The following is a 69202-nucleotide window of genomic DNA, read 5'->3' as shown; positions in this document are numbered from 1 at the left end:
GGGATGGCTCACCCGCGAGGGGGAGGGCGTCGACGGCCACTCGGGCTGGGACACCCTCGCCAGAGAGTCGGGACGCCCTCTCTCGCTCCAGATGAAAGCCTCATATCGGCTTCCCCGCCCTTCCCTAGGAAATCAAATTCAGGGAACGTGGTACCGTATTTACCCGCACCACTTCCTCCCTTGACATTTTGCACTCTCGAAGTTAGGGCAGAAGTAATTATGCAAACATCTGGGGCAGTCCTGCGCCGCTACCCGGCACGGTTCTTATTCAACTTGAAAGCCGCACTCTCTTATTTGCATAATAATGGCTTATCTAGAATAACACAGTAATCAGAGGCAAAATTAATTTTATTTCTTCAGTTAGTCCTTAAGATCCTGAAAACAGAGGCTTACGGCAAGAAAAACTGATTTTGCTGAGAGTATGGGGTTCTTGACCAGGACCAGGGAGCGGTGAAATTTATAGTGGAAATGTCAGGTTACAGCTGAGTTTGTTACTTAACTAGTTGAAGTTTAGCTACTTTCTGGCCGAACGGGTGAAGGACTGAGCCACCGTGGGAATCCTGGAAAACACTCTTTTTTTCGTGGGAGGTTCAGTGGCCCAAGAAACAGGGACAGCATGTACTGTTGCTGGGGATAGAAGCAGGTCGACATTGAAAATAGCACTGGGCAGAGAAAAGGTAGACCAGCGGTTCGACAAGGATTAAGGAGGTATCCGGCAGATCAGCGCTCTGGGTCTCTGGCCTGGCCCCTGTAGGGCTCAGTTCCCCAACCCTTTGGATAGATCAAGAGGAAGCACTTCCTTGCTTTGGGAAGGTCGCCGCGACGACTGGCACAGCAAAAGTCCTTGGATTCAAAGCAAAAAAAAAAAAAAAAAGGTATGTGGGTGGTGATGAGGGCATTATGCAGAGGAAACATCTTTTATACATTAAAACGTCTTTTTGATCTTTTTTAATATGAAGAGGAGTGGGAGGGAGAAATCCACAAATAAATATGGTAAATGGATTTGGACCAGAATTGTAATCGTGGGGCCACTTTCAGGGTTATTCTGGGCTCCAGAGGATTTTTTTAGCAGGACTTGTTCCCTCCAAGGTCAGTCTTGTCTTCCCCAGCAAACCACGCAGAGAGAGCACAGTGCACCCCCAGCCTCCCTGCATCGCGCTGTGGACAGGAATTCCCTCTCTCTTCAAAGAAGACGGAAGTTTTACGTTTTTTAAGGAGGTGGCAGAAAAAGCCACCCTTTCGGTCACTTCTTTTGAAGTAATTCTTATATTTCTTTTAAAATCAGAGTTGCAGAGGGAAAGCAGGATTAGGAATTGCTGAGAGTGAAGCGACCTGCAGAGTGCAGTGGGGAAGCGAGAGGGGAAATGGGCGGAGGATTAGCCCACAGTCGAGGGACTGGCTGTTTCCGCGGAAAGGAAGGAGGGCGCCAACAGACCTCCCGGCACGGGAGAGGGTGTCGCTGAGAGTGGCGACTACTGGGTTGGGACAGTAAGCCAGCCCTCCCTCCATCCTTCTCTTTCCTCTGCTTTTATTATCACTGCCTTTTGGACGCAGTCTCCATCCAGACTTTTTTACACCTCCCTGGGTGGCGCAGCTCGACCCCAGAGGTATTATCTTTTTTTTTCCTGGCGGTGGGTGTGATAGCACAGCTTATTCCCTAGGGGTATGGGTGCCCTGGGGAAAGAGCACCCCTGGAATACCGGAGCAAAGGTTCTAGCCTCCCTCGAGTCTTTTCCTAGCTGGGAAACGCGGGGAGAATTGGGGCTCCTGGCCTCCCAATCCCAGATCCAGGTTTCAGCCTCAGTTTCTCCTTTGGGGAGAGTAAGGTGGACACCCAATGAAGAGTAGAGAAAGGAGTCCGACTTTCAGGGCGTTGCCGGTTTAACAGCTTCCTAAATCTAAGTCTGAAGGAGGTCCCTACCCGACCTCGTTCTCCAGCCGCTGCGAGTATTCTAGCAGCCCCGGGCAGTGGCTCCCTAAACAGTCCTCCCCACTACCGCACCGCCACCCCCCACCTCAAGCTTAGGGGAGGGATCGAACTTCCCCAGCCCGCGAGCAGCCTCTCCTCCTGAAGGAGGCGCCATCCAGCCTGCAAAGTCCGGAGTAATAGCTTCGTTGACCCTAGAGCCGGAGCCAAGCCGGGCTCAACCGACCAAGAACAAAGAGCGGCCCACGCGGAAAGAGGCGATGGCCACCCGGCTGGAACGGCGCCCGCGACCTGGGGGCGCCGGGCGCCAGCCTTCGGGCTCCAAGTCACTGTCGCAAGCCTCAGTGCGGGGAAGCGGGGTGGTGAGCTTTCCTCCCGGGAGGCGGAAACTTCTAAGAGCAAATTCCCCAGTGTAATTAGGCGAAAAGTTCGCGCCCCACTTTGCACTAGTCGGGTCCGCGCGTACTGGTCCAGTGGAAATGGAGAGGGTGAGGGCAGTGGGTGCGGGGATCGCAGCCAGCCAGCTGGACTTTAAAGACGCTTGGACCAGTCAGAAGCGAGTGGGGGCAGTGGCCTGTCTCCGCTGACTAGTGGACCGATATCCACCGTGGGGATCCGATCCTGAGAGCGAGGGTGTGCCAGAGGCAAATGTGAGGGAAGAGAAGGAAAGCTGGGCACAGAAGTGGAGGAGAGGTGGCTTGGAGGAGATGACTTGGAGCCTCAGACAGAGCCTCCCCCACCCTACCCCAGGGTACTCGGAGCCTGTAGGCTAATCCTGCTTCTCCCTCCAGCTGAGGCTTTCAACCACTGTCCAGCCCAAGTTTCCAGCTCAGGGGAATCCAGGAAAGTGCCTTCAGCCTTTGCCCCACAAGATGAGCAGACTTCCTCCTCTCTGGAAAATCAGTATTCCCAACTGCCAAACTGGCCGGGTCTTTCCCATTTTGTTGCTCTGATAGGTACCTCTAGTGGACCCACACGGAGAGTAATTTGGATCCCAGGAAGGCAAGACCCCCCCCCCATACACACACACACACACAGAGAGGTGCTGTTTTTCTAAGATGAGTAAAGAGGTCCCAGGCTCAATTTCCTACAGTAAGGTAGTGCTTCCTCCAGCCTCTGTGGGTTCAGGCACTTCTCTTCCCCAGAGAGAAAGATGTTGGTGCAGTCTACACCAGAGAGCTCCTAGGGATGTTTAGGGAAGCCAGCCAAGGGCTAGATTGCTGGATTCTGGGTTGTAGCAGAGGATGGAGCCAGGCTAGAACAGGAGAGTACTGACTGGAGAAATTTATGCAAGGATAAGGTGGAAGTTGGAGCTGACACCCACAAATTAGCTCCCCAAGGGAGCCCGCTGGAGAGTGCTTGGGAGTTTCTACATGGAGTTTCCCATGTTTCTACATGGGCTCAGATGTACATGAAGCTTTATGGTCATTTGTCTAGCAGAGCCTTGTGCCTAACCTGGTACAAGAGGGTGTGCAGGAGTGGTGGGAGTGGATAGATGTAGCTTCCATCTGCTGAGCAATGGCTGCTTGCTCCATGCCAAGCTCTGGCTAGAAGCTTCCAAACTCTTCTATTCTTCATCACAGTCTTTAGAGGGAGACTTTAGTAATCACATTTAAATATGGGGAAACAAGTTCAGAGGGGCTAAGTAACTTACTGGCGACCAAGTTAAGCTGAGGACAGGGCTGACTTAGGTCTGTCACCCAGGAGTTGCGGTGCCTAAGAGGAGGTGTCATGGTACTGGAACCAAGCACAGCAGGAAGCTAGACACGCCCCACTGCTGCTCCAAGTCATGGCATCTGGCATAACAGAGTCATCTGGGGTGCAGTTGGGGTCACTGACCCTTGGACTTCTCAGACTCTGGCCAGACCAGCAGCCCAGCAGCCTGAGGTCAGGGTCCAACAGAGTTTTCCTGCCTCTGGCCACCCTCCTCCTCCCCAGCCACCCAGGAAGAGCAACTGGATGCCATCAAAGGCAGTCAGTTCCAAGGCCAGGTAAAGCCAGTTGGGCAGCCATCATGAGACTTCATGCACCAGCTCCAGGGTTCCAGGACCACCAAGCCATGAAAACATGGAAGCTCATGCCGAGACACGCCTGGATAATCCAAACAACAGTGGATGGGGAATGAAAAAAAAAATTGGATTCAGACCTGTACTTGCTCCACCCCTGACTGGCTGAGATGCCTTAGATAAGTCATTTTCTTTTCCCTTCTTGACATCAGTTTGTCCTGTAAAAGGGTCATTTGGATCAGGCAGCCTTAGAGTAGCCTGTCTAGTTTCCCCATTCTGTACATTTGGGGTCATGTGGTCAGGTTTATTGGGCTTCCAAAACCTTTAGAAAGTACTTGTTCACCGTTGACTGCTGGCCACTGATGCCTCAGCCAGCACACAACCCTGGAGCTTGTGACTGTTGGGAAATCACAGGGACTCCTGGGGAGATCTGGGAATTCCTGCCCCAGCCATGCCAGGTTCTGGTCTCAGTTTCTCAAGTGATGCCAGGCGCAGAAATACTAAACAGCTGGGGGGTCCAAGAAGGCAAGAGGAAGAGTCCTGGAGAAAGCGCTGGGTGACGAGGCTACCCCTCCAGTCCCAACCTCAGTCAGGGACAAGAAGGGAGCATTATCTTCCCTCCAGTTCCAGTACAGCACCAGGCTGCTGGAGGCATAGCCACAGCTGGGACTAATTCCAGGTACATTCTATAGGTGGCATCATGCTACTGGAAATGGCCTCCTTAGAAGGAAGAGACTCTCTCTGTGGCATCTCTGGGCACTGGGGAAGCCAAGACAAGGTGGACACAACCCCAGTGCAAACTGCATGGAGAGGGGCACCTGAGACACCGGTGCATTGGGTGATGGGGAATGTGTCTCTCAGATTCTGGGGGCCACTGGTCCAGATGCATAGGTTACTTCAGGACTATCAGCCTCTGGCAAGACTCTTTGGGAGTCTCTCATGTCCGCCGGCAGTAAAGGCCTCAGCCTGGTACACAGTGGGGAGCCATGGGTAAGCATGTGGGGTCTCCAACAACATTCACAGGCAAAGCTATGTCCCACCCACTCTGCTGGCAGGAGAACTATGTCATCACACCACTGAGGCTCCTTCCAGACTGGCAGGCATCCTGGCCAGGGGCCATTCCTGGTCCAGACCCTCGCCTGGAGGAGGCCAAAACTCTTCTCTGGGTGGGCTAGGAAACTGGTCAGAAGTGGGAAGGGAGAAAGCAAGCAGTGCAACAAGGTGGAGACAGGACTTTGGGGACAAACGGTTACGCAGGAGCCGGGAGATGTCTGAGGCTGACCGGTTGTTCTGAGGCTACCCTCTGGCCAACCTCTTCTCTCAAAGAGACCTCCTGCAGGCCCTCCCCCTCGCAGCAGTCTGAATTAGCCTCCTTGGGCCCAATCGCATTGCTGGGCCGCGGACCTGCCAGGCCTGTCGCCTTGGATAGCATATAGCCTACTGTCCAGGAGCTGGGCAGGTACAAAGAAGACGCTGAGAGAGGTGTGACGACGACGCCTCTTACCGCTGCCTCCCGCCGCTCCGCTGGCTCCAGGCTGCCTGGGCCGCCCGGGCAACGAGCCTGTGGGTCCTCTATGCTCGGGCCACACGCAGCTCCCGCTTCTCGAGCCCCGTCCTGGGACCTCCGCCAGGCCTGGCGCCGAGGAGGTGGGAGAAAAGGGGGCGCTGGATCTCAGCAGACTGGCACCACGGGCCAGGTCTCGGGAGAAAGCTGAGGGGAACTTGAACCTTCAAATCACAGTCCAGGTCTCTTTCCTCCCCACTCTACCAGCTCCTTATAGTGGGGCTAGGTTTCTCGTGATCTTGGCCCTTTGCTCAGACTTAACACAGACTCGCTCACATTATTATTTTTTTAAAACAAAAGCAATGAGATGTCAATTCTAGCTCATTTGCATCTGCACCTCGGAAACAGTGGGAGGTGGGAGTGGGAGAGAAAGGAAAGAGGGAGACTGCAGGCGGCGGGTTACACCTTCCGAGCGCCACAGCTGGCTCGCGCTGCCATTGCGCCAGGCACATCTGGCCCAGCCGCGCAGCCGCCGCAGCCCCCTCCCCGCCGGCTCCCGGGACCCGCGCGCCGCAGCCCGCTCGGCGGCGCGCTCATCGATCGCCGAGGCCGCGGCCGGGCGAGCTGAGAACAAGGTATAGCCTGTATTTAGGTTCCTGCCCTTATATGGCGATGTGCGCGAGCGCCCGCCGAGCGGCCGCACCATATAAGGGCACGCGGCGGGCGCCGGGCTGAGCTGGTGCTAGCTCATTGGCCCGCGCGTCTCTCGGCAACCGGCTCTCACGAGTGGAAACGAGCCAGCCGCCCCCGCCCGCTCCCCACCACCTCCCTTTCTTTCTCCCGCGGCTTCCCCGCCTCTCGTCTCCGTACCCCTCTCCTTGCTTACCCCCATTTTTGCCTGACCCTCTCCCCAAGTTTTCTCCTCGCGGCTGTTCCCCCTCCCCCTCGGCCTGGTTATCTTTCTCTTCCTCCCGCTCAGCCTGTTCTCGCCCCCTCCGCTCACGTTTCCACCTCCACCCCACGCACCCCCTCCCCAAACCCTTGCGAGCGGTGACGGAGGAGCGGGAAGGCCCGGATGCGGGAGGGGAGCTGGAGGGTGTGTATGTGTGTGCGCGCGTTGCTACTGCGGTTGCCGCCGCAGCATCAGGTCCACGGTGTGCACGCACAGGGCTCTGGGAACAACAGTCCAAGTCTCCCCTCCGCCCGCAACATACTCACGCTCACCTCTCCCGCCCCAAAGGTAATCAGAGCAATTAGCTGCCGAAGAAATGTGGTTACGGAACTAGGGATGTGCTACACCACAAACCGCCCTAGGTACCACCAAATTACTATCTCCCAGGGTGTCCCTTCGGGCTGGATTTCTGAATGCAATCATAATAATGATAAATCGATGTCTCATCGAAAGGTTGTTTTAAAAAACTGCCAGTGGTGGAGGGAACGCTGCGTGAGGGAGAAAAATGCACTGATAGAGCCACACTCGGGTTTCCAGGCAGAACGCAGTGCATTGGAGGTTGCGGGATGCAGGTCAGGTGCTCAGCGCTGAGCCCACCCGCTGGACGGGAACCCGAGGAGGAAGATGTCCCTATTCCCATGGACCTGAGGCTCGGGTTTGCCTCAAACTCGGGCAGTAAACGTACAGCGGTTCCCGGGGCTCTCCTCAGCCCCTCCCTCGCTCTCAGAGGCGCGCGCACGCGCACGCACGCACAGGTGTCCAGCTGACCCCTGCTGAGTGGTAACCAGTTCCGAAGTGCGTGTTCTCCTAGCGGCGACCGGAGCTACCCTCTCGGGGACTCGGGCTTGTCCCCAGGAGAACCAAAGGGGACAGCTAAGACAATGAGCACCTTAGCGCCCTGGGACTTTGCCCGTGACAGGGCTTGCCTCTAGGGCCGCCGCCTAGCCCAGGCGTTGAGCGATGCCCTCTACTGGGAAGCCTGTGCCTGGAGTCCTGCGCAGGTGGGGGTCGCACAGAAGACCTGGCTCGGGTGGGGGATGGGAAACGGAGAACGATGACCTGCGTGACCTCTGCTCAGTCTCGGGCATCCTTCCTCGCCTTCGCCCTCTTTCTCTTCCAAAACTCGAATTCCCCAACCTGGACCCTCTCCGAGGAAGGTGGCAGAAGCGGGCTCTGCCAGGGAACGCGGGTGCGAGACTGAGGAGGGCGCTGCCTGCTGGATGGAGTTAGTTTTGGCCGCCTCCTCCTCGCTGTTTCTGCGGAAGGAAGCGCTGCGGCCGCAGCAGCCCTTGGTGCCAGCACATATCCCTCCCCGACCTTGGCTGAGATTTGCTGCCGCGGTGTCTTGACTAGCAGAAAGCACAGTTTCCCTCCCGCGCAGTGACTGGGGATGCCCTCGGGGCAGAGGATTTGTTTGGGTCTGCGCCCAACGCTGGACCTCTGCCATGGAGACCTCTCTGAGCCTTGGAAAAATCCGTGGATGCCTGGGTGCAGCCTCCTGATACTTCCACGTAGCCCATCCCTGCCCCGCACCTGCCCACGCCCATTTAGCCAGGTCATTCATATTAAATCTCCAACCCCAAGTTTCTGCGTGCTTAGGCAGGTGGATGGATACCTTCGCCCAGCGAGGGGAGGGAGGAGGCCCCAGATGTTCTCCCGTCACGGGGAGGTGTCTCCTTACGTGTGAGCGGAAGCCATTCTCTAATCTGGAAACCCCGTTCCTTGACCATTGGCTCTTGGCCCCTGCCCTCTTTATTTATTGAATTTGAAATTTCCAGCCAGTAATGGTGAAATCGCTGAAGCTGAGTACGCGGTTGGTGGGAGGGGTGAGAGAAACTTGCAGATAGGGGAAAATAAAGTTCCAATTTGCAGGAACACCTCTTCCTGGCCAGCTGGACTCACTACGGCCCGGATTTCTCCCCATTGGAGTAATAAGGGGCTACAGACCCACTCGACTGCGCCAAGTGGTTCGGGCTCCAGAACCCAACCCCACTCACGGGTCCTCTGTTCGCACTTTTCGTTTTTTCCCCAGCAATACCAGCCCTGCGGCTGCGGGGGGCAATTTCCTTCCCTCCCTGGTGCGCCCCCAGGCCCTGCCCTAAGCTTGCACCCCCGGCAGATTCTCCAGATCGCTTTAGACACCTCTCTCTAGAGCCCCGGGCTCCCCTTGGCGCCCAGAGAAGCGTGCTTGGGCCCGGGTGCCAGGCAGGGTGACCGCGGGCGCCTCCTCGGCGCGGGCCGCGGCCCTTGGCTGGGCGGAGGCGGGGGTCGGGGGGCTGCTCCCTGCAGTGAAGAGGGTGGGCTCGCGGCACCTGCTGAGCTGCCGCCGCCGCTTCTGCTCATGGCGCCGAAGAATCCACCCGGATCTTCTCCGCAGAGTTCCGGGCTTGGGTCGTTTTGTAATCAGCACGCACACAGCTTTTTAAATTTATTTTTTATTTTTCGCCGAGGGTGGCGGGGGGTTGAGGGGGCGTCGGGGTTGGCCAGCCCAGCCTCAAACGCGGGGGAGGGGGTGGCGGTGCGGACAGTGGACTGCAAGCGGTCACCGAGGTCAACAGCCCATTAGCATTGCCCCACCCGGGCGCCGCGACCTCGCGAGGGCACGGGGCATGCGGAATGGGGGGAACGGACAGAGAGCGCCCTCCTGGCACTGGCCCCTTTCCACCCTCCACCCCCGCCCCCTCTTCTGGCAGGTAACCGCCCCTCCCCCTCCCCTCTCGCCCCCCCGCTGCGGCCCCAGATTCCCCGGTGCCCACGAGGGTCCGGGCGCCCGGGCGGAGAGTGCCGGGACGCGGAAGGGAGCGGGGCTGCGGGCCGGCCGCGGAGCCCGCCCCCCGCCCGTGGTAGCGTGGCGACTGGCGCCGCTTTGGCAGCCATTTTCTGCAGCTGCCGCGGCCGGGGCTCTGCGGAGTGAGGCGGTGGCTGCAGCCGCCAGACAGAGGCGGCGGGGCCAGAGGGGCGCGGGGTCACCGGCGGGGGGGCGCATTCGGTGGCCGGGGCGGGGGCGGGGGACTCGCAGTGTCGCCGCCGCCTCCCGCCCCTCCCCCTGCTGCATTGCAGGCAGAGCGGGGCCGCTCCGCGTGGCGAGAGCCTGCGATCCCACCCTTTCCCCGCCATCTTGTACCCGGGCTGGCGCCTTCCCAAGGAGGAGCCGCGGCAGACAAAGCCCGCCCCGGGCCCGCGGGGGCCCCTGCAGCCCACCCGGGCTGGGCGGCCTGGGGGCTCCGGGGCCCGCGCCCTCGCCCCGCCCCTCCCGGGGAGCCAGCACAGCCCCTCCCAAGGCGGGGGGGGGGGGTGGTGGGCTCCGTGTGCGACGGCCACTTGCCTAGCCCTAGAGGGTCAGCAAGGACCTCTTCCACCTCGGTCGCCGGGCTGGACCCGCGCCTTCGCCGCAGCCCACCCTGGTTGCGGGAAGGGGGGGTGGGGTCCCCCGCAGGCTGGGCGAGTGACAGGAGCTGGGTGTTCTTCTAGCCTCGACTTCCTTCTCTTTTCTACTTGGGTTGGTTGGGGGGGGTGTCACTAATCCTCGAGCCCCCACTGACCTCATGTAGTGCCCACGTCACGCCCCCGTTTCCCCCCTAGGAACCTCAAAGAAGACCGCGGCGTGGGCGGCTCTCTAGACCCCCCGAGCTGCCCAGCAGCTGCTGCAAACGCGAGATTCGGCGCTCCATTTTTCTGGGATGGCAGTGCTGTCGCCCCAAACCCCCAGCTTGCTGCTCAGCCTTCCTTCACCGCCCCTGCACAGGACTTCCTGACTTGGGGGTTTATGATGTGGGGGGGGGGGCAGGAGGGAAGGTGAGGCACCCCTTCCTCACCCCTGAGACTGAGGGAGAATCTGGCTCCTGGCAGCCTACTCCATCAAGTGCCACACTGTTCCTAGGTAGGAAATTTTCTCCCTGAAGACTCCATTTTCTCGTCCCCAAGTCCCCAGCCCCTGGGGATGAGGTGGGGACACCTAAGGTCTCCAACTGCTGGTTGATTCCTCCCGACTGCACGTCCTAGGTTGGGAGGGAGCGGGTGGCCATCGGCTTCTGCACCCTCCTTTCCTTTCCACGCGACTCCCTAGGGGTTCTAAGTCCCCATCTCCCGGTGCACCCAGACCCCCAGGAGTGTCAGACTGGAAAGGATGGTGATGGATGAGGAAACAGGCTGGGAGAGGGGAGTGTCCTCTGCATGGTCTTTCAGGTTAGTGGCAGAGCTGGACTCTTCTTCACATACCCCACCCCTCCCCTTGTTTCTTTCAAATACCAAGATCAAAGCCCAGGTTCGCTGTGGACCGGGAGCTCAGTCTTCCAAATACTCTTGGCTAAAGTCCGGACGCGGCAGAAGGGGGCTGGGCACCAGAGGGGTGGGGAGCTGCCAGACTACTGGTTCATACCTGAAACTGGGTTTCCCAACCGGACTTCTGCTGTCCCTCCCACCCCCATCCTGCAGGGTCTCCTTCGAGGATGGAAACAAAGCATCCCCGGGTGGCCTTGCCAATGCCGCTGGCGGGGCTCAATCCTCCCCCACCAATGCCTGCCAGCCCCCGTGGATTCCGAGCCCGGCTCCGGAAACCAGTCTGACCACTTCGCCCATTTCCCAAGCCTCCCCGGGCGGCTGGCGGCCCGCTCCCAGGGTGGGGTGAACCCGGCTCGTTCGCAACCTCCGCTGCTCCAGCGACTAATGGATTTGCCCAGAAGGCTACCGTCAAAGGGACACACCCGGTCACACTCTGGGGGCTTCCAGGTTGCTCCCCTCCCTGTCTTCCCCCATCGTGAAAACTTCACGTGGTTGAAAACTCCACTCCCGGGCCTCATCGCTGTTCACTTGCTGGGTCAGTCGCTGGCCCGGACAATCCAAGCGAAGAGCCGAAGAGCCGCCTCCAGACATGCCCCGGGCACACTGTTCCGGACTCGGCTGCCCTGGGGGCGCTTACAATCGGGTCGGGACACCGAATTGAGCCCTAGGATTGAATGTCAACCCTTTAGAAAGTGGCTGTTGCGTGGGATCACAGTGTTGCCCCCATGCGACCGAGGACGCAGAGGAAGAACAGCAGACCTCGAGGGAACCGCGGGCGGGAAAGGCCAGAGCAGTCCCACCGAAGTGGGAGGGTGGACATGTGGCACCGAAGTCGTCCCTGCGCAAATATTTCAAAGGCTTCACCGACAATTCACCAGGATGCCCCCAAGAAAGCAACTGCGCCCCCACGTCCAGCCCCCGGGTCCTGTCGATGGGAACCCCCTAGAGGGCAGGGCTCCAGCTGCCCCGGTCCCAGCCGCCACGTGGCGACGGCGCTGGCGCGCGCCAGCTGACCCCCAGACGGAGGCCGGGATGGTGGGTGGCGGCTGGCCTGCGGTCTCTCCCGGGTGCGGAGCTAAGAGGCGGCGACCGCGGGGGCGAGGAGGGAAGATGGCCGGCCGCCAGCGTCGTCCGCCCGGCCGGGGCCGCGGAAGGGCAGACAGGCATGCCAGGTGGAGGGGCGTCACTCCCCAGCTTTGTCGAGCGCCCCGGCTACTCCTAATGCCGGGCTTGGGCAGGCGGAGCCAGCTTTGCCGAGTCAGCAGGGTCGAGGTGCGGCCGGTGCGTTCCTTCCCCGAGCCCCGCCCCTTCCCATCCCCATCGCGCTTTTTTAGGGGGAAGGAGAGGGCAATCAAAACCCACCCGCAGTGTTGGGGTCGTGCTGGGGTGTCCTCCGGGATAAGCCCACCCCTCCCTGCTCCAAGATGCTTCCCCTCCCCCATCGCAGTTAACCTGGGGAAGGGGCTGAGCAGAGCTATCTGCCCTGAGAGCATCTCCCGCCTCTCCACAACCGGCGTCGTAGCTGGCTTATTCTTTCTAGATCCATCCGAAAGGTTTAAAAAAAGAAGGTGGGAGTAGGGTGGGGGTGGGGTGGGGTATGGGAAGAACCAGGAAAATGTACTAGTTACTCTTTCACTCCAGGCTAGACAGAGGCTGTCTCCTTTCTGAAAGCATGGTGTGTGTGTGTGTGTGTGTGCGTGTGTGTGTCTGTGTGTGTGTGTGTGTGTGTGCCTGTGTGTGTGTGCGCGCGCGCGCGAGCGCGCGTAGGAGCCAAGGGCAAAGGTACAGGTCAGGTTCAACAGACCGCGGCAGAGTGAGGTTGGGGGTCAGCCCCGTTGGCGTGTGTGTGTGTGGGGGGGAACCCTCCTGCCAAGGCTATGTCCCCCAGAGCTCCCAGAACTTGGATCCCTGTCTGCCCCTGAGGGCGCAGCCCAGAAGAAACAGGAGGAAGCTGCAGAGAAGGTGGATTTAAACTCTATGGGTTGCTAACAGAGGAGCAGGCAACAATTAGCAATCCCTAGAGTTTGGCAGAGCGGATGCTTGGGACTGGTAGGCCCGCTGTGCTATCATGGGAAGTCATGGAGCAATTCCTGCTTAGGTTTGAGGGTGACCTGAATGACCTCTAGGGTTTCCACCTATAAGATTCCAGGGAACAGACAAAACAGAACCATGGCTCCCAACTGGGCACACTGCTGTTGGAGCTGGATTTCCCCAGGCCTCCCAGTTCCCTGTCTATAGGATGGGACCATGGCAGGACCCTATGAAATACCATGGGAAGTGCCTGGTGCTTACAGTGCCCTGATTAGAAAAGCAGAGGAAAGGTTAGTCTTTAATTTGCATCGTAGTGTTGATGCCGTTATGGTCCTCTTTGCCATTATGATTATAGAGATGCTTCCTCAAATGCACCTCTGTTCCCAGCACTACCCTAGGCCCTGCACCAAGGGCATGAAGGAGGTGCCCACAAGCCTATGAAGTCCCATGTGTCACTAGAGTGGAGGCAGCAGCAGTTAGAAACCGGTGTCTCCAAGAATGGACTTCCTCCCTCTCCCCCATCCACCTCCTCTCCTTGGTAGGGTCATGTCCAGATAAAATGCGTGATGTCAGCTCCACTTCGGGAAGTACGTGAAGGTTGTCTGCTCCAGCCTGCTCATCTGCTTCCCTCACATCTGTTAGAATATTCCCAATACCTTCCCTGGAGCAGCAGGCTGGGGAAGAAAGGGCAAAATCCAAATAAACAAGAGAGAATGTAGTCCCATTCACCAACCTCCTGAGGTTGCCATTAACCCAGGGGCTGCCAGTTACAGGGGACATCCTTCTGCGGGAGGTCCCCAGGGTGGTAGCTGGAGAGACTGCAGGTGGGGAAGGAAGGTAGAGGAAGAATTATTGCACCTACTCTGGCCCTCCTTAGCCTCATCATTGTGCACAGTGGGACCTCCCTCAGCTCCAGGTGCCATTCTGGTAATCTGGCATCTAGACATTTTTTTTAAACCCACTCTCTCAATATCTATCCATATCCATCCACCCACCCTCTTACCTGTTCACTCAACAAAGATTTCCTAGGCACCTTCTCCATGCTAATCAAGCCCAGTGCTCAGAGTTATTTTTACTATAAAACAGACCTGGCTTCTGACCTCATGGAGTTTGAAGCCTGGGGTGAGAGGAGACAGTAATAGAAAAGCCACACACCTAATATAATTCGCAACCTTGATAAGCACTGGGGAAGAAAGTGCTATTGAGAGCATATAACACTTTCATTCAGGGATGTGGGCTGCAGCCAAGGCTGGGATGGAAGTTGCCTGAACAACCTAGGTTTCTGGTTCAGTACTTTGAGGGTTGTCCATTCATCCCATGAGGATGTGACCAAAACTTAGCGTTAATGGTGCCACAACTAAGAGTTCACAAGCTGTCACTAAAGATCCCGCATGCTGCATGGAAGATCAAAGACTTTGCGATCCACAACTAAGATCCAGCATAGCCAAATAAATAAATAAATAAATAAATAAATATATATATATATATATATATATATTTAAATTAATGGAGTGGCCATGGAAATAGAATGACCATGACGTGAGGTTTGTGAATAAAAATCCTTTGTCAGCACTCAATTGCGGAAGAGAGGAGGCTACAAAGAAACTCAGGCACAAGGAGCAGAGAGTTTATTGCCAGGTCTGTAGAGCAGATGTGGTAACCAGCAGCCTCATATTTTGGAGGCTACTCTAAAACCATGTTCAACTTGGGGGGCCTCCAGAGGGCTGAGTCAGCTGTGAAACAAGCCAGGGTGGTTAGGCCTGAACCAAGAACTGAGCAGGCCAAATCTGATCTCAAACTGTCTCTTGTCCAGTTTGCGTTGAGAGTGGACCACAAATCAGGGGCCATAGGCAGAAGCACTCTTGGATGATCTTGGATGCTCCACCAGCTGAAGTGTGGGCCCCCAAGCATCGTTGCATCTGTCTATAATGTGAGGGGGTGGCTCCTAAGGTCTATTAGAGGCTTCTTGCAGCTCCTGCTTTGTGATGACTCTGTGGTCCCAGGAGTGGTTCACTTTGTAGGGTTCATCTCAGTTCACAGCCGGTGCCTCTGATGTGTAGATGGTTGTCACTATGCTGCCATTCCTGAAGAGGGACATCCTGGCCAGACACTCTTTGTGTGCAAAGACTCCCGAGGGCAGCAGTGTGAAAGGAGGGTTAGAAGCCCAGGCTACCTGGATTCAAGCCCTGGCTCCACTGCACACTGGCTCTGTGACCCCAGGCCAGGTGCTTGACCTCTCGAAGCATCCATTTCCTCCTGGGGGTAATAACAGTTTGTATTGCATCAGGTTATTGTGAGGATTAAAAGAGAAAAAGCATGTTAGGGCTCTCCTCTGGAGCCTGGCTCAGCGAGCAATCTATAATTGTGAGTTATTGTCGTTATTAGGTCATGTGGCACAAGGCAATGGTGTTTATTCAGGAGCTGGTGTCACTTTTGGCATTTATCCTAAACTCAAGCTGATGATGAAAATTATCAGACAGAGAGAGAAAACAAAGTACCTCACAAGCTATGACAAAAGCAATGTCTTTCATAAAAGAGAGAAGAGTATAGAACAAAGATTGAATCTAATAACTATTGGCTATTGTTTAGATATACAGAGAGAAAAAGAGATACCTCCTCTGCTCCCATCCCATGAGCAGGTGGGAAATCCTGCTGACTTGGGGAGGGGGGTACTAGGGGACAGCCCCTGAGAAAGCCTCTGCCTGAATTTTTACTCTTTTCTGAGTTTCGGTTGGGGGACACGGGGAGAGAGGAAGCAGCAGTGACTTGTAATCTTGTAAACACAGCTCATTCATTCAGTAAATATTTATCCAGTCCTTCCAGATGCTGTGCTGGAGAATGATGGTGACAAAGACACAGTCCCTCCTAGTGAGAGAGGTTAAGGTTCAGCAGGTAAGAGAGACCAGTCAAGAGTGGCAGAGACACAGGGATCCCTGCAAGGCATGACACAGAATACAGCCCTGACCTGGGTTTCTGGGCATGTTTTTGGTCACTGGTGGAGATTCCTCACCTTAATCAGAAACTGGAAATCTGGAGGAGGCTTCTTCACCACCTGAGTTAATTTCCAGGCAGTGGCATGGTTGCAGGGCAGGAGAGATAAGAACCATCTCGTGGCTAAAGAAGATTCTATGTTCCTGGCTCAGGGCTGGGTAGAGAAAGACGAGAGGGGCTCTTGCATGGTGAGCTTCCAAAGCTCCAGGGAGAGAGCTGGCCAGCTCTGTATTTGGGACAGAAAGAAATGGGCAGCTCACACCTGCCAAATCTGTGAGATGGTTCAGGAAGAGCCCCTCTTGAAAGCATTATTTATAGACCTGACCGTTTGCCCACTCTTATCTCTCTCTCCCCCTCCCTCTATCTTTTTTTTTTTGGCTGTGCTGGGTTTTTGTTGAGGTGTGTGAGCTTCTCTAATTGCTGTGCTCAGGCTTAGTTGCCCCACAGCATGTGGGATCTTAGTTTCCTAACCAGGAATTAAGCATAGGTCCCCTGCATTGAGAGGCAGATTCTCAACCACAGGACCACCAGGGAAGTCCTGCCCACTCTTATCTTGACGATGGAAATTTGATTGAACAGGTCACACGTTGGTCTCTTCCTTTGTCAGCAGTCCATTCAACATGGCAATTCCCACACCCTTCATACAAGGCATGGACAACACAAAGAGATGGCTTGTCTACGAGAGACTCAGCTGGTCTGGAGTTGGAGGCACATTTCATTTCTCCAGGCAGCTGGAGAGGCGGCTGAACCAGACTAGGAGATCGCAGCTAATGTTTTAAATGTCAGTATGGTCCCTACTGGGGCTTTGCCAGTGGCGCAGCAGTAAAGAATCTGCCTGCAAGGCAGGAGATACAGGAGACGCAGGTTGGTTCCTTTGGTCGGGAAGATCCCCTGGAGGAGGGCATGGCAACCCACTTCAGTGTTCTTGCCTGAAAAATCCCATGGACAGAGGAGCCTGGCTGGCTACAGTCCATGGGATCACAAAGAGTTGGACATGACTGAAGCTACTGAGCAGGCACATGATCCCTACTTGCTAACTTGCCAAGATTTGATCAGTTAAACTGGCCTGTGTGGTGTGTTCCCTGCAATGCACAGTGTGTATCTGCATCTTTCAGTGATATCACAAGGGAAGCTAGACAATGGTAAACAAACTTCAGTGGATGTGGTTCTGAAATCTTTCTCTTACCCCTTCTGAGCTACTTCCTGTCTCCTTGGGGCTTGCATTTCAGTAGGGTTCTCTACGTGGGCCCTAATTAGGTTGGGAGAGAAACCAGCTTCATTTGGGATGCTAGTCACACCTCGACAAGCTTGTTGGTCCCAAATAATGCCAGCTTTGGTTGGGGACAATGGTCGGGCCTAGATTGGACTCTTCCCAGTGTTTCCAGAGGCTTATATGTGCCAGAAAAGAAACCAAAGTATGAGCTAAACTAACTTAAAACTCCCAGAGGTTTTCCTTCCTTCCTTCACTCACTCACTTTTTCACTCATAACTTGGCAACATTTATTGCCTGTTTTCAGTTGGCTTTGTCTCTCTTCCATTACTGAGAGGCAAGCCAGAGAACTGAAGGCAAGATTCTTTTCGAGCATGTTCTACAACTAAATCAAGATGGAAATCCCCAGGTCAGAATGAGTAGGGCAATCTTCTTGAGAAGCATGGCTGAGTGTTTCTGGGGCCCATGCAGAAACTGGGAGCTGGACCCACACTTCGCCTATCACCCTGCCAGCATTCACAGGACTCCTGGCTTGTCAGGTCCGGAGGGCAGAGGCGGGGAGATCTCAGCTGTAGTTCTATGCCCAGTTCATAGTACTGAATCAAATAAAATCAAATCACACACACACACACAGAAAACCTAAAACACAAACTATGACAAAATAATTCCAATCCTTCCAACCCCTTCCAATCTACCCTCCCCTAGATGAAATTAAAATGACCAGGTATGGGAATTCCTTGGTGGTCCAGTGGTTGGTTAGAACTACGTGCTTCACTGTAGAGGGCCCCAGGTTCAGTCCCTGGTCAGCGAACTAACATCCCACCAGCTGCTCAGTATGGCCAAAAAGAGAAAGGTCCAGATTGCCAAATTAATTACCAAATGTCCGAACAATGATATGGGCAGGGGTGGAAGAGTGTTGGGGTTGCTGTGATTAGGCCTGAGACAGTCATATTAACAATCGAAGCCTCTTACTGCCTCTTTGGGTCTAACACTATCCTGGGACATTCTTAATCCTATATCCAAGCAAACTTTTCAGCAGTCCCTGCACCAATTTCCTCCAGTTTCACTGGTGAAGAAACTGAGGCTCAGAGAGGTACAGAGATTTCCTCCCCCACTTCCATCCCTTCTTCCTCCCTTCCCTCCTTCCTCCCTTCAACAAATAGCTCTGGTGTATCTGCCAAGTTCTGGAAGCTGAGACTAGAGCAATGAGTAAAAGAGACAGATTTCCTCTCCAGGTGCTTACACTCTACTCGGGGGGAGACGGGAACAGATAAATCCAAATTTCAGCTAAGGATGCCTGCTCTAAAGAAGAAAGTGTTAGTCGCTCAGTCATGACTCTTTGTGCCCCAACCCCATGGACTGTAGCCCACCAGGTTCCTCTCTCCATGGAATTCTCTAGACAAGAATACTGGAGTGGGTTGCCATGCCCTTCTCCAGGGGATCTTCTCAACTCAGAGACTGAACCTGAGTCTCCTTCATTGCAGGCAGATTCTTTACCGTCAGAGCTGCCAGGGAAGCCCCTAAAGAAGAAAAGCAGGATAATGAATGGAATAATTGGTTAGGGAAGGCTTCTCTCAAGAAGTGGCATTTAGGAGACCAAAATGGTAAGAATAAGCCAGGTTTGGGGAGCTCTAAGGAACAGAGCCGCCAGCCCCAGGGCCCAGAACCGGTGAGTGCAGAATGGCTGGCACTTGGAGCCCAGTTTGCCCGGTGGCCTAATCCTTCCCCTTTCTGCCAGATCCTGCCTCCTCCCATGGCCACAGAGTGACGGTAGGCCCTACTGTGAGGTGTGAGTAGCCAGGCTGAGCTGGAGGCGCCTTGACTTCCTGCTGTGGGACTTGGTGGCTATGGGCCCACTGTCCTGGACCCCCATTCATTTGTGTTGAGGTCAGGGGGTGAAGGGTTGGGAAATAGGCCTTCAAGCAGGCGGAAAGAGACGGTAAAGTTGTCCAGATGTTCTCAGCTGCTGGAGAGCTGGGTCTCAGCCTCGCTCGCATGGAAGGTGCATCTGGTTCTTCCCAGATTCAGTGTGAGCCTCTGGTGTCAGCCAACACTTGTCCCCAACCCTGAAGAGGAGGCTCCAAGTTGCAAGAATGGTAAAGGAACTCTCATATATTATTTTTTTTTTAATATTTATTTGGCTGTGTCGGACTTTGTGGCAGTGAAGTTGTCCCCGTGGATCTTAGTTCCCTGACCAGGGATTGAACCCTTGTCCCTTGCATTGCAAGGCAGATTCCTAACTGCTGGACAGCCACGGAAGCCCCTCTCATATATTCTTTATCCAGACTCACCAGTTAGTCACATTTTTCCCATTTGCTTTATCGTTCTCTCTCCCTCCCTCCCCACCTACCCCCCATATTTTGTCTGAACTATTTGAAAGTAAGTTGGAGACCTTTTACCCTTTTATGCCTAAATACTTTAATATGTTTTTCCTAAGAACAAGGACACTTTCTTACATAACCAGTGTATGGTTATCAAAATCAGGTCTTTTACCATGGATCCAATATTATTTCTAACCTAGAGTCCATAGACAAATTTTGTGAATATTCTCAGTCATGCTCTTTAGAGCCAAGTTTTTTTCCTTTTCCATTAGCCAAACCTGGATCGTGAATTGCATTGAGTGTCCTGTGTTTTGGGCTTCCGTTGTGGCTCAGCTGGTAAAGAATCCACCTACAATGCAGGAGACCTAGATTCCATCCCTGGGTTGGGACGATCCTCTGGAGAAGGGAAAGGCTACCCACTCCCATATCCTGGCCTGGAGAGTTCCATGGACTGTATAGTCCATGGGGTCCTGTCTTTTTCATCTCTTTTAACCCGGGACAGGCTAGTGAAGGACACGGGAGCCTGGTATGTTGCAAAGAGTCAGACACGACTTAGCAACTGGACAACAACAACAACAAGCTGGGACAGAGCCTCTGCTTTTCTGTGGGTTCTTCAACCTTGGTGTTGACATTTCTACATGGTTAGATTCAGGTGCTACGTTTGTGGGAGAAATGCCCTGGAGTGTTGCTATATCCTTCTCAGTGGATCATATCAGGAAACGCAAGTCAGTTTGTCCCCATATTGGTGACACTGACTTTAATCCCTTCCAACACAGTGTTTTTCAATCAGTTGATTTCTTCCAGCCTTTTGTGTCTCCTTATCTGTATGGGTTTCTCTCCTCATCTGCTTCTGTCTTGCTCTCTTTCTATTTCTTTAATGTTCATTCTCTGTTATTTTGGTCCTGGTCCTTTTGGTCTCCTTACCTCTGGGTCTGTCTCTCTCTTTATCTCTGGTCCTCTCTGGTTTCCTTTTCTCCCTGCTGCTGCCTCTGCCCCCCTTGATTTTGGTCCTGCGTCACCCTCTTCTCTCCGAAGTACTGAAAGGTGTGCAAGACCACTTAGACCTGCCACCAGACTGACTCACAGCTGAAGACTGGGTGCATCTTTGCATTCCTTCTCATCATATGGAACTGATGAGAAGCTAGACCTTCGAGGCATTATAGTCTACTCAGGTGGAATATCATGGCCCTGGGAACTCATCTCTGGGCCTAGGAGAAAAGGCAGGCCCTAGAAGACAAGGGATTTGCAGAAAAGTTTCTCTTCTTGCTGTCTGACTGCCTTCTGCCCATCCATAGGTCATCTCTCATGAGCGAGTGCACAGACCCCAAATTCCCCTCTAGACCCAGGGCTGAGGCTCACTGTGGTTTGGCCAGGACTGAACAAATACCAAGGCAGAGCCAACTCAAAGCTCTGAGGTTAGCAGGTCTCTTGCCACCTCAGAGAGCTGAGCCCACAACAGCCTTCATCCCCACTTGGTGGTCACTGGATTGGAAGAAGCCCAGACCCCGGGCTTCTTTTCTCTCTGGGTTAGGCCCCAAACCACAGTCAGAGAACAGAGGCCAGACCATGGCTCTCAAGAGCAGCACGTGGCCAATCTGTCATGGCCATGGCATTGAATTTTGAATTATTACTATTATTAAATCCAACTTTATGGTGGATGAATGGAGGAAGCACTACTCCTTGTTGGAACATACGCATCCACTTGTGGGTAGAGAATCATCGATAATTCACCTTGATCTCAGCTTTGGGAGGCTCAGCTTCTCCATCTGTAGAGTGAAGGACTTGGATTAGGAACTCTGGGACCCCTCTCTGCTCCAGGCTTCCAGAAGCCAATGATTCCATCATCAGTGGGCCAACCCCTTCCTCCCCGAAGGCCAGGTGACCCCTATCCACCTGTCATGCAGCTGATCCTGCCCTGGCCCTGATTATGTTTAGGATGCTCATTCTGGTTGTGTATAGGGACTTTCTGCTCTGGTGGTTCCTCTGCCGACATTTGTTTTCATCCTAGTCTCTGGAAACAGGCCTCACTAAGGACCAGCATGAAGCAAAAGGCTAAGGGAGGAAACATTACCGGCTGCCCCGCTGCCCTGTCTAGTTCTTCCTGCCGGGGCAGGGCTGGGCAGCATCCTCTCCACCCTCCAGTGCTCAGCAGCAGCAGCAGCACTGCCGAGCCCACATCAGGGAGCAGCACAGGGGCTGGCACCAACCCTGTCTGTGCCTCTTCGGGGGTCACAGGCCCAGGGGATATCAGAGCCACCAAGGCTCTCAGCACCCAGAGGTCACCCAGCCCTCTCATTTTGCAGATGAGCAGCTTGAGGCCCGGCAAGGGGAAGTAATGGCATAACAGTGATGGAGCTGGGACCAAATCCCGAGGCTCGTGACTTCCGCCTCAGTGCTCCTTCTGCCATCGCCCCTGGATTTCTCAGCTGCCAGCTCAATAACTCTCTCCCATCCCCAGACCTGTTGGCAGGCAAGAAGAATAACTCATGTGAGTCAAAAGCAATTTGCAAACATAAATAATTTCCCATGCCAGGAGAGGAGACGGTAGGAAGACGCACTGAAGGTTGAGAAGAATCCGGCCAGACCTGAGTCTCCCTCACCCTGCCTAGGGCTTCCTTTCCCCCCACTCAGCACTGATGGGAGAGCAGGGAGTACAAAAAACAAAGCAGGAAATGGCTATAAGGATGCTCACTTCCGTTGTTCATAGGAGGGATTCTGCTTGCCAGGCTCTTCTCTCTCCACCCCCCAACATTCACATGATTTTGTAATCCCACCTCCTTTAGAGAATCACAGGAAAATGTATGGTCCCCTGCCTGCATCTGGAATAGCCCAGGCCTCCTCCATCTAGCTGTATTCCTCCTTGTCTTCAACCCCAAACAGCACTACTTCAACAAAGAATGGAAGACACACCATTAATATAACCTTATAACCACTGGAACATTAATAGAAACTTAATGCTATATTACAAAGGAGCTGACCATGACTATCCTGTTTTCTCCATTGTATGCTGTGGTATAGACTGCCCATGGCCATCCTCTGATTTGTGACAGGTGCTTGCTCATCTCCCCAAGACGTTATGGCTTGTTTTGCTCTGACAACCAGAGACGTCCGTTGGAAGAGATTTTGGAGGATAGCAGTGGTCGTGAGGGAAGTGCTTGTGTCACTTTGGAAGGCTGAGAGCATTAAGCACACCTTCCTAAACCCACCCCAAGGGGCTGTCTAAAGCAGAGAAAACAATGAGAAACCAGATACCATGGAATTAGTGAAGAATTTCTCAGATGAAACAGGAAAGGGAGGAAATGCAGGGAGGTTTACATTACACCTGGCGCACGTTGAAAGGAGTCAGGGCCAGTCGCTGGCAATATTAAACTCCAGGGTGCGCTTGAAGGGATCCTCGTTCAGGCAGCAAAGGAGAGGTGTTCCCGCTGGTACAGGCTGCATCGCTACTTCTCTCCCCGGTTATAAATGCACACCTACATGCACACTCATGCAGGCATGCACACACACCTTGGATATCCATTGGTAATAGCAGCTCTTTGCCCCTACAACTTGCAGATCATTGATTAAGTGAAATAATAATTACAGGTAGCATTTGGTGAGTTTTTCACAGTCAGATCTTATCCACCCAGCTTATGTGAAGACCATATATGAAAATTTAAAAGGGGTGCATACTGTGTCTTCTGCTTGTTGCTAACTCTGCATGTTTTGGAGTAACATGCCCATATCTGTACTATTCTGAACCTCATGTTAAAACTAAATACTTAAGGATATTTAAGGATATGAAGGTGATTGCTGTGCTATCAGGAACCGTATAACGTGTACCACTAGCTAAATATGGAAATTAAACCATGAGTCTTCTGGAAGTGACTCCAGAATTATCCTTAGGGTCGGTTTCCCTAAATTCAATTACCACATAATTACCTGGAGTCTCCTGAAACTCACACAGATGGATCAGGTGAGAAGTAAGGGGGCGGCGGAACCCATGGAGCAGCTCAGTGCCCAACAGTCTCTGCTGTGCAGCTCTGTGGTCATGGGGGTTGAGCCCCTGGGGGCAGCACGGGGGCCTTCCTTGTGTCTGCTGCTAATAGCTTGCAGTGCAGTGATCAGCATCACTGTCTGAAAGTCCCATCTCTCTCTCTCACACACACACACACATACACACAGGACAAAACACACACACACACACACACACATACACACACGAGGCATCTGATTCTGAGGTATTTATCTAGGAACTGAGCACACTGTGGGACTGCATGAAACACCCAAGACATGTCCGCTGCCTTCCAGATGGGCAGGGCTTTGTCCAGTTGGAGAACAGAGGCACGTGCACACATGGATGCTGTAGCAGTTGATTGATGAGTTGGTGGGGGTGCAGTAATTACTGCAGGAGTTCAGGCACAGCAGGCCCTGGTAAAGGCTGGAATAATCTAGAACAACCTCAGGGAGGGGATGAGACCTGAACTCACCTCTGAAGAACCCACAGAACCCTGGAAGTTGGGAGCATAGCCCCTGCAGACAGACAAGGCTAGCCCAGAACTCCCGTTCCCCTGTTTGTCGGATGTTTGACCTTGGACGGGTTACTTGAGCCTCTAAGCCTTCATTTTACCATCTGTGAGACAGGGACAGTGATGGGACCTACCTCATGGGAGACTGTGTGAGTTAAATGAGATGATCTCCTGAAGCACCCCCCCACAGATGGTGGGCACTCATTCCATGTTAGCTATTAACAGCAACTGCAAGGGGAAGAGAGGAAAAGGAGGGTGCAGGGGGCAGGGTGCATCTGAACTATGGCCGCAGGAAATGGATACTTGCATCCGAGAATATCCGCTGTTAGTACTATTTCCTCTTTAGAATCTTCGCCTTCTCAGATGAGCTGCAAACATAATATGAAACCTTAGAAGCAATTGATTAAAAAAGCATCAGGATTTGGTTCTGTACAAATGCAGGCACAGTTCTTATCTCTCTCCTGTCCCAGTGCCAGCCTTGGTGAACCAGGATGAAGCTGGAGAGGCTGAGGCTGAGGTTCCAGGTCAATGGGTTATCTACCAAGCTGGTAGTGAGGGCAGAATGCAAAGGGCTGGTGGCGCGCACTGGGTTATAGAGGGCATGGGGGCGAGGGGAGGGAGACATGGCAGTCAGTTCAGAGGTAAACATCTCTGGGTATCTATTCCTCGGTCAAGCTGAGGCTCTCAGCCAGAAGTCATTAGAAGGCATTTGAATCTGACATGAAATGTTTAATGTTCCCTGATAAAAAAAATAATAATAACTCATGTGTTTACTTGGGGAGTTGTCCAGAAGAGCTCAAGGCTCTTTCCCGACCCAGTTCATCCTCACTGTCAGGGCATGTCTTTGAAGATGCTAAGGAAACTGAGGTATAGAAAGGGAAGAGGTTTTGGTGGGAGAGTGGGTACTGCTTTCCTGGTAGCTCAACTGGTAAAGAATCTGCCTACAGTGCAGGAGACCTGGGTTTGATCCCTGGGTTAGGAAGATCCCCTGGAGGAAGGCATGGCAACCCACTCCAGAATTCTTGCCTGGAGAATCCTCCTGGACAGAGGAGCCTGGTGGGCTACTGTCCATGGGGAAGCAAAGAGTCCCACATGACTAAGCACAGTGGGCACTACAATTGATCTGTTCTGCCCTCCTTGTATGTTCTAGACTTTGTTGTTGGGGTGAGTGGGAATGGGGAAGACACTCAACTCAGAAGCCCGAGGTGGGCCAACTGATGGCGAGACCAAGTCTGGTCTTCCATCACTACTTGTCTAGGTCTTGTCACATGCTCACTCCACCACTCCCTTCCCCTTTTAATCACAGCTGAAGGCCCCTGGACATCCAGCAACCATTCTGTGTCATGCCAAACATACTCAATGTCACTATAATCACTGCACTCACTAGGACCCCTGTGGCTTAGTTCTCAGCAGTTTCTCTCTCCTATTGGACTGAAACTTCCCTGTGGGCAGGGACTAAGTAAGTAGACTATTCAGGATACAAGTGAGGTTCCAGACAAATTCCAGCATGCCCAGTTCAATCTGAATTCACATAAACAAAGCATTTTGTTATTGTTTTAGTATTAGCATATCTCAAATATTTCATGAGATGCACTAAAAAATGATTCATTGTTCCATCTGAAATTCAAATTTAACTGAGCACCCTAGATTTTTATGTGCTCAGCCTGGCAACCGTAGCTCCTAAGTACCCTGGTAGGATCCAAGGATGGAGCTAACACCGAAGGGCGAAACTTGGCTCTTGTGAAACTGAGTTGGTGGCAGTGGTGCAGGCTACAGGGAGACTAGAGTTGGAATCTGGAACCTGGCTTGTGCAGGAGGGACCAGCCTCTGAGGGGTGGGTGGATACACAAGTGCCTCTCTCTTGGCAAGGAGTCAGCTTCAGCTCTACGCTCAAGGCTCAGCCCCAAAGGTTTGTTTGGAGAAAAGACAGAATTCTGGGTTTCCTAGTGTGCAAGGTTAAGATCCCAGATCATCTGAACTTGGGCTCAAAGTAAGGGTTTAGGAAAAGAGAGGGCTTAGGACCCCTTGCTTGTGAAAGTTGGGCATTGACAAACATCTCTGCCCTCTATTAGGAACAAGCAGCCTACATCTGTGACAAAAATCTGTAACAGAGCTTACACCTGGGTTACTGGGCTCTCCTCCCCTGTCCCGATGCCAGGAACCCTGGCCCTCTGTGAGTGTTCCTGAGCCTTGGACACATCTATGTCTGAGAGGTCAGGGAGGGGCGTGTTGCCGTGGTGTACCTCTCTGCGGTGTGACAGCAGACCACCTGGTTGATTCTAGAGTCAGTACAGAACTGGGCAGTGGCCAGGTGAGCTGGACAAGCTGTTTAGCCATCAGAACCTCAGACTCTCATCCCACAGGGACACTTGACCTCTGTGGGGTCTGATTGGAACAAGATGCTTAAGGGCCCCAGCCAACAAGAGTCCTATCCCTCCTGGGCCAGAAGGGACCTTGGACACTCTTGAGTCTCATGCCGGTTGGGTATCTTGCTGCCCCTCCTGACCTATCCATTTGCCTCTGTCCTTTTGCTGGTCTTCTGAACTTAGGTTCCAGGCTGTTCCAAGGACCATCCTGCTTGAAGATCTCCCCCAGGAGGTCCACCACCAGGGTCAGTTTTCAAGGCCTCAAACCACCTGCAGGCCACACCTTTCTGCAAATGGTAGTGGAGCAGTTTCCTTCTCTGCTCACCAACAGTGCCATCCTCTACCTCCCCTCCCCTGTTGCCCAGGCTCAGCTTCGTAGAGGCCACCCATTGGGCAGGAGGGGCACCCCTAGGGGCTAAGGATCACTCCCAGGTCACCACCTGTGCAGACCTGAACAAGGGGTTCCCCTGCTTACTCCCGATTTTTTAGTTCTCTTCTACCAGAAAAACGGAGTCGAAATCCACGCCTGGCATGTGCCTTTGTGTACCAGTCAGTGAAGGACAGGCCCAATTCTAGTGCTGAGCAGGCAGTTTGCCAGGAGCAGTCAAGATTACCCCTCCCTCCACTCCCAGGGTGGCAAAGGGCATTCATTACGTTGAAGGGGGAGGGGGAGCGTTTAACTCACTCTAAAGGGGGCTGGGGTGATGGGGATAGTGGGAGGGGCAATTCACAAAAGCCAGGGCTAGAAACTCCCAACGGTTTGTTTTTTTTTTTTTCCAGAGCTTCCCTTCCTTCCCTCCCCTCCCCCCCGCTAGGCTCCCCTCCCCCACCTCCAGCCGCTTGGTGGCCTGCAGCCAACACTGGCCACACTGTCCGCATTCAGGCCTCCCGCCCTCCTGGCCCTCTATCTCTTCTCCTGGCCTTCCCAACACTGCTCTCTCGCCACCTCTCCACCGCCCCCCCACCCCCCATTATGAACCGCGTTGACCTCTTCCGCTCTGGCGGCCGACAGAGGCTAGGCTCTTCAGTCCCAGGCTGGCAGGCAACGGACTTGGGGACCAGCAACAGCCTCGCGCCTACCAGGCCCTCAGTCCTGTGGCCCCTGGCCCTGCTCGGGCCACCCCAGCCAGGAAGAAGATCGCTGCGTTTGCAGAAAGCTGGCCAAGGCCGGCCGCAGCAGTCCCGGGTCTCGGCTTCCTGGCCTGGGGGAGCGGCACCTTGGAGTTCGAGTTCGGCCCACTCCCCTCGTTCCCTGGGGACCCTTAACCCCTTCCTGCGTGGGGAAATCAGGGGCCACTGCCTAACCACCCAAAGCAAAGCAGGATGGGTGAGAGGGGGTCCCACATTTTCCTGCTCACTCAGGAAGCGGGGACCGGCAAGGCCTTGCTCTCGCAGGCCTTTTCCCCCTCCCACAACCCATCCACCTCGCGGGAAGCCCCCCACCCCCTGCCCCGGCCGCATTCGCGGCGCCTCCAGTCGCGGCTTCTGGCCTGGTGGTTTCCGGGGAGAGAGCCTGGCAGAGAAAGAGCCTCGGCAGCTTCCTCGGTGGGGCGGGGCCAGCGATGGCAGCGAGGGACGCTGGAGAGGGTGGGAGGGTGCCCTCCCTGCGGAACCTGCCCTACCGGGCAGGGATTATTAGGAAGGAACACCCCTGCCGCACCAGGGCCAGCGCTAGGGTGTGTTGCGTCCTGTGGGGTGAGGGGCAAAAATCAGCAGGTGCGGGGTGGGCTTGGCGCGGAGGGTGAGGGTTAGCCCCACCCACGTCTCCGTACAGCTCGAGCACCCGTGCAACCCTCCCCGTGCAACTCTGCAGATCCCGGGTTTGCCCACGCGGTGGGCAGCCAAGGCCCAAAAACTCTTGAGAGCGGGGGCGACGGCAGCACAGCCCCCCCGCAGGAATTCCCCTCTCCTTTGGAAAGCCTCTCGACTTCCGGGGAGCGGGGTCACTCCCCGGGTGCGGGGGCCTCTGCTCGTGAAACCAGTTCACTTTGCTTTTGCAAAAGTTTATCGCAGGATGCGATAGGTCCTCCCACCCCCACCCCCCCGCCCGACCTAAGGCGGAAGTAGGGTGCGGAGAGGGGTCCAGCCGCCGCCCGCACCCCGCCTCCCCCGTCTCTGACGTTCCCTCTTAGCTAATCTCAAACAGCGAAAGTGCACCTTCAACATCTCCATTTAATATTTACATTCAAGCAGGTAATAATTGGAAGCTTATAGTTTAGACATTTCTAGTAGCAGCAGTTTCTAGAGAGCTCGTTTAGCCTTTTAACAAACTTTTTTTTTGTTGTTTTGCACATAGAAACAACACATCCATGTGTACAGTATCAAAAAATATATACCAAGGTTACTGGTATTGCAGTTCCTGGAAGGGGAGGAAATGAAATCAACCGAAATACTGAATGAACGGGTAGAAAGGCCAACAGAAAATAGTTCGTCTGATATAGAATATAACATGATCTAGAGGAAACTCCATAAATCTAGGCTTTTATATTTCAATATATAAATACCTACAAATAAATATATATATATCAGCCCGAAGGGGGTGGTGGGCCTTTTGAGCTCAAACAATACATTTCAATATAACACCACGTACAAACGGGAGTAAAGTCTGCACTTGACAAGTTAGCACGGTTAAAATATAATACTATAACTCTTAGACCGCCGCGAGTGGCTGCCCTGTCAGTCCCGGAGGTCCACGAGAGGAGGGGGTGCGGCAGATGAGGGCGAGACCCGCAGGCACGGCGTGGAAGGTGCCAGTGTGGGCCGGGCGCTCCAGCCAAGACCCGGCAGAGGGACGCGGTTGCCGCGGCTTCGGCCGTTTTCGCGCTGGGGCCGGGCCGGGAGCTCCCGCAGTTGCAGAGAAGTCCGCCCCCAGGCCCCAGGTGTTAAGTCCCAGAGGGTGAAGCCTTCCTCTTCCGACGCCCTTCGGCTACACCGTCACGTACTCCTTGAACGTGACGGTGAGGCAGTTCGCGGTGACGTCAGTGATAATTATATTCCCAAAGAAGGGCTTGAACTCGCTCAGTGGCTCCTCGGGTTCTTCGTGGGCCTCGGTCGGGGGCTTCTCGGCCGCTGTTGCCGGCGCAGCAGCCACTGCCGCGGTCGCGGGCGCCTCGGGCTTCACCTGCAGGGCGCTGGGCGGCTCCCCGGCCTCGCTGCGCGTCTTGACGCAGCGCAAGTCTATGGGTTCGTCTAGGTCCGAGTCCAGCAGGATGACCTCCGGTTGCGGGAGGGCGGCAGCGGGGGGCACGTCCGCAGGGCGCTCCGCGGCGGGGCTGCCCCCCAGGCAGGTGGGCGTGCTGATGCTGCGCGCCGTCAGACGCTTCTTGCAGGGCTCTCGCTCGCCGTGGGTCTCGGAGAGGCAGCGCTTGCGCGCATGGGAGAGATTTAGGTCGACGGCGTGGTGATGGTGGTGGTGGTGGTGGTGGTGGTGATGGTGGGAGGGCGGGTGTGTGCTGCGGGCCGGGTCCCAGGCCAGCAGGTCGGGCTTGGTAGTGAGTTGCAGAGGCTGCTCGCCGAAGGCCTCCTTGGTCGGGGAGAGCTTGCGGGAGCCAGCCTCTTGGGACTGCGGGTCCCCGGTCCCCGGCGCCTCCTCCTCCCTCCTCTTGGAGGGCGTTTCCGCCTTCTTCTCCTCCGCCCCCGCGGCCTTTTTGAAAGTCCTGTCTGCTGGGGGGTGACGCTCCTCAGCAGCCCGTTTCTTGTGGCTGGGGGAGCGCGCCTCGCCCTCGGCTGCCTCCCCGGACTTGATCTTCACTGCCTGCATGCCGTTCTCCATGTACTTGCTCATCACGATCACGATGCGGCCGTTCTTGTTCTTGTTTTTGACGATCTTCATCTTTCCCCCAATCCCGTTGCCCGTCACTGCCTCCTTGGGGGCCGGCGTCATCCCGTTGGGGGGACCCTTCTCGGAGCCCTTGCCTGGAGCCCCGGCCGTACCGGCCAGGGGCTTCACGGCTCCCAGGTAGCCCTTGGCCCCCCCGCCGTGGGGCCACTTATCGGGCGGGTGGCTCTTGGAGCCTAGGTCCGGGCAGGTGGGGCTGGGCGCCTCCTTGTGGCCGCCCTGGTACTGCAGGTCATACATTTTGGGGTCCGGCTGGTAGGGGTGGTGCTTTTTGCTGTTGAGCTGGTAGTAGTATTTACCGCTCTTGCCTGGTGGTGGAGGCTTGCCCGCCCGCTCCTTGCTGTGCGGCTGGTACTGGTGGTGCTTCTTGCTGTTGAGCTCGTATTGGTGCCCCTGGCCCTTGCCCTGACCGCCCAGCTCCAGTTTGGCGCGGTTGTCAGCCGAGGAGTCCTGGAGTCCGGTCAGCACATTGGAACGACGGGCAAAGGTAGGTACCTGGGGGGACGGAGTGGGAATGGAGGGGGAGGTAAGAGGAGGGATCAGACCAGCCCCAGAGCAAGCCTCCAGCATCAGGAGTGTTCCAGCCCATACCAGGTCGGGGAAGGGTGTGGGAAGTCAAGATGAAGTGGAATTGGGTGCTTCAGAGGAACTCCCCCCGACTTCCAAGCCTGGAGGCACCTCAGGTGGCAACGTCAAGGGAATAAGTCGTGGTTGGCCCTGGGGCCCGGGAGTGTATTCACCTGTACCACCAGTGGTTTGGGCTTCGGCCCTCTCTTCCGGTATCCCATCAGCTGCTCCTGCCGTTCCCTGCGGAGAGGGAACAGAGGGCAGTGCTGTTAGCCTCAGTCACTTCCCCTCCTGCTCTGCCCCCACTGTGGTGAGCCGTGAGGCCAGCAAGAACCAGAGGGAACAAGGGCTCAGGGCAGAAGGTTGCCTCTACCGTCAGTTGGACGCCTCGGTCCAGTTCCAGAGTGCCACTTTACCCCAGCACCAACCCTTATCTGCCCAAGGGGCCCTCTCCAAAGGGCTCCCCCACCTCAGATGTCCATACCTGAAATGGGGCCCCCCACAGCCTTGAATCTTTGCCCGCAGCTTGACACTGGGCAGCTTGGCACTGGTGCCCACAGCCTTGGGCCCGTGGCCCTGCACAAAACGCAGTGAGCTCGGGGGTCCAAGGGATGAAAACAAGTCCAAATGAGGTGAGCGTCAACCGGGTGCCTCCCCGTCAGAGGCACGGGATGCTAATGACCTCATTAAGATTCAGATAACGAGTGCCGCCGGCAGAAGGGAGGACTCGTTTTCTTAAAGGCCAGGCACTAAACAGGGGGAGGGGCTGCGCCCTTGTTTACACAGCGGCAAATGAGCCAATTAGGGGCTGGGGGCGGGGGCAGGACACCGAGGCCAGGGCCTGGCCAGGTTCGCAGCCACCAGGTGAACCAGCTCTGGTACGGCTGGGGCGGAGCTGCTGGGCGGGGAGACGCACAGAAGCACCGCCTACTCGACGAGCCCGGGTTCCCAGCTTCCCTTGATTTCCAAATTATTAATAAAAGCCCGTGGGCAGTGGTGCTGGTCAATACAGCTGTCAGGCTTTCGCTGGCAGCCTGGTGGAGGATGATCCGAGGTTGGGAGGGTGGTCCTAGCACTGCCCAACCCTCCATGGCAGAAGCGAGTGCCTCTCCAGCGTAGGCCAAAGTTCCAGCCCATTCCAGACCTTAGGCACCCCTCTACCCTTGGGCTAACCCAGAGGAGTTCTGTCATGCCTGGGGGCCCCGGCTGGGGCCTGATTCCAAAGTTGCATGGCATTGCAACAGCCTGCGTTTTAAATCTTCGGGGATCCATTATGCAACATGGCATCAGCCGCTGACATGGTTACAGGCTGGTGAACTCCCAGGTGGAACCCGGGCAGGATCCCTTCTCGGCGCCCTCCTGCGTCAGGAGAGCAACTTCCCTGATGGTCTCTCCTTCCAAGGGGCTAGAGTTTACAGTTTTAGAGGCAAACGCGCCACAGGAAATAATACAAAATAAAAAGGGGAGGGGGGATGGAAGGCCGCGGTGTGGCCCAGCTCCGCGGGCTCCTGCTGCTCCGCCCCTCCTCGATCGCCCTTCCCCCTTCTGTCCTCCCGAAACAGAGAACCACAGCCACCGGTGGTGAATCCAGCTGCAGCAGCTGCAGCATGACAAGCATCTGTGCGCGCGACGAACCCCTCGTCAGAAGCCACCCCTCCACTACCAGGCAGTGCCCACCCCACAACCGGTGGGCCAAACTCCCCCTGCCCTGAGAATGTGGGCCAGACCCGCCAAGTAGCCTACTGGGAGGTGTGAAGGGCACGCAGCGCCAGACAGAATCTGCCCCCTGTCGACCCCAAGCTCCCTGGGGGGTGAGGGTGGCGGCTTAAGGTCTTGTAAACTTTTCTCCAGTCCCCAACAGGTTAAGTTCAGTTCTGTGACGTCCGGAGGTTTCACAATGCCAGCTCCCTTGGAGCTGCCCCGAGAGGTGCCCGTGCCAAGCGGCCAGTGGCAGCAGGAAAGCAACACCTAGGCTCCGGGGGTGGGGCTCCAAAGTAGCCACGGGAGGGGGGGCCGGCAGAGAACCGAGGCGCAGCCCCAAGTTCTCCGCGCAGCTGTAGGGCCACCCGCAAGCGCCCTTCCCGCAGTTCCCCCAAACACAAGCCTCTCCTTCTCCGGGCCTGCCCCGCCCCCACCCCAAGCTGCAGCAACCGCCAAGGACGTTGGTTAGAGGAGCCGAGGCCCCAGTCGTGCCTGTTCAGACCCGGGGGAGGGGACTCCTGCCAGCCCCCGTCCCGGCCCTTTCCCCCTGTCCTGTTGCAGCGTTGGCCCACTCTCCCATTCCCATATACGGTCACGGCTGCCGGCGGCGGGTGCTTGGGGGACGCTCACCTGTTCTGGAAGGCGATCAGCAGCCGGGGATCCAGGATGTTCTCCTCGGGTTCCCACGTGTTATATCTTGCAAGGGAAAAGGGAGGGGGACACGGCGTAAAAAAAAAAAACCGAGCCAGCTTTGTGGCCTCCAGGTGGGGAATGACATAAGGCCCTACTCTGTCTTCATGAACTGAAAGCTATTTAGCTGTGGATGTGGGGGGTGGAGAGTAAATTTCTGCAGGCCTGACACGGTCCCTAATACACCCTCCCCAAGTCAAAATAAACACACAAGGGCAGGAAGAAAGGGGAGGGGTAAGGAAAATGAAACTAGCAGTTTATTTTGCAGTTGTCAAGAATTTTAAGCATGTTACTGCGACATGTTCCAAAGCCACTTTGCTCACCAGGAATCCTGCGTGCAAAGCAGCCAAAATGCAAAGTCGCAGTCCCCTCCTCCTCTCCCCAGCCCCGAGTCTCCGCGAGGGCTTCAGCCATTCTCTATTTGACCCCTAATCCGATCACCGTCAGCCACGCGGCCCCCCCACACCCCCTCACGGCTCTGGAGCCCGCTGTCACGGGCAAGCAACCCCCAAATACTCAGCAACACAAAAATATGCCTCTGTGTGTGTGTGTGAGTGTGTGAGTGTGTGTGCGTGTGCCTGCGCGTCTGTCTCCATCCGGTGCCTTCGCATTTCAAATTAAAAAAAAAAAAATCCCCACCAAAAGCGCCGCAGTGACAGTTCCCAACATTTTCTGCCTTTTTTCTTCCTCTCCCTGCACCACTAGGAGGGAAGAGGCACACAATTGCATTTTCGTCGCTTTTTAATTTTTTTTTTTTTTTTGGTTTTGCAATATGGAGCCGTTCGGTGGAGGGAAAGGGGAAAGGAGCCATTTTCTGCTGCACATCAGTCAGTGCCTGCGCCCTCCCTCCCTCCGCCGGCCTCCCCGGCTCGGCCCCGCGTCTCTCCAGCTCCTCCGGCTCCTTTTAGTGCATAAATTAGTGATGGCATTTCCCGGAGAGCGGAGTACAACACAGGGCGCCGGGCTCGGGCTCGGCGGCTCGGCTTCCCCAGTGCCTGCCACCGACTTCCCCACCCCCTCCTCCCTCCACCCCACCTCCACCCCGCCTCCCGTCCGCTCCCCCCACCACCCCACCAGCCCGGCTGGTCCGGAGCCCGGGAGCCCCGCGCCTCGGCACCAGGCTCTCCCGCCCCTCGGCCGCTACTTACTTGGGGGACCAGCCTCTCCATTTCACCAGATACTCCACTCTGCCCTGAGGGGGGGAAGAGACAGCACTCCATCAGCTTCCGCGGGATCCCCGGCTCCGGCCCGCAGCCTCCCCACCCCCCTCCCCGCCTCCCCGCGGGCTGCTCCGGCTGCCGCTCCCCCGCCGCCTCGCCGCCGCCCCCGCGCCGCCCTACCTTGCGGATCCGCTTCTTCTCGATGCTCTCCACCGCGAAGACGTGCTCGCCAACAGCTGGCAGCTCCATGGCCGAACCGGAGCGCGCCGGGGCGCGGGCGGCCGGCGCGGCTGCAGACGCTGCTGGCTCCCGCCGGCGCCCCGCTGCCGGCCCGGCCGAGGAGCCCCTGCCGCCCGCGCCGCCGCCGCCGCCGCCGCTGCCGCCGCTCGTCCTGCACAGCCCGGCCGCCCGCCGCTGCCCGCGCCCGCCCCGGCTCCCGGCTCGCGCTCGCTGAGACAACTGAGCCCGGGCCGCGGCTGCACAAGAACTCATGCAAATCCGGACGTCAGCGGGCGGGGCCTCGCCGGGCCCTGCTCGGCGTCAGGGGGCGGGCCGCGGCCGGGATTGGCGCAGCCCGGCCTACCGGAGGCCCGGGGCCTGGGCGGCGGGCGGGGCGGGGGGGTGGTGGAGGAAGGGCGCGGGAGGGGGCCAGGAGGAGGAGGGCGTCGGGGAGGTGCAGGGGGAGGGATCGTAGAGCCTGGGAGAGGGACGCTGGAGGGAGGGAACGGGACCGGGCCGGAGAGAGGTGTGTCGGCAGGGGGCCGAGGCGGAGGTAAAGAGCCTGGCGGGGCCGCGAGGGTCTGGCTGCGACCCCTCGCCTACGGCCTAGCGCTTTGGCCTGCCCCCTTCGCCTCTCATTCTCAGCGTGTACTGCCCGGGGACCCCTGCCGGGGGCCACGGGAGCATCCACTGCAGTTTCCATTTGCACCGAATTGCGTCATGTGCAGACTCCCAGGGGGTCGCCGGCAGGGGGCGGAATCGGAGCCGGGGCAGCTCGCGGACCCCCCCTCCCCCCCCCCCCGGGTCCCGCCGCCCCGCCCCGCCCCGCCCCAGGAGGCTGAGGGCATTTAGGAAGGCGAGGAATGGAAGAGAAATAGGGAGGAGAGAGAGGACTGGGTGCAAAGGATCGCCAGGGAGAAGAGCGCCGAGAGGAGAAAGAGGATAGAGGAGCAGCCAGCCTGGGGCCCTAGAGCTCAAGAACCCTACCAGAGTGTTCTCGATCCCTCCCCGAATCCTGCTGGGCTCCTACTTTACCCTCAGCACTGTCTTTGGCGGGGCGCGGGCGGGAGGTCGGGTTTCCAGCAGCAACCCTCCACCCCCACCCCGCGGCCAACACGGCGTGAGGCAGGGAGGACAAAGAGAGGACGAAGAGGATGTCCAGGTCTACTTGGGGGCCCGAGAGGACTTGGTGGGGTCCCGGGAAGGGCTTCGAAAAGAGAAGGCAGGGAAGGCCAAGAAAGGGTTGAAACTGAACAGGGCACAGCGGGGCCGCACGAAAGGGAGGTGAATGGAATGGCCGAGGAGCCAAGCGCTGGTTACGAATTCGCGCTCCTTGGTCCCCGGCCGGCAGCCGCGGCCGAGCCGAGGCCCTCCCGACCTGGCCAGAGAAGCCGCCGAGTGTGAAGTTTAGCACCTCCGGCGGCGAGACGGCGCGTTCCGGCGTGCAGCTCCGGCGTCCGGCTGGGGGAGCTGCTGCGCCCCACGCGGCCTCCCGAGGGCGCCGCCCGCGGGGCCGCGAGCTCTGTGGGGTCGGAGTGAGAAGGGGGGGGTGCTGGGGAGGGGGCAGGGCGACCCGAGTGACAGGGGCGGGGGTGCGCCTACCCGGGGGTGTTCCCGGGCCCCCGGCTCCGGGCCCTTGAAGGACCGGCAGCAGGAAGCTTGCGCAATCTCTTGGCTGAGCGTCCGTGGAAGAAAGGAAAGGAGCAAAAGCCGAGCGAGAGTGGAACGAGCGAGGGGGGCGGGCAAAGAGCCATCCGGGTCTCCGCTCCCGCCCTGACACAAGTCCCGGAATGCTGGGTGGGGACTGCGCCGGGGCTCGAGCGGGCGGGGGGAGGGGCGGGGTGCGGAAGCGAATCCCCCAAAGTCCGCTTTGGGCTCCTTTTCTCCCAGGAATCCAGGAGAAGCCTGGAAATGGTCTGGTGTTTCAGGACGCACACATGGACTCCACCATTTCACCACCACCTCTCAGCTCCCGTGTCTGGGCGGCTTCTGCTGTCTTGGCGGCCGCTGCCAAAGCCTGGAGGGGTTGGGGGGCGGCGCGGGGATCCCTTTCTGGCTGCCCCAGAGAGGGGCTCGGTCTGCAGCGACTGCCCTCTGACAAGCTTGAGGCACAAACACAAGATTTCCCCAGAAGGTGTTGGGTGGCGCGCCTGCCTGGGTGGGGGCGAAGCCTTCCTGTAGTACTGGGGAAAGGGGGCTCTCTGGGTTTATAGAAGCTGGCAGAGGGACGCAGGGAAAGGTTTTCCTCCTCCTGTTGGGTTTTGAGCTTTTTCCTAACCCTCGTGTCCAAGGCGAGGAGCACTCGTGTGGGACAACTTGACCGTAGAAGGGGCAGGGTCCCTGAAGTTGGCGGAGGAAACGCTGTCAGCGCGACAGTCCCTCTTCCGAACTGAGCCTACCAAACTGCCACGCCGCCGGCAATGTCAGTCTGTCGGGAGATCTGGAGCGACCTCGTCCAGGACAGTCCCTTCGTCCAGGGAGGGTCCGAGCTTCCCGACACTCCGTCCGCCCCCTCACTAGAAAACCCCCCGAAAATTTTTTCCAATGGGTGTTTCCGAGGCGTCCCGGGCAGGGGGGCGCCGAGGGAGGGCGAGCGGCCGCTACGGCCTCCGCGCCGGCAGGGGCGTCGGACTCCGCGGGCAACCGCTCAGCTCGCCCTGCCCGCGCCCCTCCGGGGCCCCCGCTCGGGATCTCGGGGGCCACGCGATGGCACCCTGTGCCCCGACGGCGAATTTGCGCAGCAGCCGAGCTGGCTCTGCTGCCGAGCTGGGGAGGATGGGTGGCTCCCACCGGCCAACACGGCGGGTCTTTTCTGGAGCTGCCGGTGTGACCGTGCGAGCAGCCGCAGTCTCCCCAACACTTCGGGAGGGGACGCCCAGAAGCTCCTCGGAAGCCCCGGGAGTCCCCGGCCGCCCCCGCTCCCGGCTTGAAAAGTGACCGAAATACGCAAGCCGAACCCGGGAACTCGCGTGGTTGTTTCTTTCGTCCTGGCGGTGGGTGGGCCAACGTGGAGAGAGGCCGACTCCCCGAGCCGGAGCCTTGTCTCGCAGACCGGCCCTAGACCACCGCTCATCTGCCGGCGGGTTGTGGGGCGAAGCTCAGGTCCTCCGGGCTGTGAATGGGCTGCAGGGAGAAGGAAGGGACAGAAACTGAGGGGTGGGGAACCGTGAGCCCTCGAAGCTCCCCCGGTGTGCACTGCAAGCCCCTCCTGGAAAATCTCCCGTGGGGCCTCCCCTACCATCCCGCCCCGTCTTGGCCCCTTCGAGGGAGTAGCAGACAAATGGAGCTCTAAATACGGGATTCCCAGAGCCTTCAGCTGGGGCCCCTGCCTCCGACCCGGGATATCCCTAGCCCACGGGGAACCCCGGAGAAGGGTCGTCGGACTGCGCTTTTGATGCTGCCCCCTTCCAGCCGGAGGCAGATCGCACACCTTGGTTCCCCTGAAGGGCAGAAGTCCTCTGGGTGCCACCTCGGGCTGGGGCCCCTAGGGGCCCTCAAGGGCCCCAAGAGAGGAGCGGTGCTTTCTTGAGGAGCTCAGGCTCCCACCCCGAGAGCAGAGGGCTGGAAGAGCAGACCTTGGAGCAGCCTGGAAAAATTTAACGGCCCTGGACCCGAGGGTGGTCATTGACAATTCGGATCCCCAAGGGGCCTGACCCATGTCAACTGAGGGAAACAAACGACTTCTTAAAGAAACTCTCTGAATGGACGCTCTCTGCCAGGAGATGCCACTACCCGCCCACGGAGCCCAGGTCTGGGCTCTGCCCGGAAGGGGCTGCCTGTGACTTCCCCAGCTAGTCCCCCACTAAGAAAGCCCTCTAGTTAGTGTGACTTTTTAGAACCCCCGAGGTGGATTTTGAGTAGCTGAGGGAGAATTTGCTAGCAACATCTACAAAATCTGCCCAGGTATTGACTAGAGTTCATTTCTCTCTTCTGTTCTTAATAGGGGAACTTGTCTTTGACTTCAGCTCTGGCATATGTAATTTTGCATTTTAGCGCTGACTTTGGGGGAGCTGGCCTGGTGGGGCTGTGTATGTGTGTGGGGGTGTTGTTACTGATGGCGGTGAGGAGAGCAGGGAGGCTGTGTGGGAGCCGGAAGGCTGCCCCGTGCACCTTCTCCGAGGGATGACTTTGTCTCTAAGGGCGTCCCTCCGCCCTCTGAGGCCCCACACCCATGTTTCTGCTCTTTGTGGCACGGCCCGCCAAGGGTCGGCTTTCATTTCGGTGGTGAAGCCCCTGACGCCCCCGCGTCCGTCTGCAGAGAGCCGCTCGGCTACAGCTGGAGCTGGGGTTCCAGGTGGGAGGGCCAGGCAAGGTGAACGGTCGGGGAACGGATCTGGCACGCTGCAAGGTCGTGGCCCCTTGGGGCAAGCCTTGGGGCCACATTGACCGCCGCAGGGCCGCATCTCCGCATTGCGGTACGCGGGGGTCGCCGGCGCCAAAGCGGAACGCGTCGTTTTCTACGACGTCGGCTGGTCCACCCCCTCCCAACGTCAGGGCAGCTTCCCAGGTTCGCTAGGAGAAGCCCACTCAGCCCCGATCCCAAGCTCGGTCGCAGGGCTCCCGCCCGCCTGGTGATAGGCGCCCCCAGGATCCATATTTCAAATATGATCTTTGGTGTAGCTTCCACCGCCTGCCGCCGCCGCCGAGCACACAAAACGGCCTCTGTGCGCTGTGTGTTCTTCATTTGGGGTTCGTTTGCCCAAGGACTCCCCTCAGGTCTCCTGTGCCTACGAGGTTCTCCCCACTCACACTTGCCCCTGCGTTTTGCTCCCGGGTGCTTTCGTTGCGCCCCCCAAACCCTGCGGGGCCCACACACACGGCAGATTTCTTTCTTTCCTTTTTCCAACCAAGAGCTGCTGCAGCAAACCTCGGAATAAAATTAAAATCTCCAGGCGCACCCCGAAGTAGTAGTCAGCCGAAGCGTAACTGCTACCCCACCCTCCCCCCAGCCCAGTGCGCGCCCCCGTCCCGGCCTCGCGGCGCGCTGAGGGTTAAGCGCGCGCAGGAGTGGGTAGTTGGCGACGGAGGAGGAGCGGGGGTGGGGTGCCGAGCGCCGCGGCCGGGGAAGCTGGGCTCGCTCTCCTCCCCCTCTTCGTCCCAGCCAACCCTGTAGTGGCGAGGCCGGAGCGATCGGAAGGAGCCGGTCGGTCTCCGCCTTCGTGGCTGGCCTGGAGCCGGGTCCGGCCGCGGCCCGCAACCGCCAGGACGCTGCACCGAGGCCGCGTCCTGCGTAGCCGGGGCGGGGGAGGGGGCGGTGGCTCCGGAGCCGCGGCGGCGCGTCGCCAGCTCGCCGATCGATCCCCAGGGGCCGGAGCGCTGCAAGCTCCGCTGGACACCTGGGGCGGGGGTGTCCCTGCAGGATCAAAGAGAGAACGGAGGGGGTGCTCAGGGATCCGGTGACCGTGGGATGGCGGCCGGGAGGGCCCAGCCAGAGCACGGTTCTGCCTGTGCTGCGGGGGCCAAGGACTGGGGGCTGGTGGTAACGCCTCGGGCACCCCCCCACCCAAATCCTGTATTGTCTGTATCGGGGCCGGCTTTGGCCACTTCCGGAGCTGAATCTGGCTGTCCTGAAACTTGGTCTCTCCACGTCCGGGTTCCCACCCCACCCCCACTCCCGACGACAAGGTCGTCGGACGTGGTCACCTAGTCCACTTCCTCCTCGCCCCGCCCTCCTGAATCCTGGTAGAAAACGGTGGGTGTCTCCGCGACCCCACCTCCAGAAAGAACCCCCGGGTTTGTCCAAGAAGTCCTCCTGTCCACCTTCTTCCGGAGGATCGTTTTCTGTGATTGTCCCCGAGGACCCCCAAGGAGTCCCCTTCGGTTCCGGGGGACCCCGGCAGCGGCCTCACCTGCCTGCTCCAGGTGCCAGGGCGGGGCCGGGGCAGGGGCACCGAGGAGCCTGCACTTGCTACGCCCTCCCCTAGGGGGCGGGCTCCCCTTGGGCTGGCTGGCAGCCGGGGCCTGCTGGAGCTGGCAGCCCTCCGCCCCGTTCCCCCCGCCCGCATCGCCCCACCTCCCCCGGAATGGGATGGAGATGTACACGTGGGGCGAAGTGCGGGTCTCATGTAGGGGGTGAGCAGAGGAGCCCCGCGCCCCCTGCTTCTGGCACAGCCCCACCCCTTCCCCTCACTCCGGCTGGGCTGCGAGGCTGCTGCCTGCCCAACCAGAAACAACCGGCCCCAGAACGACTTTAAGCTTTAGGAACACCCCCGCACACTCAGGACTAAACACTACTCAGTAGTCAAGGCCATTGTTTCCCAAACTGACCCCTTGCTCAGTGCCCTTTCACTCACAGAGAAGTCGACAGGAGGAGAATATATCCTTTTTTTTTTTCGATTTGAGGTTTTTAAAGGAGTCACAGGTCAAGAGCATCACAAAGCCCCTGATCTGCTATCAAAGGGCCAATAAGAAGTAAACTGATATTACAGTGCAGATTTCCCCAGAGAGCCAGCTGGCTTCATGTAGGACCTGGGGTGGGGGTGGTGAAGGGATAGAGTAGAAACCCCACCAGGAACTCTCTTCCTTAAACTGAGGTTCAGTAAAAATTTAAAAAATGCTATCTTGGCTGACAAATGCCACCTCTTAAAAGTGCCCTGACACTTCCCTGTAAGGGCTACTCCCCTTGGCTGCTGACTGGGAAAGAGAATAAAACCCCAAGGGATGTCCTGGGAAGGAGGAAGGGACCTCAGGTCCTCTCCTCTGATGGAGACAATAGCCTTGAGAAAGGCAGGAGCTGAATTGAAATGTGTTGATTATCTCTATCCACTGAAGTCCCAAATAAAGTTCTGTGTTTCATTTTTTCTGGGCTTAGGCTGATGGAAGAAGGAACACGGGGAGGGTGGCTATATGAATATGGGGTTGATGAAGGGCATGAGTGGGCCCACACAAGCCAGCCAGCTGTGTGCTTCTGGGTAGGGTCTCTTCTCTATAAGGCTGGGAAGGCTCAGTGCCAGGGCCCACAATACTTTCAGGGGTCCACAAAAGTATTCTAATTTCTTTTTGTTGTTTTAAAATTGTACTTAGTTAGTGTTAGTCAGTCAGTCATGTCCTATACTTTGCGACCCCATGGACTATAGTCTGCCAGGTTCCTCTGTCCATGGGATTCTCCAGGCCAGAATACTGGAATGGGTAGCCATTCTCTTCTGCAGGGGATCTTCCAGACCCAGGGATCAAATCCGGGTCTCCTGCACCGGAGACAGATTCTTTGCCATCTGAGCCATTAGGGAAGCCCTAAAATTGTGGTAAAATATACTACATATATTTATGTATATGTGTAAAAACATAAAATGTAACATGTTAACCATTGTAAGTGTTTTGTGGCATTAAGTATATTCACATCGCTGTGCAGCCATCACCCCCATCCATCTCCAGAACTGTTCATCTTCACAAACTGGAACTCGAACCATTAACCAACAACTCCTCCTCTGTTCCCCCCAGTCCCTGACAACCACGACTCTACTTTCTGTCTCTGTGAATTTGACTGCTTTGTTCTTTTTTTTTTTTTTTTTTTTGAGAAACACTTCCAAGTCCTTTATTGGGCCAGCAAGGCCAGGAGCTGCCCAGTTGGGTCCCAGTCTGGTGTTTGTGGCGCCCCTGCCCCTGTTCCCACCTGGGGCAGAGAGCTTCTCTGACAGGCTACTTGGTTCGCTCCTTCAGGTATTCCCAGCCCTCCTTGGAGTACTCCCAGGCCTTGGAGGGGGCCACGGACAGGGCTGACATCATGGTGATGATGCCTGAATTCCAAGAGTCGCGGATGTGAAAGTTAAACTTTGGAGGGGCTGGGAGCTGCGGTAACTTCAGGCCTGTCTGCTAGCACACGTACTGGCTGAACTGGTACACGGCATTGGGGACCACCTCCTCGGCTTTCTGAAGGACGGCCTGACTCTTGTCACTGGACCCCAGCAGCTCCTGGTCGTACACCAGGTAGACAGCACCCCCAGCCACACTGCCCTTGATGAGGAACCTCATCAGCGACCGAACTCGGGGTACCATGATCGCTCGGCTCCGCGCGCAAGGACAATCGGTTCGCCCGCAGCTTCCGGTTGCTTTGTTCTTTATGTAAGTGTAATCATCCAGTGTTTGTCCTTTTGTGTCTGGCTTACTTCATTTAACATAATGTCTTTGAGATTCATCCATGTTGTTAGTATGTGTCAGAATTTCCTCCCTTTTTAAGGCTGAATTATATTCCACTGTATGTATATCTAAATTCTTTTAAAATAAGAAAGAAAAAAGCTTAAGTTCAAGAACATGTTTTAATGTAGAATATTAATGTGTTCATTTTTATACCAATGCAATTATAAACTATAATTTTTAACACTTTGTTGGTTTTTTTTAATGGAGAAAGGAGTCCCAAAAGGCAAAAGCGCCCAGGGCTCCTAGACTGTGGTCCTGCTTCTGGGAGAACTGTCAAGAATGGCGTCTCTGGGGAGAGTTGGTGAATGGGAACTACCAGCTGTCTCTGTGGATGGGTTCAGTTGCCTCAGTTGTTGGCTTTGGGTTGATGGCACTGGGGAGTTCAGAACATTGGTCTGCACGTGTGGCTGTCTATCTATAGGCATCCTTGGGCCACTTCTCCTCGGTTTGAAGTGCAGGTTTCTGTCTGATGCTCCTGAAAAAAATCAAACAAACAAACATGTAAATGTAACAGGGAACACCAGGAAATAAAAACACAAGGGCTGCCTTTTTTTCCTTCTTTGATTTAAAGGGTTCAGTTCTGCAGGGCTCAGAACCAGCTCTGGCTCTATGGATTCCTCCCGGATGTCCATCTGGCCTGTGTCAGTGAGTTGATTGCCTGCGATTTGACAGTAATGATTATAATGGGGTGATTTTGTATTCTTTGACGGATTCAGATCGAAAGGTTCAGAAATGGACCTGTGCCTCCCACCCCCACCTCCTTGCTTGACACTGATGTTTTCTTTGATTCCAAAGAAATAGCAGAGTCTCATGAAAGAAGATCCATATAGAGAAAGGGTCCTTTTCTTTTTAAACTTATTAGGGATTATAGGTTTCTTTTTTGGCCTGGAGACCAAAACAAATGCCATGGGAGCCAAGAAATACTGCATAGGACCAGAGAAACGCTGCCGCAGAAACCTCGGTGGGAGAGAGGGAGGTCTTTCTCAGAATTTTGAAAACCAACTACAGCCATTCTGTGCATGGAGTAGCTGGAGATTGCTTTCTCCCACACATTCTGCTGATACAACTGCTTCGTCTCCCTCTCACTTACCCACCACTGGCAGTGATACTTTCCTTTTTACACTGAGCCTGCCTTCTGCCTTCTTTCTCCAGTAGGCCCTGACTGACAGACAGACAGATGGACCCAGATGCAATGCTGTGGGTGTTGAAGCTATTGAACCAAGGATAATTTGTCCCCTGGTCACTTCCCACTTGCTTCTCAGCCTGATGCCTTTCTGACTGGCTTTTGCACATCGTTCAGGAATGACAAAGAAGCCCTGTGCTCCTCCGTGGGACCTGTGTGTATCCTGGAGGATAGGTCCCAGCGCTGGAGCAACTCTGGCTTTCAGAAGGGCCAGGCCAGTGTCTGCAAAGTCTGCAGAGCTGGCACTTGCTGTTTCTCAAACACATTGATTATATTGTTTTCACAGCGCTCATTAGAGGCCTGGTTTTTCACGCTGCACACCAGTGATTTCCCCCTAAACTCAGACCCTCCAACCCCACAGAGGAGTGCCTGTTCCTGCCACTTCAGGGTTCCTAAGTCCACCTTCTAGAGAAGAGAAGGGTTAAGGTGGACTGTTTGCCTCTATCACCCCAACCCCAGGGAGCCAAGTCTTCTTTGTCAATCTCCCGGGATGGAGTAGAAGACGTAAAGGAGGAGGTCCCCATGCAGAGTGGAACTGGGGCTTCTGGCTGGACGAAAGGAGTGCCCCCAACATCTGCTCATGTCATAACCCAGTGCTCGGCCTGGCCCCTTCCCTCTGGGTCCCACACCAGCTGGGAGGAGAGGGAGGTGTGCCTTTAAGACCAAAGACTGGCAGTGAGGGAGAGGTGCTTCTGGAAGAGCAGGCTTCAGGTTGCCAAGGTGAATCTGTCAATAGAGTATTGAACAGGCTTATCCAGTGGATAGAATTTTTTCGGTCAAAACAGCCAGCCTCTGGCCCTCCTCGCATGGCCCGGAGCACTGCAGACAGGATCCCAGCTGGACAGGAGTCTCCTGAGACAGAAGGCCCACCAGCATGTCCCTCTCCTGGGGACACATTAGTCAGGAAACTGGGTTTCTCTTCTCTCACATGGGTGACCTGGAATGGCACAGAGCAAGTCAGTGCACTAGACCAGCTGTCCTTCACCAGGCACGTCCAGTGGGTTGCTTGTCCAGTTTTCAAAACAAAAATTCAGGGCCCTTCATTTAAAAATTATCAACAGGGGCTTCCCTGGTGGTCCAGTGGCTAAGACATAGTGCTTCCAATGCAGAGGGACTGGGTTCAATCCCTGGTCAGGAAACTAGATCCCACATGCCACAACTAAAGATCTGCATGCTGCAAAGGAAAAAAGATCCCACATGCCTCAATTAAGACCTGGCAACTAAGAGCCCACAGGCGGCAACTAAAACCTGGCACAGCCAAACTGTAAAAAATTTAACTAAATTTATAATGACATAGATTATACTACAAAGGTAATACATGCTTAAAACTCATTTCTTCCTAATGATTTCACTCTATTTGACGCTTACCATGTTCTTGGGGGTGATTCACTTCTATTGTATCTGATGGTGGAAATGTTGGACAATGGTGGCTCTTGTGCCTCTTGTCCCAGTTCCCTGTTCAGTGACTTCCTGCCAGCAGCTTGAAACTAGCTGTGGTGGGAGTATTTACACCACAGAAATTGGCAAACACTGCAAATCACATCTTGCATTACTGTTTCACTGGTTGTCTAGACTTAAGAAAATGATGGAAAAAAATATTAATGATACAGGTTAAATTTAAAAGCATGTCCTGTCCGCAGCCATTACATTGTGAATGCCACAAAAAACTGAAGGAATATTCTTTTGATATTAAAAAACTCTTATCTGATTCAGTGAAGAAGCCACTCACATCATTATGAACCAGTGAGGTTTGACTTCTGTGTTGTTTCCCTTTCACTTTACTGGTTGGCTTCAATATCAACTAACATTCTTGTCAGAACTACACTCATTCATCAGTGGCAAGCATATGTTGGCCACTGATCCAAGAGTTTGGGGAAAAAAGTCAATGAAAGCATTCTGTGAATCAATTGGTTATAGAGTTTACAGTAAAGAATATTTGTAAATTCTATGACACACTTTCTTTATATGAGTAAGATCATATGTATTCCACCCTGACCCCCACCACACTAGGTGATAGTCCTAAACATTTATCAGCAACTCACACAGGGGCCAGCCCAGAGGAGGCACTTAGATTAATGTAAGTAAGTGAAATGTGTTTAGTGAAATGGGGTTGAGGACACTGATTCAACTGTTTGTAGCCCTAAAGAAGGCCAGGACATTGGAGGAGAGCCCCAGGCCTGGGACAGGTGACAGGAAGAACTGGGATCCTAGGACACCATGGCAGGACCCGGAGGGGGTGAGGGACACAGGGACACCTGGCATATTGATAGGATTTTTTTTTTCTTGGAATACACTTTTGTAATGTGTTGTTTATTTATTTAGCGGCGTTGGGTCTTAGTTTCGGCATGTGGGATGACGTCACAAGGGATCTTTCGTTGTGGTGCACCGGCTCTGTAGTTGTGGCACTTGGGCTCCAGAGCTCACAGGCTCAGTAATTGTGATGTGCACAGGCTTAGTTGCTCCACAGCATGTGGGATCTTAGTTTCCCGACCAGGGATCGAACCAGTGTCCCTGCATTGCAAGGCAGATTCTTAATCACTGGACCACTGGCAAGTCCCATATTGATAGGATCTTAACGAAGATCCTATCATAAGACCTACAAGACCTGTGGATGGTGAACCAAGTCCTTTCAGTACAGCATCCTTGTAGCTTCTCCTCCCTGAACAAGATGCTCCCTTTCATAGGTGGCACAGGATCCCAGACCCCCCTAAGTCATTGTCCTAAAGGTAGATGGGCCCAGGCCCCCATACAAAGGCCCCATTATCCTCAGGATTGCCCCATGCTGCTCTCTCTGTCCTCCAACCCTGTTAGGGATCCTTGTGTCCTAGACTGATTGTGTCCACATTCCTGGCCTCCGTATCTGCTAAACCTAAGGAGGGGCTGGTCCAACTCCAACCCTGGCTCTCCTCTTGCTGGTGGGAAAGAATTATCCTTTTATTTTGTTTTGTTCTATAAGTGTGTTTGCATAAAGTATGCATCAGATTGCAGGGGGTGGGTGGTCAGAGAAGGCCTCACTGAGCAAGTCACAGGTGAATTAAGACCTATATGTTGAGAAGGAGACAACTAGGTAAAGATGGGGTGGGTGGTGCATGTTGCTCCAGAGAGATGGGACAGCATGTGCAAAGGCCCTGAGACAAGCACAGACCAGGAGTGTTTGAGGACCAGAAGGAAGGCAGGACACGGGGACAGTGTGAGCTGGGGGATTGGGCTTCGAGAGCACATGAGAGAAGGATGAAGGCTGTTTGCCCTAGTGGCTGTGATGAGGAGTTTGGACTTGATTCTAATCGGGTAGAAGTCCTTTGGCAGTTTTAAGCAGGAAAGTGAGGGGAACCAGGTCAGGCCTTGCCCTAGTGGCTGTGATGAGGAGTTTGAACTTGATTCTAATTGGGTAGAAGTCCTTTGGAGGTTTTCAGCAGGGAAGTGAGGGGAACCAGGTCAGGCCTAGACACGGAGCAAGATCCCAAGCCTTGAGAAGGGGTTGCGTGCTTAGCTTTCCTGGATGACCTATTCTCTACCAGGTCATCTTTTTAGCAGCATCACAGAAGTACCATCTCTCCCCCTGGTAGCAGCATGGATTTGAAGACTTAAACACTAAAAATAGAGGGTAGGGCTAAAGGCACAGACTCCAGGAACCAGGCTGCATAGGTCTGCGTGGAGCTGGGGCATTTACTCCCTCCCCTCTGTGACCTTGAGCAACTGATTCATCATCCTGCACCTGTTTCCTCACCCTGAAAAGGAGGCTAATGATAAAACAGTGGTAGTGTTGGAGGTTAACTGGATCAATAGGCAAAGCTTTGCACAGTGACTGCCAGGCGGAAGGCACAACACATGTTAGCTATTATTGTTATTTTTATTGTTTTCATGATGGCTGTCAAGACAGAGAGGCACCCAGGCAACCAAGCCCGGGTCAGAATCCCAGCTCAGGACAAGGATGCCCGGGGTCATGGAAGCCGGTTACGCTGACGGGTGGGTAGGTGAGCTTGAAGCTACACACTTCACTACAGGTGAGGTGTGGAAGCAGGTGTTATGAGCTCCAGAAGCCTCACATTCAGGGCCCATGGAGCCCCTGGAACTCCTGGGTCCTCAACACATATGGCTCCTCTGTTCCTGGTGGCTTCAATGGACAACCGTGGATTACAGGGAGCAGGCCTTTATTTTCCATTTGAATTGAATGCTTTACTAGGTCTATGTGGCCCTGGGAAGTCCTCTGTGCAGGGAAATGAGCTGTCTTGGCCCAGGGGGCAGTTGCAGAACTGAGCTGGGTCTTAGGCAGAGGTGTGGAGAGGAACTGGCGTTCTCTGAGAATTGGCGTCAGGGTCCCGGCATCTGTGTTGTCAATTTTGGGTCTTTGGGTCACTTCGTGTGAAGAGGGTCTTTGAACACCAAGCCCAGTGCCTGGGACACTTGGGGGTGGCGTGGGTGACTCATCTGGGAGGGGCTGGGCTAATGCATACCCAGCCCTGGTTGGAAGAGCAAAGGAGGGGGCTAGGAGGCCATGAAAAGGGGACTAGGGTGCTACCCAGCTCCAGGGGAGCCAGTTGCTGGCTTGTGTGTAGGACCAGGGACCCCCTGGGTTACAGGCCTATGATGGCAGCATGTCGGGACTGTCAGGCAGCTCATTTTGAGAGGTGACGCCATGTCCCTCACTTACAGACAAGAAAGGTTCTAACTGGCTATGCAGTGGCAGCAGGGCTGGGACCCTGCCCACGGTGGCCCCACTCATCTCCACACTTCCAGCTGGAAGTTGTGCTCCACAGGCTGTTTTCATTCCCTAGTCATGACCAGGCCCTGGGTCGTCACACCTAGTACACCTGGTGACCAGCCTCAGGAGAGCCTGGGGTTTGTGGTGAGGACTGGAGTGAATTAAACAGACACAGGTTCCCATTATCAGGGAGTTTATCGTTTGAGAAGGTGGAGCCAGCAGAGGTAGTAAGGGCTGAGGACTAGACAGAGGTGGCTCCAGTGACTTGGACCCACCAAGCTCTGGGCCAGGGCCCTGGTGAACACACTCCTTTTTTGAAAAAAAAAAAAAAAAATTTATTTTAATTGGATGCTAATTACTTTACAATCTTGTAGTGGTTTTTGCCATACACTGGTGAACATACTCTTACCTTATCCACACAAAGTGGTCATATTATCCTCAGCTCTGTGGGGAAACCGAGGCAAAGAGAAGGTAATGATATACAAGAGGGATAGGGTGCTTTGCATATGGGATGGATGTGAACTTGGAGCGGGGGCAAAAAGCAGACTGTAATGGGTTGAGTAGTAGCCCCCCACTGGCACCAGATATGTCCACCTGACAACTCAGAACATGGTCTTCTTTGGAATAAGAGTGTGTGTAGTTAAGGCAAGGGTCCTGAGGTGAGATCATTCTGGATTAGCATGAAATACAAGGACGAGTGTCCTTAAAAGAGGCTGAAGAGGAGAAGATATACAAAGATGTTCTCCTTACATCTGGGGAGGATGCCACATGATGATGGAGCCACAGGCCAAGGTACGCCTGGGGCCTCCAGAAGCTGGAGGAGGTAAGGGGTGGTCCTCCCCTGGACCTTAGGAGGCACGGCCCTGCCCACCTCTTGATTTTTGACTTCTGGGATCTAGAGCTGTGAGAGAATAAACTGCTCCTTCAAGCCCTTCAGTTTGGTGTGGAGCCAGGATTTGAGTCTGGTGTATCTGCCACAAAGCCTCATTTCTCCATTACTCTGCTGCCCAAGGGGGATCCTCGCATAACAGTCCCATGTCCTTTCCTTGTTGGTAGAAAGAGAGGGACCGCTAGTCTCTCTGTGCTCCTGCTGTGGGCTGAGGGCTGGGGTATGTCTTCTCACACAGTTGGCATGCCCAGCCTGTCAGCTCCATTATAATCCATTTTATACATGAGAGGGCCCTGTTATAATCCATTTTATACATGAGAGGCCCCCCTTTTCAGGGCCAGACTCACAGAAGAAGGACTCTGACCCCAAGAGCTGTCCTTTGCTTCCACCAAATGTCCCTACGAGGGCAAGATATGATGAGTGTCACTAAAGTAGACAGCATGATGCTGTTACAACACTCTAGTTTCCCCCTAAACACATGTGCCCAGAGAAAGGTCTGGAAAGATATACCTCTTGGGGTTGTTACCGGTCTTTCCCTTCCTACAGCTCCAGCCCTGGGTCCCACCCTCATCTCCAAATGTCTGGATTTATGGCAAGCACTGTGGCTCTGGCCTCTCTGCTTCTTGTCTTCCCTCCCAATGTGCCTCAAATTCTCAAATTCCCATTTCTTTCCTCCTTTTTTTTTTTTTTTTAAAAATGTATTATCTGGCCGCACTGGGTCTCAGTCACGGCATGTAGGATCTAGTTTCTTGACCAGGGATTGAACCTGGGCCCCTTCATTGGGAGCATGGAGTCTTAGCCACTAGACCACCAGGTAAATCCCTCAGATTCTCTTTCATTACTCATTCTCACCCGAATCACCCCAATCCTCTCACTGGAGCACCAGAGGTTTTCCCTGACACCCACCTGCTGTCTAACCCTTTCTCCTCTCCCTCATCTGTCACTCTGCTCTCTTTGGGGATCCCTGTCACAGATGGGCAGTCTTCCCTCACTTCTTTCAGGCCCTGGCCTGTTCAGGCCTTGCTCCTTCTCTTCTAGGGCAAGCAGAGAGGGGACAAAGATTTACCAAGCACTTCTGTACTCCCTTCATCACAGGATTGGCATGAGACCCTTCGCTTACATGCCGGCTCCTCCCGAGAGCCCTGACGGGCAACCTTATCCCCATTTCACAGATGAGAAAACTGAGGCTCAGATGCTGACTAAACAGCTTCATGCAGCTGCTATGTGCCAGAGTTGGGATTGCAAACACTTACCCAAGGTCTGTGCTTCTGATGGCTGCCTATCGCAAGCCAGGCAGTCTCGAACAGTACTGTCTGCTCTGCAAACTGCCCCTCCCCCCATGAGGGGGCCACGCAGACCCTGTGCTCCGTCTGTCGGCCCTCACATCTGTAGCTCTGTGTTGACACTTCAACACATGGTGTGGGACGGTGACGTAACGCTTCGTGTCTGTGCACAAGCAGGTCTTATCTCCCCGCTCAACTATAAATTTGGAGCTGGTGGGACAAGTCTGCATTTCCTCAGCATCTCCCGTGTCCCTAGCAAGCACTCGGGCAAGCATGTGGCGATTCATTTTGAAGGAATGCACACCATGTGAAGTAAACAGTGCCGTTGACCTCTAGGACTGAATTTCAGGCCCAAATGCCTTTACAGGGTTTGTCGCGGTACTGAGTACTGAGGATCTGACGAAACTCCTCGTTTTTCGCAGGACCGGAGGAGCCCACACTCAGCGTCACTCAGCAGGTGGCCAGGCGGGCTGCTCTGTGAGGGTCAGGTGGGCCACTGGACTTTTCTGTTTATCGTGAGGGTCTAGGGCAGTTCGGTTCAAAAGAAATGTCATGGGAGACATGTCTGTAATTTTATGTTTTCTGGTAGCCATGTGAAAAAAGTAAAAGGAGACAGGTAAAATTTATTTAGTGTATTAGCCCAGCATATCCAAAATACTTCAACCTGTGGCCAATAAAAAGTTATTAATGAAGTATTTGACCTTATGTCTGTTGTTGTTAGTCTGGGAAATTGGGCGTGGATTTTGCGCTTTGGGTGCCTCTCCTCTGGCACTTGGTGAATTTCATGTTCTCAAAGGCCACATGAGGCTTTGTGGCCCCATATTACACAGCAGGCTCGGGGTTGGATGTGATAACTCCCAAATCCCAGTTGAGCAAAGCCCTCTGGGCATCTAACCCGTGAGAGCTTTATGATTTGTCCCTGGTTTATGTCCCTCACAGCCCTACAGACCTGAGGCAGGCCAGTGGCTGGACCCAGTGTCCGGGATCATGTGGTCATTTGTGTGCTCAGCGTGGTCAGGCTTGGTCTCAGGCTTGGTGAGGGGGCTTCCTCTGGGCCAAAGCAAGTGCCCACCAAGAATGCTGCCTCCAGCCCACCTCCCCCTGTAGGCCCATCCAGGTTGATTTAAAAAGTGAGATCAGAGCCAGGGTGGGTGGTGGCCTTCACAGACATCTGTGGGACGGGACATTCACATCAATAACATGTCCCCTGTACACTCAGCTCACTTCAAAGGTGCCTTCCTGGGACACAGCAGTTTTCCAACAGCCTAGGAGACTGGCTGGCTGGCAGAGGACAGCTGGAGCTGGAGTTTCTTTGGAGAAGGGTGTCTTCTTCCTGGGTGCTTGGTCTGGGCTTCTGTTACAGGCAGGAAACTGCTGATATCGGCAGGACAGGGTGCACCTCCAAGGTGTCTGTGGGATGCTGCCTGGAGCAGACCCAGGAGGGGCTGTGAGCATCTGCTTATCATTTAAGTGGATGCTGTTTGCTGGCAGCTGAAGGTAATTATGGGGCTTCGTCCTTGAGGATGGTTCTGCGCATGTGTCTCCTGCGGGACTGGTGGCCGTCAGCTGCTCAGCGAGCTGTGAATCTCTGGGACTCTGGGCAGGGCCTCCATTCACTGCATCCAGATGCCTGGGATAAAAATGCCTAATCTGTTGGAGACATTTCCTCCTCTCAGGGATGGTGACATCGGTAGGCAGTCCTGCTGGGTGCTGACCTCCAGCCTCCAGGCACAGACTCTGCCCCCGGGATGTCTGTCCCTGGCAGCTTCTGTCTGTCCTCGTTCCTCTGGCCTCTTTCCACAGTTCTCTATCCTCTCTCCTCCTCTCTCTGCCTTCCACTCAGAAGCTCCACTCTCCTCTAATTCTTTTCCAGCCTCTTCCTTTCCTGGCACTTTTCTGGTTATGCCTGTGTGCCTCGTTTGGATCCTCCTGCTTTATTGCTGGGGCAGTCACAGTACTGAGTTTAATAGTCCACCCCACCCATTTCATTTCTATCCAGAACCTCAGAATGGGAACTTGCTGGGAAAGAGGATCTTTGCAAATGCGATATACTTGAAACAAGATTGTTCGAGTGGGTCCTAACCCCCTATGACTGGATTCGTTATAAGAAGAGGGAGATTTGGACACAGACACAGAGATACTGGGGCAAAAGCCACATGAAGATGGGGATAGACTTTGGGGTGATACATTTAGAAGTCAAGGATGCCAAGGCTTGCAGGAGGCCACCAGAAATTGAAAGGGGCAGGAAACTTTAGAGAGAGCCCTGCCCTGCTGACACCTTGATTTCAGACTTCTGGCCCCCAGAGCTGTGAGAGGAGCAGTTCCTGTTGTTCAGGCCCTCCAGTGAGTGGCCCTTTGTTACACCAGTCCTAGGACACTCACCCAGCCTGTTCGCTGGGCTGGACCCCAGAACAAGAGGAGGATCCCTCCGGCCGACCCTGCTCTGGGTTTGCTGAGGCTCCAGTCCTCAGCAGGCTGTCCCTCACATTCAGCTCTGTCTGCAGAAGCCTCAAGCTTCACACACAGTTTTGGGGATAATGGCTTCAGAATTCCAAAGGATTTCTTTGAGCTCACCAGACGCTGACCACAGCCAAGCTGCAACCCCACACTTGACGAGTGATGCAATCAATGCCTTGACAGTGTTTCAGGAGCAGAGGGTGGGGTGGACAAGAATAGGCAAACAAGAGCAGATTATTGCAACAGTACAGACTAAAGCCATCCCTGCTGAACTGGGTGACAGTGTGGGTAGAGGTAACAGGCCTCGGGAACAATATCAGAATGGGGCAATACCGGCAGAGCAGAGAGGTTGCCGAGAGAGCACGTGATCTCGTGCAGGTGGGAGGTGAAGTGACCAGGCAGTCAGCAGTAGCCAGCGAGGAAGGCTGTGTGGCAGAATGGTTAGGAACTATGTGAGCCAGAGTCTTGTCTCTGCCCTGACCACAGGTGGGGTTCCCTGACCCCAAGCTCTTTTTCTGTGAAATGGATGGGAAGGGGCCCACTTCCCAGGAATCTGGGAGAGTGAGAAATGGGAGGATGATCAGCCCTTAGGGACTGTGCTGTTGTCAGAATTCCTGAACAGGCTGAAGCTCTAGACTGGGTCACTCTTCAAAAAGCAAGGAAAGAAGATGGGACTTCCCTCGTGGTTAAGAATCCACCTTGCCGTGTAGGGGATGCTAGCTAGTTCTATCTCTAGTCAGGCAACTAAGATCAGATATGCCTCAGGGCAACCAACATCCTGTTTGTCGGGGAGCAACTAAGCCCACTGGCTGCAGTACTGAGCCCAGGTGCTCTGGAAAGAGTCGGCGCACCGCAGCCGAAGATCCCAAGTACCGCAACTAAGACCCCCAACAACACTAAATCAATAAATAAAAGGTTTTTTTAAAAAAAGCATGGAGAGGCTTCTCTTTGGGGGAATGCTGGAGGATGGGCAGTCTCCATTGAGATGGACGTAGGTCGAGCAGGGTGGGACAGACTGCACGCTCAAGCACACACACATGTACACAGGCTGCAAGCTCAACCACTGACCACGTCAGGGAAGTGTCCGTAAAGAGAATGTGAAAGAAGGGCTGAGGCTGGAGCGGCCAGTAGGGGCCAAAAAAGGTGTGTGTGTCTCATGCCAGGAGAGAGGGTGGGGGTCGAGTGAAGGAGGCATTGAAGATCAGGGGAAGTGGTGCTGAGAGCACGGATGGGGGTCCACTTGGGAGAGGACAAGGGTGGCCAGTGCAGAGACTGGTGGGGAGAGGGGAGAGGGCATGAGGACCACCTCTCCTGGTGGCCCACTAGCTAAGACCCTGTACTCCAAAGCAGGGGACCCATGTTTGATCCCTGGTCAGGGAACTAGATCCCACATGCTATAACTAAGAGTTTGCAGGGGGCAACTAAAGATCCTGCATGCCGCAACTAAGACCTGGCACAACCAAAAGAGTAAATAAATATTTCTTAAAATATTTATTTAAAAAGGGAGAGGGTGAGGGCTGACGTTCTAGAGCTCCTGGTGGGGAGGGTGTTGGGGAGAGGAGGGTGTTGGGATGGGGTGGGGAGAAAAACTGGAGATAAGATTGTCAGCGGGGTGGTTTGGGGGAGATGGGGCTGCAGTCAGGGTCACCAGGAGGTTAGGGGAAGACTCCCTGATCAGCAGGGGAGCTGGGCTGAGGTGGAATCTATACACAGTACACTACCCCCTATAAAGACCAGCAACCTCCAGACCAAGTGGATGAGGCAGGTCGGAACAATGGTCGGGTCAGGCTGGAGTGCAAGGGGCCAGGAGCCTAGGTGTCACTGCGATGGGCTGGAAGGGGCCCTGCTCCCTCTCTCCTCTCCTCTCCTTGCCTGTTTGGGACTCAGGCTGCCAGCAGAGCAATCAGGCTTAGCTCTGAGGGGAGTGCAGGTAGCATTGTCTACACGTGTGTTCACACAAAGAGGTACGTACCTGGAGGGATGTTCACCCTTTGTCATCACCTCTGGGCGGTGCCATCTAGTGATTTTTATTTTTATTTTTCTCTTTTGCACTTTTTTAAAGTGGCTTCTTCTTTTTCTTTTTGTGCTGCACCTCACAGCTTGTGGGATCCTAGTTTCCTAAACAGGGATCAAACCTGGGCCCTTGGCAGTGAAAGTGCAGAGTGTGAACCGCTGGAGTGACAGGAAATTTCCTCTCCTGCACTTTTGAATTTAGTTTACAACCACCATGCACTGCTGTTGCTTCTCCCCGATGCCAAACAAACAATAAAACAATTTAAGACCTCCCCTTCAGGTCCCAGCATTTGGATTGAGCTGGGAGGTGAACCTTCCTGCCTCTGCTGATTATTACACATTCTGTTCACTTTGAGGGACTCTGGAGCCTCGCGGGTCCTTGTGGGCAAGTGAACTCGGAGGAGGGGGCAGTCAACATCACCCTGAAAACAACACTCTCCCCCCAGCTCTTCCTAGATGAAAATATCCCCTCCTTGAGAAACAGGTGTCCCGGGCAGGAACGCTGCACTGCCTGTACACCCGCCCATCCCATTTCCCTCTCCGCACACCCTCTAGCCTGCCTGGCTCTGCTCTTTCCTTCTCAATCCTTTGAGGACTTCGCCCTTTGCCTGCTCTCTTGTCTACACCAGCAGCTCCTCCCAGCAGAAGGATTTTTTTTTAAAGAAAATACTTGTTTATTCATTTGGCTGTGCCAGGTCTTAGTTGCGGCATGCAGGATCTTTAGCTGCCCCCGTGCAAACTCTTAGTTACAGCCTGTGGGATCTAGTTCCCTGACCAGGGATCAAACCCAGGTCCCCTGCTTTGGGAGTACAGGGACTTAGCCAGTGGACCACCAGGAAAGTCCCAGTAGGAGGATTTCTGTTCACCAGCTAATCCACCCTGGGAGTCTCCTCCTGTCATCCCATGACTCTCTCTGGCCAACTGCCTTGTTCCTCTGCTTCCTCCAGCTTCTGGTTCAAGTTGTCTAGGGTGGGGCCTGGGGTCTGAGATTTGACAAAGACTCCTCAGGTGATCCTCACCTGCAGTCAGGGTGCAGACCTACCAAGCTCACAGCCTCCTAGACATTTCACTCATCCTTATTGCCTGAATCAATGACATGCCAGTAAGTGTTTAATAACTAGTTCTGAGTGATGAGGACAAAACCCTCAATTTATATAATTTGCCAATTTCTGTGGTGTAAATATTGCTACATGGCCAATTTCAAGCTCCCAACATGAAGTTTACCAGCCAGCAAATTCCTGAAAATTTAACCTCTGGGGTGGGATCTCCAGGTGGCCTGTCTTTACCCTGAGCTGACTTGCAACCCTCCGGACCCTGGTTCAGTGATGGATGGGAACCAGGCAATATCACATAGCAAATGGATTATAGAAGCAGCCCCAGGCCTAGGTGTTTTGAGCAGTAGCTCAGGGCCACCACCCCCACCTCCTGAAGGACATTTCCTAGACTGGCAGGTGGTCGATTCTCTCAGTCCGGTCCTCGCCCACGAGTCCTTCTCTGAACCTTCTGTACAGGATGTGCAGGCCGGCACTCAGCAGCCATTCTGCCACCTTCCTCTGTCTCAGAGAGGAAGGTAAAACCCAGCTATCCCAAGACTTCTTTGCCACTCACTTTGGTCAGTTAGATGCCTTCTTGGGAATTTGGAAGCAGGAAGCAATGGAAAGGCCACGCTTCTGCTTTTTTCCTTGGCATGTTTGGTGGTGGGCATGTGAGGCAGCATTCTGTGGGCTGGCCCCCAGCCCTGGGGGTGTTGAGAGGCAGGTTGAGGCCTAGTTTTTGGTCAGTGTTGGTCCAGTGGGTGCTCTGATTGCTCCAGGCATTCTGAAGCCTGTGGTCCCAAAGCTGTCGTCTTGGTCTCCCACCTTATTGATGGGGAGTGAGGGGTAGCTTTCTTGATGGGCCAGTTTGGTGGTGTCTTAGGGCCCATTTTGGAAGCAAAGAATAGCCTGCTTCTCCAGTCCTTCCAAGGATTTTTATAAGCACCTAGTTTCATTTTCTGCCAGACGTTGCCAGAGTGGCTTCTGTTGTCTTCATCTGAACCCTGACTGACACACTTTCTCACCATTGTCACCTCAAATTCCATGCCCTGTGACCCTCATTCAGGTTTGGAACCCCTAGCTCCATGGGGTATGTCCATGTGCTTTCATTGTAGTGGGATTTGGTGATACATATAAAGAGTGTAGACTCTGAGATGGGACCTAGAAAAAAATCTTTTCAATATGTACACTTATAAGGCAAATGCTTCTGGAAAAACGCAATAACCCAACACCATTGAGAGCTCAGAGTTGTGGACTGTTACCTCTGCTGTGTGACTATGGAAACCGAGAAGGATTCATGAAGCCGTGCCCTCAAGTCTCCCCACTTTCTCTTTTTTATGAGAGCAATTATGCTTCCACTCTGAGCCTGCCTGCCCAAATTGTTCACACAGTCTCAACCACGGCGTTCACAGAGGGTTGGAAGGAAAACACAGAAGTGAGAATGGCTGTTGGGGGCAGGCATGCAGACGGCAGTGAGTAATGACAGTTGACAGTGATCAAGGAAACTGAAAACTATAAAAACAAAGGAAAGTGCAAGGCTCAGAAAGCATAGGCAGGAGTGGGGAGGAGGGACTAGGGCTGTGAGCACAGGGCGAGCCACCCCCTACCCCTTCAGCCCCTGCTATGTGGACCCCAAGGTCATCAGCACCAGGGCCCAGGCCTGACGTGCTATTGGTGCCCACCACAAAGACCCGTCAAGAGCAGGATAAAGAATGTTGGTGCCTTTGGCTGGGGAAACACCGTGCATTTTATAAGGCTGTTTAAGATGGGGGGGGGGCAGAGGTGGGGAGGGGGCAGATGGGGAAAGGATGGTGTGTGAATATTTTCTTATCTTTTATTCACTTGGCCATTAACAATGTACTCAGTTTTGTCCAACTCTTTGTGACCCTATGGACTGTAGCGTGCCAGGCTTCTCTGTCCTTGGGATTCTCCAAGCAAGAATACTGGAGTGGGTTGCCATTTCCTTCTCCATGGGATCTTCCTGACCCAGGGATAGAACCCAGGTCTCCTGAGTGTCTTGCGTTGCAGGCGGACTCCTTACCACTGAGCCACTGGGGAAGCCGACAATGCATGAGCAATTTTAAAAGATTCTCCACCGAAGCGATGAGCTTAAAATGTATTTTTTATCAAGTAACACGTTTACTGAACAATGTTGGAAAAATTTAAAAAGTGAAAGCGAGGAAACTGCAGTCCAGACATAGCCACCGTTAACCTGTTGGAACTTTCCTCCCAGCCTTTCTTCCATGTCTGTCCATCTCCTCTGTTTCTGTCTTGGGCTTGGACAGTGTCTATATATGGGTTCCTCTCTAGGTGACTATACATTAAAATTTAAAAACAATTAATGATGATAGTGTGCTTATAGATCTGTATCCAACTTTTCACTTAACTTTCTTATCTTGCCTCCTCCCAACAGGGGATTTAATAAACTGAAACCAAACACCCCTGTTACAGGATAGACTTCAGTTACAACTGACAGATTTTGCAAATGAAAATACAGAGGATTTTGCAAATGAAAATATTAGAGGAAGATAAGCCAGGTGGACAGAGAGTAGGGCCTCCGAGGCCTATACCAGGCTTTGAGGTACCGATGTCACCCTCGTGGGGGAGCATGGAACACTGAACTACATTTTAATTTTGGATAAACAATGACTGTCCTATGCAAGTCCAGGACATAGTTATATTAAAATAATGATTTATTGTGTATCTGATATTCAAATTTAGCTGTGTTCTATGTCTTGTCTGGTAGCCTAACTTCTAAGTGCTGGGTGGCTTCAGACACTGGGGTTTAATCATTTTAGACTGAAAGTCGGCCCACACCTGGAAGACTGAGTCTGCTCAGACCTAGAGGGACTGATTCTGCTCACACCGAATTCCAGGTGACTCTTTGCTTTGGCCTTGTACTTTCCTATCTTCCTCTGACTTCCCTCTGATGCCCTCTTATCACCCTGCTTATTTAACTTATATGCAGAGTACATCATGAGAAACGCTGGTCTGGAGGAAGGACAAGCTGGAATCAAGATTGCCAGGAGAAACATCAATAATCTCAGATATGCAGATGACACCACCCTTATGGCAGAAAGTGAAGAAGAACTAAAGAGCCTCTTGAGGAAAGTGAAAGAGGAGAGTGAAAAGTTGGCTTAAAGCTCAACATTCAGAAAATCAAGATCATGGCATCTGGTCCCATCACTTCATGGCCAATAGATGGGGAAACAGTGGAAACAGTGACTGACTTTATTTTTGTGGGCTCCAAAATCACTGCAGATGCTGACTGCAGCCATTAAATTGAAAGACACTCCTTGGAAGGAAAGTTATGACGAACATAGATAGCATATTCAAAAGCAGAGACATTACTTTGCCAACAAAGGTCTGTCTAGGCAAGGCTATGGTTTTTCCAGTGGTCATGTATGCATGTGATATTTGGACTATAAGGAAAGCTGAGTGCCGAAGCACTGATGCTTTCGAACTGTGGTGTTGGAGAAGACTCTTGAGAGTCCCTTGGACTGCAAGGAAATCCAACCAGTCCATCCTAAAGGAGATCAGTTCTGAGTGTTCATTGGAAGGACTGATGTTGAAGCTGAAACTCCAATACTTTGGCAACCTGATGCAAAGAGCTGACTCATTTGAAAAGACTCTGATGCTGGGAAAGATTGAGGGCAAGAGGAGAAGGGGATAACAGAGGATAAGATGGTTGGATGGCATCACTGACTCAATGGACATGGGTTTGGGTGGACTCCGGGAATTGGTGATGGACAGGGAAGCCTGGCGTGCTGTGGTTCATGGGGTCGCAAAGAGCCAGACATGACTGAGCGACTGAACTGAACTGAACTTTCTATCTTTCAGATACCAGCCCATGTATCATTCATTGAACCCTCACAAGAGCTCTGAAGCCTGTTTTGCAGAAAAGGAAGTAATTGCCCAGGTTTCTTCAACCAGGAAGGGTATTTGCATCAGGTATGCCTGACTAGGGATTCCTTAAATTGGGTTGAAGAGAATTAGAGGAATCTAAGCCAGGTGTATATTGTCACCCTGCTTATTTAACTTATATGCAGAATACATCATGAGAAATGCTGGTCTGGAAGAAAGACAAGCTGGAATCAAGATTGCCAGGAAAAATATCAATAACCTCAGATATGCAGATGACACCACCCTTTTGGCAGAAAATGAAGAGGAACTAAAAAGCCTCTTGATGAAAGTGAAAGAGGAGAGTGAAAAAGTTGGCTTAAAGCTCAACATTCAGAAAACTAAGATCATGGCATCTGGTCCCATCACTTCATGGCCAATAGATGGGGAAACAGTGGAAACAGTGACTGACTTTATTTTTCTGGGCTCCAAAATCACTGCAGATGCTGATTGCAGCCATGAAATTAAAAGACACTTACTCCTTGGAAGGAAAGTTATGACCAACCTAGATGGCATATTAAAAAGCAGAGACATTACTTTGCCAACTAAGGTCTGTCTAGTCAAGGCTATGGTTTTTCCAGTAGTCATGTATGGATGTGAGAGTTGGACTGTGAAGAAAGCTGAGCACTGAAGAATTGATGCTTTTGAACTATGGCGTTGGAGAAGACTCTTGAGAGTCCCTTGGACTGCAAGGAGATCCAACCAGTCCATTCTAAAGATCAGTCCTGGTTGTTCTTTGGAAGGAATGATGCTAAAGCTGAAACTCCAGTACTTTGGCCACCTCATGTGTAGAGTTGACTCATTGGAAAAGACTCTGATGCTGGGAGGGATTGGGGGCAGGAGGAGACAGGGATGACAGAGGATGAGATGGCTGGATGGTATCACCGACTCGATGGATTGAGTTTGAGTGAACTCTGGAAGTTGGTGATGGACAAGGAGGCCTGGCATGCTGCAATTCATGGGGTCACAAAGAGTTGGACACAACTGAGCGACTGAACTGAACTGAACTGAAGCCAGGAGGACAGAGAGTGGGGCCAGTGAGGCCTATACCAGGCTTTGGGGTACCGACACCACCCTCCTGTGGGATCCTCCTCCCCTGGATAGTAGGCTTGGGCCTCTGAGACATGGGAAAGCTTCTGGCGACAGCCTGGAACCCAGGGCAGTTGGACAGGGCAGTCAGAGCTGGGCGATTTGGCTACTTGGTTTCCAACCCACTGATGGTCCCTCTTGCCCTGTACCTCCAGACTGAGGCTGGCAGGGGGCCAGGGTCATGCGTGTTACTGAGGGGCAGGGGTTGGTGGAATTAAACCCCCTTAACCTCCCTCTCTTTAGTGGTTGCTGAGAAAAGAGGAAGAGAGCCACCAGGTCAGAGTTTCCTTGGGAGGTACCCACCCTGCCAGTCTGTTCCCTCACTGATTGCTCTGAGGGTTCAGGGCTTTTGAATTGCTGGCGACAATTTCTTCTGGGCCCTCAAGGGCTTATTTAAATAGAGTTAAAGTGCCTGGCCCCTGGTGGGAGAGGTTAAGTAGCAGAGGTGGAGGATTAAGTGCTGGCTTGGGGGATGGGCAAGCCTTTGGAAGGCTCTGGAATTGGTCTTTCTGTCTCCCAACTCTCCCCTGCCCTCTGCAGCCCCTCACGTTGCTTTCCCCATCAGGCAGACTCCTGGTACCCTTTTCTCTCTGGGCCTCACCAAGGTTCTTAAACATGGGTGTATCTGTGGTCACTTGCAGAGAGGCAGGTACAGTGTGGGGAAGAAGAGCCTCTTCTTTAAGCGTTTGTCCTTGAGACCTTGCCTGGTAGACCAGCTCTGGGGGGTGGCAGGGGAGCTTACCTTCTACCTCCACCCACTAGCCCATCCTCCTCCTCCTTCCCTCCTTTAGGGAGATGCCCACCTGATTTTGAGGATTGGAGGTCTCTGGGGAAACAGTCTGGCAGGGTGGGTACCTCCCAAGGAAACTCTGACCTGGTGGCTCTCTTCCTCTTTTCTCAGCAACCACTAAAGAGAGGGAGGTTAAGGGGGTTTAATTCCACCAACCCCTGCCCCTCAGTAACACGCATGACCCTGGCCCCCTGCCAGCCTCAGTCTGGAGGTACAGGGCAAGAGGGACCATCAGTGGGTTGGAAACCAAGTAGCCAAATAGCCCAGCTCTGACTGAGGGTCAGCATGGGGTGGGGGTGTGGGGGACTGGTCCCTTTTGTCTGGGGCCACAGATCTCTGAGGAGCTGCAGCAGCCAGGGGCTTTTAATCCAGGGCCCTGAAATTGGGGTCTGTCCCTACAGGGTGTGCCAAACTGCTCGGGGCCTGAGCTCTACTGGAAAATATTCTAGAGGGATATGCAAGGGAGGTAGTTAGGCTAATATCGCAACAGCTCAACCTAGGAATCTTGTGACTGGAACCAGGGCAGGGGGTGGACAGAAGTCCAGGGAATGGGTTCTTCTGCAGGGTTTGCTGATGAGAAGGTAGGGAGGAATCGGGGTGACAGCGCCCTTGCTCTGGGTGTGTACCTTGGGTGGAAGGTGAGGCAGTTCTGTGCCGGGGAGGCGCTGAGACCTCAGATCCAGGCTCCGGACTAAGCGGTGTTACTGGCCCTCTGAGAGAGCCCCGCCTACCTCTTGGGCCAGAGGAGAAGGTTGACATTGCAGCAAGAGGGATTTGAGTGGGATCAAGCAAAGGCCTTGCCTCCTGGACCATGTGTATCTAAAAGACAGGTTCTGAGTGTGGTTTTTTCCCTTGTCAAGTCTCCTTGCAGACTGTCAATGTCCTGAATGGGTGAATGAGTAGCTCCTTTTAGCTCCACTTAAATATCACGAACGGAGAGTGAGAGGCAAGGCTCTGAAAGGCCAAGGGAGGCACGCTGGGTGGAAGAAGGTGGCTTGGTCTGCTCGCTGCTCACTTCCCACTGTGTCATTAGCTGAGCTGGACCCCTGCCACTCCCCTGGGGCAGGGTGGCTTCACCATAGGCAACCTGCCCAGTGGGACAAGCACTCCCAACCTCACCACCTTGGGTTAGTGCTCTGCCCTCCCTGTCTTCTCCAGTACTCCTGCCTGGGAAATCCCATGGACAGAGGAGTCTGGCGTGCTACAGTCCCTGGGGTCGCAAAAGAGTCAAACACGACTTACAACTATGACTAAACAACAACTGCTGTCTTAGAATTTTCCATAATTTTTGAACAAGAGCCCCAAAGTTTCATTTGCTCTGGGTCCCTCAAATCCAGCAGCTGGTCCTTCCCTGGGGGCCCTGCCTGTTTTCTTGGCCTGGAGAGCAGAGGCTCCTGTGTGGCCGGCGCAGCTGGTGGGACCCAAGGAGGGAAGTGGGAGGCTGAGTCATGTGTTTCTCTCTTTCCATCGAACTCACCAGCCAGACCACCTGCACGAGGGGAAGGCAGGCCAGAGGCCAGGAGAGTTACCACAGGGAAGACCATCTAGTGGACGGTGGAGCCTAAGCAGCCGCTGACACTAACCGTGCCTGAAGCCACCTGGAAGAGACAGGTGTAGCCTCAGAGGGATCATGAAGCTGGGAAGGGGAGGAAGCAGAACCCTGCTCATCCCCACCTGTTTCTGTGTTTTCACTCTCGAGGCCCCTTAACTCCTTTGGTCTCATTTAGTGCTGTGAAAAATGAGATCATTGTTATTACTCCATTTCCCAGAGGGGAAAACAAAGGCTTGGAGCTCTAAGGTTGTGGACCCTAAGCATGGGCGTCTGGTTGGCTGTCTCCGGTGCCTAGTGTTCTGGTTAAAATAAAAATGCTAGCATCCTGGTCCCAGAGAGTCCTTACTGAATAGGTCTGTGATGTGATGTGACGTTCATAATTTTAGGAGCTCTCTAGATTTGGGGCCTTCTCTGGTCTTTGCCCAGGGTCACACAGCTGGGAAGCAGCATCACAGGATTTGAACTCAGGGCTGACAATTCCAGTTCCACTACTGCATAGTGGAGGCTGGGACTTGGACAACACAGGAAGAGGGCTTTTGAGAGAGGGACACTCATTATGGGATCCCTGCCGAGACCCAGACACCTGCCAGGGTTTTCCCATTTACTCCTCATGACATACCTATGAGGTAGGCATCATGTTCCCATTTTACAGATGAGCACATGGAGGCCTTGAGACATCAGTAATGTGGTACCAGTAGCCCTCACTGTGATGGCCCTGGAGATTGGAGTGGACTGTGCACCTAGGCTGCACAGTAGAATCATGAAGGAGCTTTAAAATAATACCACCCTGGGGTCCTGACCAGACCCACTGCTTCAGAATCTGGGTGGATTTTTGCGTGTGTGTGTACAGAATTGCCCAGGTGGTTCTCATGACAGCCAGGGCAGTGAACCGTGACTCAGAGGAACAAATTCCCCATCCTGCTGTGAAGAAAGGGGTAGGGGCAGTCTAGATGACCCCAGGTGACCTCAGGCCAGGACTCCACAGTTACCTAGTGGCCTGCGATCGCCATACACCCTTTCTTCTTGGATTTGCAGAAAGATGCCTGGGAAACCCTGGAGTGATTTAGGGCCTGGGGTGAAGCAGAGGCCCCTCCTTTCTCTCGGGACACATGCATCCTGGATTAGGGTAGCCTCCACCAAGGACTCCTGGTCCTGGCTGCTATGCTGTGAAGGACACTGAATCTGAAAGACATGGGGTGTAGTGACAGATCAGTAACAGAAACCCCACATCCTGCTCGGTGGTGCCGGACACCTGCCACAACTGCCTCCCCGATGGGGCTATGACCCATGACCTGGGGGAAGCTCTGGTCTCGGTGCTGTGGCCAGAGCACGGTCCTTGGCTCATGTGCTTTGGGAACACAGCCCTTCAACAGGCATCAATTCAGTGACTTCCTTCTGCCAGGCCCCTGCAGGCCTTCTGGTTTTTTCTAAAAGGCAGTCTGTGTGCACCTCCACTCTTCCAGCTAGGTGCAAGGTGACTTTTAATCTCTCTGTGAACTTTTATCTGAGCTGGGTGGCCAGAGCAGCTGGGCATGTGCTGGCCAGGGTGGGAGGGGGGAGGCAGACACACAGAGATTTCAGCTGGGCCCCGCATCTTTCCATCCCTGGAGTGCCCCCAGACCCTGGAGCCATGGACTATGGGGAGAGAGATTGTGGGCTTTGAGCTTGACCATAGGTAGAAGGCTTGTGGGAGGAGCTTGCCAGATATGCGATGTGATGAGGCTCCAAGGGACACCATGAGAGGCGGATAGGTCAGAGGCCAGAGGTGGACTTTCAATCCTACTGCTTCTCATCTGTCCAAGGTGGGGGAATCGAAAGGAACCCTTCTGGAACCCACACACGTGAACCCCACGAGTACGTTTCTTAGAGTCATCCTTGACAGACAAGGTGTCTACGGCAAACAAATGCTTCTCCCCTTTGTGCTCCATTGCGCCCCCAGGGTCAGGGGCCGTTGCGATGGCAACTCCGTAAAGCAGCGTCTCCCTGGGTCACAGCTTTCCCCGCTTCATGCTCTCTCCTCTTCACTCCTGCTCCCTGGATCACTTTTCTAAAGAAAACACCTGCAAATCGAGCCAACCCCATGACAGGCGTTTTGTTTGGGAGAATCGAGGATAAGCCATTACCTTGAATTTAGTGACTTACTGTGGTCATTGGAGGCTGGAGGAGCAGCGATGAGGGTGGGGGGCGGGGGGGAGTCACAAGACAGGACCGAAGGTCAGGGCAATCTGGAGGGAATTTGGTTTGGTTTTTGTTTATTTTTGTTCATTTATTTTTTTAAGTTGACCTTTTTAGGTTGAGATCATTCTAGATTCTCATGCTGTTGGAGGAAGCAACCTAGAGAGATCCCGTGTAGCACAACTACCCAGGGTCACCCAGTGGTAACATCTCTTGAAACTACGGCACAATGTCACAACCAAGATATCACTGTTGATATAAATGCCCCATCTTACTGTTGCCTTTGTTTTGCTTGTACTCATCTGTGTGTGTGTTTAGTTTCAATAACTCTGTCGCCTGTGTGGGTTCATATATCCATCCCCACAGCCCAGATACTGAACAGTTCCATGACCTCAAGGATCTCTGGTATCGCCCTTTTTTATAACCACTACTCCCTCGCTCCTCCCCTCTCCAATGCACCTCCCACCCCACCCCTAGGATCCACTCATCTGCACTTCATTTTATATAATTTTGTCATTTCAAGTATGTTAGATAAATGGAATCATATACTACATAACCTTTTGGAATTGGCGTTTTTTTCACTGAAAATAATTCCCTGGAGATTAATCCAAGAGTAAATCAAGAGTGCTTTTTATTGCTGAGTAGTATTCCATGGTGTGGATGTACTGTTCAACCATTTGCCTGTGGAAGGTCCAATTTCGGGCTATTGGGAGTAGTCTGCCATGTACATTCATGGACAGGTTTGTGTGTGTGTGTGTGTGTGAACATAAGCCTCCATTTCTCTAGGCTAAGTGCTAAAGAGTGCAATTGCTGAGTCATATGGCAAATGCATGTTTAGCTTTGTGAGAAACTGCCAATCTGTTTTCCAGAGGGGCTGTCTCATTTTGCACTCCTATTTGCAATGCATGAGTGACCCAGTGTGTCTGCATCATTGCCAGCGTGTGGTGTGGTCACTATTTTTTTATTTGAACCACGCTGATAGATGTGTAGCAACATTTCATTGTGATCTATATTTGCATTTGCCTCATGGCTTTCAGTGTTGAAGGTATTTTCCTATGTTCATTTGCCATTTGTGGATCTTTTTCAGGGAAATGTCATAGTTGAATTAGAAGTGAGTTTCCTGTAAACAGCATATTGTTGGATCACTTAAAAAAATAGACTCTGCCAATCTCTTCCTTTTAATTGGTGTATTTAAATAATTTACATTAAGGCAAATTATTAACATGTTAGAACTTAAGTCTGCTGTTTTATTGTTGATTTTCTGTTTGCTTTCTCTGCTCCTCTTCTCTTGCCTTTCTGTGGATTACTTGAACATTAGGAGTCCATCTTGATTTATTTATAATGATTTTGGGTGAGTCTGGGCTTCCCTGGTGGCTCAGAGGGTAAAGCATCTGCCTGCAATGCAGGAGACCCAGGTTCGATCCCTGGGTGGGGAATTTCCCCTGGAGAAGGAAATGGCAACCCACTCCAGTATTTTTGCCTGGAAAACCCCATGGATGGAGAAGCCTCGTGGGCTACAGTCCATGGAGTCAGAGTCGCAAAGAATCGGACATGACCTAGCGACTTCACTTTGGGTGAGTCTACGTGTATGGTTTTCCTAGTGGTTGCTCTGGGTATTACAACACGCACTCATAATTTATCTAATAAAGTGTCAACATGTTAGGGACTTTCCTGGTGATCCAGTGGCTAAAACGCTGTGCTCCCAAGGCAGAGGGCCTGGGTTCCATCCCTGGTCAGGGAACTAGATCCTGCATACCTCAGCAATCCTGTCTGCCACAACTAAGACTCAGCACAGCCAAATAAATAAATAGTTATTTAAAAAATTAACAGGAAAAAAAAAAACATTTTAACACTTTCAGTGAAGCATGGACACCTCCCTCCTGCTTAGATGCCTTTACTTTTCTCCTTAAAATTTTTTCTAGATGGGCTGGGAGGTCTGAGAACCCAAGAGGGAATTAGATGATGGTGTGAATCTGGCACATAACAGTGCCCACACCTGAGGGACCCTCCTTGCCCCACATTGCCCCTGGAGCTGCCACGCGGTGTCGGGAAAAGCTGGCATCCTCACCGAGGCCCCCTGGCTTAGCTCTGCCAGACGCTGCACCTGCACCTGCCAGGCTGAGACAAGCACTTGTCAGCCCACAGCCTCTGCAATTAAGGTCTTAAGAGTGGAGTCTTATGAGTGGGAGGGGGAAAAAGCAATCTCTCATTTAACATGTCAAAAACTGCTCACCCAAAATACCCCAAGGAGACATCAGGCAGGGAAGAAGACCACATCGAAGCTCCTCAGAGGACCTAGCCCTACTTGCTCACCCAGTGTTGTAGCAATCTTCTTGGTAGGAGGTGAGGAGGGTGGAATTGAGGTGTGACTGGCTGGAGGTGCTGGGGGTGTGGACTGCAGGAACCCCAGAGCCTCACCATATGGGCGCCAAGAGGTGGCAGAGGCTGTCACAGAGAGCCAAGTGGTTCTCATAACCCTTTCCAAGGGCTGCCACAGTCCATCTGCCTGCCCCCTGCTTGTCTGTGGCTTCACCCCTCACCCTGTCCAGGTTCTGGATCCTCCTGCTGGAATGGCCCTGGGACCCACGCTTCTCTCCATGGTGTGCATGTGATGCACGTGTGTGTGTGTGTGTGTGTGTTTATTATGCGTGCGTATGTATATATGTGTATGCAGAAATTTTCCTTTTCGCCAAGTCGTACAGCTTGCAAGATCTCAGTTACCCAACACAGGACTCAACCCTAGTCAGGGTAATGATAGCCTGGAATCTTAACCTCTAGGCCACCAGGGAACTCCTGCAGGCATGTATTTGTATATATGTCTTGTATGAGCATGTGACTGTGTATATGTAAATAGGGTGCTGGTGCATGCATATGTGTATATGTGCATGCATATATGTGTGTGCATGGACTTATGTGTATGTATATATTGGTGTATAATGCATGTGCATATATGTAGGCATGCCTACATGTAGCTCTGTGATACAGTGTGTATATACAATGGTTGCGCACACGCATGACGTGCGTTTTGTGCTTGCATGTATATAATGTATGCGTATGTAGATGTGTATCATATGTTCAATTTCAATATGCAACAAGCTAATATGATTTGATAAAAAACAGCTAAACAACCCAACAGAAAAAAAGACAATAGAAAAATGTAATTCATAGAAAATAAGATTTAAATGGTCAATTGAATTTAAAGCACATGTCAACCCTGACAAAAGAAAACTGTATTAAAGAATATGGATACAATGACCACACTATGTCTAGTGGGCAAAATTAAATAATATTTCACCTCACTGATAGGAAAATTCAAAATGATATATTGCTCACTCTTTATACAAACACTAAGATCCACTGAGGCAAAACCATGCAGGACATTGACATCTCATACATGCCTGGCAGAAATAATCTGCCAATATCTACTGAGAAGAAAATAATTCACATAGCTTCTGACCCAGTATCCCACTGTGGGAGCCTCTTCTACAGAAATAAAAATAATAGTCTATGAAAACTGACATAAAAGAACGCTTTTCAGCATTGGTGGCGGTGGGCAAAACCAAAGCAAAGCAAACAAACAAAAAACTGGAAACAACTGAAATGGGCAGCTTTTAGAGGGATGACTATGTAAACTGCAGTGAATTCACACCATGGCTTACAGAGCAGCCCCGAAAAAGTGAAAGTCGCTCAGTCCAGCTCTTTGCACACATGGGCTATAAATTCCATGGAA

General features: G+C 53.9%; 3 protein-coding genes, 1 non-coding gene and 1 pseudogene across 4 annotated transcripts; 2 read left to right on the top strand and 3 right to left on the bottom strand.

Moving 5' to 3' along the window:
• The first annotated feature begins 9746 nt into the window (after positions 1-9746).
• LOC132657356 (uncharacterized) lies at positions 9747-12288 on the top strand. The gene is made up of 2 exons (XM_060394963.1): positions 9747-10574; positions 10824-12288. Exons 1-2 carry the CDS (start codon positions 10563-10565, stop codon positions 12246-12248), a joined length of 1437 nt encoding a protein of 478 aa, XP_060250946.1. The 5' UTR covers positions 9747-10562; the 3' UTR covers positions 12249-12288.
• A 15961-nt stretch (positions 12289-28249) lies between these two features.
• CBX4 (chromobox 4) lies at positions 28250-34514 on the bottom strand. The gene is made up of 5 exons (XM_027974232.3): positions 34234-34514; positions 34042-34085; positions 32834-32899; positions 30676-30742; positions 28250-30430 (listed from the first exon to the last, which is right to left on the bottom strand). Exons 1-5 carry the CDS (start codon positions 34300-34302, stop codon positions 29024-29026), a joined length of 1653 nt encoding a protein of 550 aa, XP_027830033.1. The 5' UTR covers positions 34303-34514; the 3' UTR covers positions 28250-29023.
• A 1678-nt stretch (positions 34515-36192) lies between these two features.
• On the bottom strand, positions 36193-40337 carry LOC121820716 (uncharacterized). The gene is made up of 3 exons (XM_042256829.2): positions 40286-40337; positions 37703-40116; positions 36193-37395 (listed from the first exon to the last, which is right to left on the bottom strand). The coding sequence occupies exons 1-2, from the start codon at positions 40335-40337 to the stop codon at positions 39152-39154; spliced, it is 1017 nt and encodes a 338-aa protein (XP_042112763.1). The 3' UTR covers positions 36193-37395; positions 37703-39151.
• Positions 40338-41787: 1450 nt separating this feature from the next.
• Positions 41788-42290, bottom strand: LOC101121949 (MICOS complex subunit MIC13-like; annotated as a pseudogene).
• Positions 42291-66836: 24546 nt separating this feature from the next.
• TRNAC-GCA (transfer RNA cysteine (anticodon GCA)) lies at positions 66837-66908 on the top strand. Its single transcript has one exon. It is a non-coding gene; the product is annotated as a tRNA-Cys (tRNA).
• Positions 66909-69202: the final 2294 nt, after the last annotated feature.

The sequence above is a fragment of the Ovis aries genome, chromosome 11 (genome assembly GCF_016772045.2).
Source record: "Ovis aries strain OAR_USU_Benz2616 breed Rambouillet chromosome 11, ARS-UI_Ramb_v3.0, whole genome shotgun sequence".
Lineage (NCBI taxonomy): Eukaryota > Metazoa > Chordata > Mammalia > Artiodactyla > Bovidae > Ovis > Ovis aries.
Note: the sequence above shows the minus strand (reverse complement) of the source record. Positions and strands in the feature narration are given on the sequence as shown.

Bases quoted from the DNA above. Each gene is read 5' to 3' on its own strand.
- CBX4 (XM_027974232.3), bottom strand. From the start codon at position 34,302: ATGGAGCTGCCAGCTGTTGGCGAGCACGTCTTCGCGGTGGAGAGCATC. The intron at 32,900-34,041 runs GTAAGTAGCGGC...TTCCCTTGCAAG, and splicing joins TGGAGAGGCTGGTCCCCCAA to ATATAACACGTGGGAACCCG. The intron at 30,743-32,833 runs GTGAGCGTCCCC...CCCTCTCCGCAG, and splicing joins CTGATCGCCTTCCAGAACAG to GGAACGGCAGGAGCAGCTGA.
- LOC121820716 (XM_042256829.2), bottom strand. From the start codon at position 40,337: ATGAGACCCGCACTTCGCCCCACGTGTACATCTCCATCCCATTCCGGG. The intron at 40,117-40,285 runs GTGGGGCGATGC...CAGGCAGGTGAG, and splicing joins TCCATCCCATTCCGGGGGAG to GCCGCTGCCGGGGTCCCCCG.